The sequence below is a fragment of the Strongylocentrotus purpuratus genome, unplaced genomic scaffold, assembly GCF_000002235.5.
Source record: "Strongylocentrotus purpuratus isolate Spur 01 unplaced genomic scaffold, Spur_5.0 spur5_scaffold_3, whole genome shotgun sequence".
In the NCBI taxonomy this organism is placed as follows: domain Eukaryota; kingdom Metazoa; phylum Echinodermata; class Echinoidea; order Camarodonta; family Strongylocentrotidae; genus Strongylocentrotus; species Strongylocentrotus purpuratus.
In genome coordinates, this window is record NW_022145609.1 from 5,598,375 (window position 1) to 5,670,463 (window position 72,089).

The 72,089-nt window shown below is 36.5% G+C and overlaps 3 protein-coding genes and 2 long non-coding RNA genes across 5 annotated transcripts; 3 read left to right on the forward strand and 2 right to left on the reverse strand.

Moving 5' to 3' along the window:
* Positions 1-1,459: 1,459 nt before the first annotated feature.
* On the reverse strand, positions 1,460-10,785 carry LOC585880 (fukutin). The gene is made up of 9 exons (XM_030996534.1): positions 10,750-10,785; positions 9,033-9,170; positions 8,663-8,701; positions 7,984-8,175; positions 7,349-7,644; positions 6,618-6,880; positions 6,073-6,206; positions 3,637-3,761; positions 1,460-3,000 (listed from the first exon to the last, which is right to left on the reverse strand). Exons 2-9 carry the CDS (start codon positions 9,162-9,164, stop codon positions 2,778-2,780), a joined length of 1,404 nt encoding a protein of 467 aa, XP_030852394.1. The 5' UTR covers positions 9,165-9,170; positions 10,750-10,785; the 3' UTR covers positions 1,460-2,777.
* Positions 10,786-12,837: 2,052 nt separating this feature from the next.
* On the forward strand, positions 12,838-22,392 carry LOC585860 (solute carrier family 35 member E1). Its single transcript, XM_785666.5, has 6 exons — positions 12,838-13,358; positions 15,853-15,923; positions 18,520-18,657; positions 20,046-20,171; positions 21,113-21,358; positions 21,753-22,392. Exons 1-6 carry the CDS (start codon positions 13,031-13,033, stop codon positions 21,876-21,878), a joined length of 1,035 nt encoding a protein of 344 aa, XP_790759.3. The 5' UTR covers positions 12,838-13,030; the 3' UTR covers positions 21,879-22,392.
* A 10,794-nt stretch (positions 22,393-33,186) lies between these two features.
* LOC105443621 lies at positions 33,187-36,802 on the forward strand. Its single transcript, XM_011676985.2, has 2 exons — positions 33,187-33,508; positions 35,314-36,802. The coding sequence occupies exon 2, from the start codon at positions 35,321-35,323 to the stop codon at positions 36,788-36,790; it is 1,470 nt and encodes a 489-aa protein (XP_011675287.1). The 5' UTR covers positions 33,187-33,508; positions 35,314-35,320; the 3' UTR covers positions 36,791-36,802.
* Positions 36,803-43,739: 6,937 nt separating this feature from the next.
* On the forward strand, positions 43,740-50,757 carry LOC115928681. The gene is made up of 4 exons (XR_004066169.1): positions 43,740-44,002; positions 46,064-46,175; positions 46,549-46,678; positions 50,271-50,757. It is a non-coding gene; the product is annotated as an uncharacterized LOC115928681 (long non-coding RNA).
* Positions 50,758-54,607: 3,850 nt separating this feature from the next.
* LOC115928838 lies at positions 54,608-58,667 on the reverse strand. Its single transcript, XR_004066247.1, has 3 exons — positions 58,344-58,667; positions 56,404-56,515; positions 54,608-54,751 (listed from the first exon to the last, which is right to left on the reverse strand). It is a non-coding gene; the product is annotated as an uncharacterized LOC115928838 (long non-coding RNA).
* Positions 58,668-72,089: the final 13,422 nt, after the last annotated feature.

Genomic DNA, 72,089 nt, shown 5'->3' on the forward strand with positions numbered 1-72,089 from the left:
AACAAACCCCCAAATTTTTTATTTTCATTTGAGTTGCAAAATCAGTCAATAGTAATTTCTAGACATGAATACATGTACTATCAGAAACATACCCACATTATTTAAATGTACATACATTTGTAACCTGCACAAACAAAACAAATCAAAAACACTGAGCACAAATCAAATAAAAACAAATATATACACCTTTGATAATACTGAATGAAGGGAATAAAGATGACCAATAATAATACTGTGGTAACGCAACAACGTCTTACAAATTATTTTAAAAACTTTCCATACACAGATGAATGGAACTCAAATCCCATATATACAGAGTACATATAATACAATGTTAAAATTCCTACTTTGCAGTACTGAAGATATATGGACTGAAGTTCAAGGAATACAATTTACAAACTAGACTAAATAAATGATGCGATATACAGACAAGAAGTCAACTGTGATACGACTATAGAAGCCTGCAGAAGCTTGGCACTACTTCGTAGTTTGTTGAGGATTACAAATGAAAATGGGATACTTCAGTCTCTTCAAACACGAATGGAGGACCATCATGTAAAAGTATAATGCATCAGGTTGCTATTACAAACTCTGTCCCATTCTTGAAAGAAGCTACTTATGATGTCATTAAAGTAGTTCTCAGATTCATATTACATTAATTCTGAAAATCAAGCATATTATAATCACATATATATCCACATTAAAAAAACACATACATTCAACCTCACTTAAAGGTTAATAGCACCAGTTATATTTCAAGTTCAATTTCAATTTGTAAAAAGGTATTTAATATATAAACATGAATAATATCATGGACACCCTGCAACATATATCTAATGATTATCATTTTTTAATATAAAGTAAAATAAAGTACTCTTATAGTACCGGTATATAAAGTAGCTTACTTGCTGGAAATATTTTTGCGTGTTGATAAATTTGAAATCAATGAGTGATTCACAAAAATTTCGAAAATAATTGGTTATACAGTATTATACAACACCTATGTGGATCCTTGTCATTTGATTGGACGATTGTTGGTCACATGATATTCAATAGATGGTATATTGCACGGTCGTGCATTTTTGGTTATATGCGCCGTGCATTTTTGGTTATATGCAGACTGCGTACCTCTCTGCTGCATGTGTGCGTATCCCTGCGCGTATCTGACGCGAAGGCAATCTGCATATAAAGGCTTGACTCGAACTTTAATTTATCTTTATAAGGAGTAAAGCATAATTTGTTGATTAACGTTCTATTAGGTCTTCTTCGATGTTGTATAAAACAAATAATGAATGTTTTTCATTCGTTTAATAGTGCAAATATGTTCATTCGTTGAAAGATTAACGTTAATTCTATTCAACTCGGCTGACGCCTCGTTGAATAGAATGTTAATCTTTCAACTCATGAACATATTCGCACTATTGAACTCATAACCATTCATTATTTGTATACTATGCAATCCTGGACAAAGTCAATAACTCAAACCCTTGCCTTACGTAGCATAAAGGTATTACTCATGACTCCATGATCTCTAACCTATCCACCAGTACCTACACATTAGTCTGCAGGTTTCTCTTCTTCTATGATTTCTAATCGTTTGTAAGACTTCCTTTTCAAGTTTGTTACTACCAAAGAAATAGAGAGATTTCAAACAATACAAGTAAAACAAACATTGTTATTTAATGGAGGAAGAAGAAAAAAATATATATAATTTCACCCTGTTACATGTATGTACCATCTAAGCTGCAAGCCAGAAGGGCGTTAAATATGCATTAATGGATGTAAGTAAACGTCCTTCTGGCTCTCAGCTGATGATATGCTTTGGAAATAATAAGAAGTACATAGTACATTTGGCACTAAAAGAATTGTATGGATTTTCTGTTATAAACTACTTGGATATATCTAAACTACAAAAGGTAACCAAGCCTCACTACCATTGACAAGAATGGTAAGAGGCTACCAGATAATTCCTGCCTTGAGCACTAAGCATCTGAAGCATATCACCGATACTCAAGAGTCCTTTCGTAATCAAATGTGCATCAATCTGATTTGATCTATAATATTTGATGGGTGGTTTTCAATACAAATGAACATTCTCTGTACACATTTCTTAAAGACATGTCCATGTCTAACCTTCACAATGACAAAGTTTTATCAATCAACCCCAAATTGACTCCCCTTGGCATAAGACTCGCAGCCAATGTTTACTCAACCAAGTTGCTTGCTTGCTGACTCCACAGTGTAGCAAAAGACATAGCTTAGGGCTACCTTTGTCATATGAGAGGAACTGATCAGCAGCAAGTACAAGATTTTGAAACAGCAAATATGCAGCATATATCTTGGGGATAAAAAAAAATATGCCACACATACGCCTTTCCTTTCAGTGTAACACTAACAGGCAGTGCAATTCAACCTCCCATTGCACAAAGAGTTCTCCAAACATTGGCAAATCAGTATTTTACCTATACTGCATTTTAGCTGCAACTGTGACCATTGCTGAATACCAGTAGAATACCACTGGGACTCTGCTTCTAGACTGCGACTGATCTAGGACACATGATGGCTTAGTGATTGAGCAGTGGTCTCATCACCATTAGGTCCTAGGTTCAAAACCAAATAACCATCACTTACCAAGACCAAGTTCTTCACATCGGACTTCAAGCCACAAGTCCACTGGTATGGATTCCCGACTCTGATAAGATCATCTTTATCACCGCCTTCCGTGCGACACAGCTCAGCGTATCATCCATGCGAAGAAAAACAAAATGTCTACCTTATCACATGATCGGAAACGTCTGGATAACATACGGCCACTCCTCCTTCTCCCAGACTCCATTGGGTCTCACGTTGGGCGGGCTCTCTTTCCAGTCCCACTGAGTGACCTTCTGATCCCACTCGGTGCCGTAGTTGGCCTCGATGTAAGGCAGGGTGGGACAGGGGATCCGCACATGCAGACCTACCAGCTCTGTCCAGCACAGATCAAATTGATGAAACACATACCTAAAGAGAAAAAAAAAGAATTAACGATAAGTGATATGATAGGATATGGAAAAAAAAGGGATTTTAACAGTTATTGCTTGTAACAAGGGTTAAAATTAAATTGTCTTACATCTCAGTCACATTACAGTTTTATTTTGATTTTGGGAAAATCCAAGAAAATATCCTAAACCAAAAATATAAACTTATTGAATTTTAATTGAAGATCTGTAATTGAAAGCTCTACTAGAACATGACCAGATATCGACAAAATGATTGTATGCTAATACAATGTTATACCGCACTCACACTGCCACACTGACTCCATACATACTTCAAACCGACCAATTTGTGACCATTCAGAGCAATGCAACTGATTTTTTGGTCTGGTGTCGGTCTTGTTGGTGTGACTGAGGTATTAGAGATAGAGTTAGGGTAAGAGTTAGAGTAAGGTTTGGGGTTATGGTTTAAGTTTTTATTTGGGATTAGGTTTCGGTTCTATTGTGTTACCATTACCCCTTCCTTATCTGAAATGATGTGAGCATAGAACTAGAAACTAATCCTCCACCTGCTCAAAAAAGGTTATATGGACCTGATGCCATTATGTAACAACAGAGCTTTATTATTTAAAAGTATCATTTTTCATGTAATTCTACTTACTGATATTTGTCTCCAGTATGGGCATCTGTCCCGCCATTCCATATAAAGTCATCATCTTCATAGAAGAAAAATATGTCTAACTTGATGCTATCCCTTGCAAAAGACAGCTCAAAACTGTCCTCTACCTGTGGGGAAGAAAAAAGGGGGAAAAAGAAAAGATTATCTGGTTGTATTTTTCCTGCAGTTAGACCCACTATCACTTGTTTATGGAAACAGGGCATTCAATTATAGTGCTAATAAGGTTTCTAAGCTCTGCAGGTGATGGGATCAAACTAAAAACTTTGAAATACAAATAAAAACAACCATAATTTCTCACAGGATTTACACCATAGTTGAAACAGTTCAATGATTTATTAACTTTAAATCAATTTTATTGAGTCCCCTCATTGTTGTTTTCTTCAAAGATGTAGACATTTTTGTTGAAATACAATTATTTACAGGACAAGAAAAGAAAACAAACAAACAGCATATAGTGTACAAGAGATACAGGGGAAGGTAAAATAACATTTTATCTAGGCTTGAGTCGGTACGGTCGGTCACACCGGGACCCGACCGTTGCCGTCGGGTCCCGGTTTCGTTTTTTGAGAACCGACGCTCCGAAAAAAATAATGAAATATGTAAGAAATTGCAGTTTTGCACACTACTACAATCAATCCACCTTAAAACTTAAGTTTTTAATTGTTACCAATCATATTCTAGCTCATCCTGAATCAATCCGAACTGCTGATATAAATATGGGTTACAAAGCAGTTCGCCCCATGGGGTTGTTGTTGCCAGCTAGCTGCTAGCTAGCTACTGTACTGGCCGGGTCTCTCGGCAGGATTAATAAATCAGGTTGAAAGAAACATTAATGTTTGAATAATAAAATGACTTTCTAAAAAGTACTTCTTTATAACATACCGATCAAACAATTTTTGAAAGACAAAAAAATATTTTTTTCTTTGATTTTGAACACCGCATGCTTCTTTTAAAGCTGAAAATTACTTGGTAATCACAAGAAGTTTCGATACGGATAGCTGTTGCAAGGCAAGTTCAGACTAGTCTCGGAAAAATGCGCAGTGCACCTCGTTAGCTGTAATGCGTGCCAGAACGAACCCAAACAAAGACGTGATCGTAACGAGAAAAAAAATCATTAAAAACTACGAGAGCACAATTGGAAAGACAACTACTCAAAATTATCGAAAGCAGATACATAACTTGGAGGAAGAATACAATAGTTGTCCAAGAAAAGCCACATAAATAGTGATATTTAAGGAGTTACTATAGGTACAATCATTATCGAGAGGGCCTAGCTGCTGCGATATCCGAATTACACGTGTTTAAATTGAACACGAGGCTAGAAACCAAATAAGGCCCTCTACGGTAAAAAGCAGTATAACAAAGGATTCGAGTATTTGCAGCAGGCCCCTTGCGATAAAAATGTATACCCAGTTACTCCTCGATTATCACAATTTCTGTGGCATTTCTTGGGCGATTATTAAATTCTTTGTCCAAGTTATCTATCTGATTATGGTAATTTTGAGCAGTAGTTGTCTTTCCAATTGTGCTCTCGTAGTTTTTAATGATTTTTTTTCTCGTTACGATCACGTCTTTGTTTGGGTTCTTTCTGGCACGCATTACAGCTAATTACGAGGAGCACTGCGCATTTTTCCGAGACTAGTCTGAACTTGCCTTGCAACAGCTATCCGTATCGAAACTTCTTGTGATTACCAAGAAATTTCAGCTTTAAAAAAAAAAGCATGCGATGTTTAAAATAAGATAAATATTTATTTTGTCTTTAAATATTATATGATCGGTATATTGTACAGAAGAATTTTTTAGAAAGCCGTTTTATTATTCTAACATTCATATTTTTTTACCAGATGTATTCAACCTGCATGAATCAAAATGGCGGCTCGAATGTTGTCTTTCCATTTCTGCCCCATTTTTTTTTACTTTTAGAGGCACGATAATGGCACTAAACATCGCCAATCATGGATGAAAATAATGTCAAATGGAAGAATATACCGATCTGAGCCGAGGTATGCATGTGTTGATTTATTTGATTGATAAAAAAAGTCACTTTTAAGGGACATACTGATGATATGCGCTTTTTATAGAGGCAAGTGACAAATCCTGCGAGCTGATTTCGGGACACGGGTCCCGATCGGTGCAACGCCGTCGGGACCCGGTTTATGAAAATCCCGACATGACTCAGATCCATTTCTGAAATTTGAAATTTCAGTAGGCTATGGTGCTAGATGGGTCCAAAGTTGTTATGAACAACATTGATAATAAAGAAAACATTTCAATGATTTCTAAGCTTGATAAGATAAATTTGACCACAATGTATACTAAGCACTTTCAGTATCACTTGACTATATTGAACAATACATTTAAAAGCAAGACAGAGAGGGGGATTTATCCTGTGGTTGAAAGCAAAAGGATAATCTGTACCTTTCCGAATAGATGTAGAAGCTGAAGACCTTGGCCTTCCATTGCTGGTATTACCCTGTCGTTATAATCCTGGATACGCATGCCCAAGTCTACATCCATACTGTGGGCGATAATATTGCACTCTCTAAACCAACCTGCATGAGGATAGACAATGATGTAAGCATGATTTACTTATAACAGAAACTTTTGTGCATATAAATAAAGCCAGAAAATATCAATTCATGCAAAATATCGTGACACAATTTATTGGTATTTCAATTAAATGACAAGTGCTACGTGGAACATTTACTGAGAGAGAAATAGAGAGAGGGAGGGTGTGCAATAATGAGAAAAGTTAGACTAATAGTTGTGAAGATCTTAGACTTTCTGGGGTATTGCATTTCTATTCCAATCCTCCCAAAATGTTAATAGTCTGCTGATTCCTACTAACGACTGAATAATATGATTTCCATAAGCCTCGTAACATAGGAAGAAACCAGCTCATATACTCTACACTTATAAGTTGTTAATGTCTTATACCATGAGGCAAGTATGCAACAACATACCTAAGCATGTTCCACTGCTAATCCAAAATGGAGCCCCTATACCATCCAAAGCCATCATGCCCCTCTCAAGGATTGATCTGGCTCTGGTTCTAAAATCAGCAGCTTTGGGAGTATCGTCCACGCCATTCTCTGCCAGGTACTCCCTAGCCTGCTGGTAATTGCACTCTATGAAGGTAGAATTTGGCACCTGTTGCGTCAGTTTCATTGGGTGCTTTGGGACTGTCAATAATACACCGTCTATCTTGATGTCTGCAAACTCCATTCTAAAATGTAGCAGATAAGTTAAATTTCATATGAGACATATGATGTTGCCTATCAATTACAGAATTTGTATATACTTTGCATTCACCATAGGTAATGTGGCAATTAGATGATTGGAAGATGGAATGCCAAGCCAAAGGAATTAATATTTTGACATGAAATGTTGAGTTTTTGAGATTTGATTTTGATGACAGTTCCATGACTAAGAATTTTAGAATTTAAGATCTACTAAGTAGTTCTTAATCAAAAAATATCCTATAAATTTTATCATTAAAATGCTAGGTCATCTTAAAAAAATCATCAAACATATATGTTCAAGAATACTACCGCAGTTCTGTCTGTCTTAAAAAATTACATCACTTCATTCACAAGTTAAACTATCTTTCCCTCTTTACCTCTCCTCTAAAAATAAACCTTGGAAGAGCCTCAAGTTCAACCATTGTGTCAAAAGGAGAGCATCTCCAGCTTACTTTTGAAATGAGCCCTCTCGCTCCCCGCCAAATGGTAGAGTCTTGAGCGGAAACCATAGAAACTGCCCGTCACGCCCCGGCTCCCACTCCCCATCTGAGGCGGCACCGTGCCAGAGGTAAGACTCCGCCCTCTCATACAGGACCACCAGGTGGACGAGGTGTGTCTCATACTGGAAGAAGTAGTGCTGAGGGATGATGCTGGGTGGGACCAGTTCGTTGACAGATAGGAGCCTGGGGTCCTTGCCCTTCGAGAGGGAAGACCTGAAGCCACTTCTCCAAAGGGCATCCAGGAAATTCTGTGGAAGACAGGGTCAAGAATGTTTTTAGTAGTCATCTCTATGAAATGGTCACCTGCCTAGAGAGACCAATCATTGCAAATATCTGGAAATGGATTAGTTCATCAGCTTAGGAAAAACAGCTATCAGTATCACAAACTGCATGAACTTTGATAAAGACAGTCTCTAAATATGTCTATGCAAGTAAATTATAACAAACTATTTCAGTCACCAAATTCTAATTCTCAATTTCTACAATAATGCCCTCGAGCAAAAGCCAGCTAACAAATTACCCACAAGAAAGTCATGACCTCCAGAGTAACTTTAGCTTCTTGTCAACAAAAACCGCCAGTTTCATACCTGTGTGATCCAATGGCCAGAGATGATACCAAATGTAGTGGAGTCTGTACCTCTACAGAGGAACTTGCATCGCCCCTTGGAAGGTCTTGTACCCGTCCTGTGAGCCCACACTGACTCTAAGATGGCTGGTTCAATCAGGAACACTGGAACATTGTACTCCTGAGCTATGTTGGTGAATGCTTCCACTGTGATCTGCATGGGTAGCAAAGTGGTTGTATGATCCTTACTCCTGTGACAATTGCTCCACATTGATTTCCCATGCTAACCAAATTCAATTGCAAAACTAAACTTACATTAGGGATCACCGTTAAAGTGTATAGCATAAAGGCGAGGTGTTATGATATTACTAAAATCTTTGAAAATGTATCTAGCCATCTACATTTATAATAGGTAGCTTTAATCTAAGGGTAAAAAGTAAGGATGCTAACAACCTCATAATTATTGACAGATTAACATGCCAAATCTAAGGAAACAACTTTTTTACATGATAGGCTATCAATTGTATTTTATAGTATACTGCATGTAGCTTTTTTCTTTTGAAAGAATATTACATCGAGTGTGTTTTGTTTGGTTCCATTCATCCAGGCTTACTTAGGACTTAAAAGTAGAGGTAATACTATATAATAATTATTTCCAAAGAAGTACAATTTTGAGAAGGGAAATGATGTGTGTTACTCACATAGTCAGGAGGTGGAGTCCAGTCATCAAATCTTCTCTTCTGATGGAAAAAGAAAAGGAAAAATTAATCATTTGTGGATATAGGAGTAAATAGTAACGGTAAAGACAACTCTTTCTCTGCAAACTATCTAGACAGCATTAAGTTCTGCTGCCTTTGCAGGTCTTAATAGTTTTTCAGTAGCATGATGATTGAAGAATTTATTATATAATGATTAATCAACTTTAAGCAGGCCTATTTACAAAAAGTGGTCACTTTGACCTTAACTTGTTCAGGATTTCAAAACTTAATGCTAACTTTATCGAACCTTAGACTCTTCTACAGAATTTTCTTTTACTCTTGCTCTTCTTTGGTCACTTTTAATTTTTCTCACCTTCTTATTTTTTACGTTGCCCATATCCTCCACCTGCATCCATGTTGATTTCAGAACGTAGATTTGAAACACGACGAAGATCGCACCAAAGGTCAGCAGAATCAGAAGAAGCTGGGAGTGAGCTCTTCCCATGATTTACTGAAATGAAATGAACTTTTCACAATTTAAATGTATTTGCAGTGTATTGTTTGGGGGGCAAGGAGCAATAATTTTTAAAATTTGTTTGCCCCCGAAAATGTGCAAATCGTGCTGGCTGAAAATTTGCTCAGTGGGGGAGGGGGGGGGGAGGTGAGCACTAATTTATTTGTTTTCCCCTCCAAAATTTGCACCACCCCCCCCCCTTAAGCACAGAAATGGTGTAGTGTTTTAGCAAAAAGGGACCACCAATGCTTCTGGAGCTGGCACCAGTCCCAGCAGGTAGAACTTTGCGCATTGAGTGCTGTGCAGTGAGTTTACGCACTCCCATTGGCCGATCCGCTTGAGTGGTTTCGGTCAACAACACACACAAAAAAACAAAAACAAATTTTTTTAAAATTTTTTTATTTCGTTTAAAACCGAAATTGTTAACACCGAAAACCGTCCAGTTTTGACTGGCGGTTAAACGGAATTGGAGATATCCGTGATGTTACAGCACTAATGCCAATACGTAATGACATACCGACATGTCATGCTTTAAACAGGTGACGCACTTCACACGTAACTGAGTGACGCACACACAGCATTGCACACACATACAAAGAATAATCAATGAACATTTCAGAATAAATTTCTGATTTGTACCTTATAAATGACGAAAATAAGATTTTTTCAAACTTAAAAAAGTGAAATAGACTAGATCTACTTAACTTTAAGGATGCTGAAAAAATTGTAACAAATATTAGAGGGTTTGACTGAAATATCATGATTTTGGTATTGCCTGGATCAAACGGAAACTCACAAGCTTTCTCCTCGCACCAATATCTTATACATTGAGTGAAAGGCGGCCAGTAATAGCCAATAAAAAAGGCCCTCGTCGGCGCCAATTTGGGAAATGAATGAGGCTGCAATTATTAAAAATCGCTGAGATCGGATGAACGTTATGCGCATGCCCTAGAATAGATCAGTAGATGTAAGCTAAAGTTCTAAGTGCCCAGAGGTCTCTTTTTGCTTTTGGTACCAACCTTGGCTATATTAATACTAGATCTAATACTGATTCTAGAGGTGGTTGTGGCACATCTCTCGCATGTGCAAGCGACCGACCAGCAAAACAGCACTCCGCAGGCCACCACAGCTGGCCCTAGGGCCAGCCGCCACAAACGGCTGCCTCGGCCTCGGCCGCGCCACATCCCCGGTGATCCCCTAATATTCCAGTATTGCAAGTAGCCTAGACCTTACACCGAAAGCTTCAGTCTCTCTAATCGTCGGTTGTTCCACTGAGACTACGTCTGGCTCCACTAGACCTCCGATTATAGGAATGACAACAAATGTCAGTTTTATTAAAGAAATGACCCAAATCAGATGGTTATTGCTGTCTACCTAACTTGTTAGACCTAGTATAGTCTAGGCCCGGCCGTAGTCGTAGATCTAATCTGTAAATCATCGGGCGCGAGCTGCGACTTTTTAAATTAGAACATGTAGAAGCAGCGCACAATCGGTGCACATATCAAAGAATTACTTAATTGTCCAAGAACGTGAATGTTTATCATTTATATTACATATGATATCAATAATTTGTCACCTGCGTAAACCCAACGTCAGCCCTTGTTAATGTAAAAAATACCCGGTAAGGTGATTTCCCTGCCAGTCTTGTCATGGGCGCTGCCATTTTTTAGACTTTACAAAAGATAGTTTAATATTTCTCTATGAAAATAGATTTTTCCTTCAAAACTATTTTAAGAATTAAAATAAAAACTCAAATAAAAATAAATCTATTTTTCTTATATCTTTTGTATTCAACATAATTTGTAAAGTCTGTTTGGTGAACTATAATTAAAGTATTATTATGGAGAAGACATTCTCTGAGGCAAAATTCGGCGAGATTATGTCGTCCGACGTCCCAGATTGACTTCTCCAAGGCTCGATGATTGGACCGGATGCACATTTTTGATACTTTATTCAAATCATTTTGTCTCCAAAATGTATTATTAGACATTTTAAAAACATTATTAAACCACTCACTACCGGAATTGGAGGTGTTTGAGGTGACGAACCCGATTCGAGCGGTGGGAGGGGCGAGGGTGTGGGGTAGGATGCACACACTAGATACCACTGTCTCACTTTCCCATTTGCGGGCCAAAAATATAAAGGTTAAATTCCAACGGCATTTGAAAGACAATACTCCTTTAGAACTTCCCTCAAAACAAAAGGTTGAAAAGGGCTTTTAGTGGGAAAATAACGACCGTCAATTAGCATAATTGTACATGTAATTATATACGAACAATTTCGCAGGCCTGGTGGGTTCCTCTTGGATAGGAAGGGAGTTGATGAAATACAGCTCAATTTTTTCCCCATCTGAAATTATTTGTATTTGGGGTGTAGGATGTCATCGACCCTCCCAAAGTTCAAGAAATTGGCCATATGTAATTTTCACCCTCAAGGCTGTTTCATATTTTGTTCACAAGGGGCGGTCGTTAAATTTGCACCTATGAAAACAGATGGGCCCATACTGGAGTTTTAAAAATGGATAGGCCTACACAGGCGCGTACGCAGGGGGGGGGGGGGGGGGGGGGGGGGGGGTTGGGGGGTTAAACCCCCCCCTTTGGAAATTTTTTGTGTGTAAACCCCCCTAAAAAAAAACTAAACCCCCCCCCCCTTAACCCCCCCCCCCCCCTTTTTGGATTTTTTTTTTTTTTTTTTTTTTTTTTTTTTAATTATTAAAAAAAAAAAAAAAAATTATTCCCATGGCCGACCTAAAAAAGGTGACCTTACCCCCCCAACGGAGCAAAATGTCAAATTTCCAAATTTCGAGACCAAAAAAAAAAAAAAAAAATGTCCTCTTACCCCCCCCCCCCCCCCCCCCCCCCCCGCTTATTCAGCGGTCGGCTGAGTCGTTGCGATTTTTTTGGGACTGTCCTCTTACCCCCCCCCCCCCCCCCCCCCCCCCTTATTCAGCGGCTGGCTGAGTCGTTGCGAAATTTTCGGACCGATTATAAATGTTAAAACCCCCCCCTTGAAAAAATCCTGCGTACGCGCCTGGGCCTACAAATATTGTAGAAGACTCGACACACTGAAGCAAATTAGTACTCCGGTGAGGGGAGGTGGTTAATTAGTCCGTGCGGCATATAACAACCCTCACTCCCTTTCAAAAACCTTATATGTGGATAAGTAATCAACCTTTTTCTCGGCACTCCCCAGATGCATGCATGTGCATCATATTTGTAAACACCCATCTAATTATAGATGAAGGCACTAACGATTCAGTTATAGAAATACATTTATCAAACCAGGGGCGGATCTAGCTTTTTGCCAGGGGGTTGACCCAGTGGCGGATCCGAGGATTTTCCCAAAATCGCGCCGTTTTACTTTTTTTTTTCACTTGGCCGCCCAGGGGGTTAAACCGGAGGCCTACCGCCGAGGCCCCCCCCCCCCCCTAGATCCCTGCAAACCTCATCGAGTATATATCAAAATGTAAAATTACATTACTAAAGAGTAAAAGCTAATTTAAACTAGTTGGGCAACCATGACAGGTCAATACTTTCTTAAAAATCCTAACATTACCCCTGCCCCCCCCCCCTCCCACCTACACCCCCCCGATTTCATTGACCATTGAGGCGATTTGTCTTTGGACGAATTAGTATAGAACCACACACACACTCTCTCTCTCACTCACACTTGTACGTAGACGTACCGGTACCGGTAGAGATTTGTTTGTTGTTGATGCATGCCACGTACGTTGAGAACTTTCCACGAAAAATGCCTACGTAGCTATACAGACTCGTGCGCCGTAACTCCTGGCGAATAACGCTTCACCGTTCCGCTAAAGGAGGGAGCTAGAGCTAGCTCCAAAGACACCGGTCAACATGTCGGCGGGGAAGGACAATTATCGTGAAGCCAGTCGGCTGTTGTTTCTTTGTGTCATGTGGTATTTAAGCAGCTTGGGACAGAATGTCATCAATAAACATCTATTCACGGAATTTCCTTATCCAACGACTGTTTCAATGTGTCATATGCTGGCAGTTGCGATACTTTTGGAGCCGGTTTTGAGACTCTGGAATGTGCCGGCTCCGGAAGTCATTGACAGAAGACATTTCTTCATTTTGGTTTTACCTCTTGCATTCGGAAAGTTTTTTTCATCAGTTTCAGCAGAATTTAGTATTCTTAAAGTTTCAGTATCTTTTGCACATACTGGTAATTACTAATAGGTTATTACTTATCATCTTCTCTTCTTCTTCTTCAAAGTTCAAGATAATCTGCCTCCTTCAATACTGAAGATTCTTGCAGATGCCGTAGAGTCTTTTCTACTTGTAGATTATAAAAAATATACAAGTGGACGTTAGGCCTACACCGCACGTTCATGTTTTCGTAACAGTTAAACTAAAGAAACTTGTGTTTTTAATGATCTGACAAGGAGGTCTTTTACTCATCTAACATTTCACTCAGTTTCATTTTTTTTTTCTTTCTTAAAAAAGTTAAAGTAGTCACCCGGGCCGGCCTAATAACCAAAAGCGTTTTTAAAACACCAGTTTACGGTTAAAACATTGTGCATGTGCAGACATATGGGCGCAATTTTTACTTACGAGTAAACAAACCACTGACATCTAGAAGTCAGTGGTTTACGCGTAAATCAAGACGGGGCCTATGCAACACAGTGCAGGCTGTGACGCAACAAAACATGCGCATCTGAAAACATTGATGACATCACTGCCTGCGCTGTGCGCTCACATCATATTTGCATGGGCGCTATCTTAATTTATGCGTAAACCACTGACCTCTAGAGGTCAATGGTTTGTTTACCCGCAAATTAAAATGGCGCCCATAACCATAAACTGGTGTATTGACGCAAAATTCATATCATTGCAAAGCCAAAGGGGAAGCATTACTGATCAAATATAAGTCTTTAACAACTTGCCTCTTCAAAATAAGTTTGCGTCCCATTAATTTTGAGATCCAGATTTTTGGCCTTAGCATAAGTAGTATAATTATGATTTTTCAGCAAATTATTCATGTTTTTCAAGAGAAAATCTATCCATCCATATATAATATGTCCATAATTATCAGTTGTCATGAATTTTCTAAAGTCTAATGGCACGGCCCTGCCCTAAATGTTCTTCCAAGGCTTCCAAATGGAACTTGTTAGGATCTTGAGTTTCTTTTCATTTTGGGATTCATTTTTTGTGAGGGGGGGGGGGTAGGGGTTTCGGTCAGGAGTTAAAAAGTTGAGGTTTTGCTCATCGAAGAAACTGGAAAAGTTGATCACTGTTAATTGTTAATTGAAATGGACTGAAATGGAAACAATGTTTCTTTCTTCTTCTGTCAAAAGTGCATCCTTCATCATTGAAGAAGATAAACTTGAGTTCTGGTAAAAAAGAAAATGAATTCTCACAAAATCTAACGAAACTTACACTGAATGTTCAAGATTACAAATATATGTCATGTGCCAAACAATTTTGGAAGAAAATGTATACTGGCTGAGTAATGAGCATAGAAAGTTAAGGAAATCAGGGTAGTACTAGCCCCGACACCATGTGTGTTGTCCCATATACATCTTTCTGTGTAAGTGATTGTTACTTTACTAAGACTCTGCCAAATTTATGATGATTTTGATGACTCCAGAACCTTGCATTACACACCATTACTTACATGCTATATGATCAACTTTTCTGATTCATTCCACACCTTTTCTTTCACAATGCAATCACATTACCAGAACTCAAGTTTATCTTTAACACACTGCAGAGTGGTTGTGTGCGGTGCAGTCAGTATGGCACTAACAAGACTTCAGGTGCAGATTATATTTACCTGTGTACAAAGTTTTATACATGAGAGTACATGTTTTGAAAATATTTCAACAATTTGTGGGGCTACTTTTCAAGCTTGCTTTCATGAAAATAACACTATTTAATTTGTTTTGCATTGAACTCTATGCAAATTTTGGCATTTTAGGGAGCACCCGTGTGATTTTTCCCTGATGTATTATTAAAGGAGCTACACAAAGAAAATTCACGAACAACTGATAATTAGAACAAATTACATATCGATGGAAAGATTTTTCTCTTGAAAAACATGAATAATTTGCTAAGAATTCATATAGATATCATGGAAAGGCGTAAAATGCAATTTTCAAGACCCTTCTTAGACCCCCAAGCGCCCCCAAACGTAAGCCAAACACACGAGCGTAGCGAGCTCTAAATAGTGACGTCACACACTGGACAAACAGCTCAGTGCCGTGTAGCAGTCTGCAGCTAGCCAGCCTTGTCCCGTATCTGACGTCACAAATATTGACGTTCTATAAAGGACAGTTGATTAAGGCAGAAAATCTGGATCTCAACACTATCATTTTTGAGAGTTGATTATTGCGGGCCCCCAAACATATTTGAAGAAAAGAGTTATTGTATTTGATCAGCAAGGCTTCCCCTTCGCAATGATATGAGTTTTGCATCAATTCAAAACACTTTTGATTCTTCGTGTGTCTACTTTAAACAAAACAAAAACTTAACTTAAAGAAACATTGTACTACACTGTACATGTACCTTTTTATTGACAGAAGAATAATTAATGTACCTGGTATGTAAATATAATCCAATTTGCTGTCAGTAGGAGTTCTAAGCTTCAAGATTTGTGAATAATTTTCTTGCTTAGATGATATATCTCATGTTTGCACTAATGTATTTTTTCTTTGCAGTGAAAGCCACAATGCCAATATTTACAGTATTTTTATCACGGCTGGTCCTAGGAGAAAAACAAACAACAAAGGTAAGACAATTGGCATATTGAATTACTGAGATGTATTTTTCACTAGAACACTTTTTTTTCCTAGTATACCGGTAGTTTAAATAATATTGAAATGTACCAAACAAAATAATTTGTGTCTCACTAGAACATGTAATAAGGTTTTCTCTGAGTTAACGGTTAAGGAGTCTGAATAAAAAAAAGAGAACATAAAGTTAATGATTTGGGACAATTTGTGAAACTTTGTGTACACTGTTGAAAAAATCTTGGTTCAGGGTTTAAAGGTCAAGTGATACATCTTTTATTTCTCCTGACTGAAGCAGAGTGTTCAATGCTCTGTCTTTAATATAAGAGTTAGCAATTTGTCCCGAGGCTCCACATTCAACTTTAAAAAACCACAATCAATCACAAAGTCATGCATATTTCAGATTTTTGTAGGATTTGCAATTGCAATAAATTCAGATCTAACGGCACTCTTTGAACATGTTACATACATACTGTATGTAGTTCATATCTTCAAGACTAGATTAAAATTTCCAAATGTTAGAAGATGAAAAACAAAACATAAACTGATAATAGGCAAATAGCTTTGGCAACTTGGTAAAAGTAGACTGGTAAAAGATGCAGAAGTTTATAAAACATAAATGGTCTACTAGTATTCTAAGTACCAGCAATTGTGTGACGTGAAAATCAACATGTTCTTAATTACCCCATCCAGCAGAATTATTTTTGATTAACAGTGAAGCAGATCCTTTATTTCCTGTTCTGTACCAATATGTGGGCAATCTGTGTGCCATTTCCCACACTTCTATGCACTTGACTTTTCAAAAGTGGTGTAATCGCTCTGCAAATAGTCTGTGATCTATTACATGTAGCCTTGAAAAAAATTAAAGGTCAATGCTACCAACTGATTATTACCCAATTGGAAAATATATTTTTAGACTTCTGTAAAAGTACCAGCTTATTTATTCTATACTTGCTGAAGAGCACCAAGATCTGTGATGATGTCTGTTAATAATTGAATGAACAATATCAGGACCCCGTCTCAGCCAATCAAATGCCACGATTTTCAGTAGCTTATAACAGTTAATGTACATGCTGTAACTTGTTATTGATAACACGTTTTTATGAAACCGGGCCCAGCTAGTGCATGCTGTACATGTAGTTGATGTACAGTCTTCTTGTCATTCCAGAATTCTATTCCACTAAAATTTAAATTTAAAAAACAAGATAAATGTAAATGTTTTACAAAATTAAATCATGATTTTTATGTGATGATGAAATAATACTTTCTGTTTAATGTTCTGTGATAATCATTAACTTTGTATTTGTTTTATCGTCACCATATTTTATCGACCGAGAGTAAATTACAGAGAATTCACCACCAGGAACATTAACATCATTTAATATTCCACAGATATAAGGCACCAGCAATGAAACTCTGAACCTCTTGATTAAAAGTGAAGTGAAAAAGCCACTTATCCATATGTGAACTGCTGCTGGTTCCTATTTTCATGTTAAAGCTCCTCCAAAGTGTTTTACTGTTGTGAGCCCCACACTTGCCAAAATTTCACTTAAATTGTATTATGATGTGAAACAGGATGTCATTTAAGGCACTTTGTTGCAAAGATCCCCCCCCCCCCCACAATGTGTTTGAAGACAAATATTGATACAGGAATACATTATTTGCGTTTTCTGTTGTACGCAGTAAACCTAAATTTTGTATTTTCTCATCAATATTCAACTTCAAACACATTGTTTTGAAAATCCTTGCAGAAATTCACATTATCATATTATGATACGATTTCAGTGAAATTTTGCTATCAAATATGTTGGGCTCCCAACACTTTTGAAGGGGCTCTTGATGATTGAACATACAAAAATACTGGCACTTTCATGGAGTGCATTCAGTATTTCTCATAAGATTAGTTGATGCCAATCACACTACGTCACACATGATTGGATGATTGGATCTCTTTATTTCATAGACGGCATTATGAGACATAGTGTGAGGTGTGTCTACTTCATACTTTGGACTGGTAGATCAATGTTGAAAGGAACCTCACCCCCAAAGATTACGTGTTGGTCTGCTGAAAGAGGACTTTTATTCATGTCTATTGATGTACAATATTCCCTACAAAAGTGTACAAGAGATATGCAAATGAAGATTTAGGGTGACATGGGTGCAACCATTTTCTTGATAATGTGACGTACAAGGCGAACTTGTACTATGTATCATGCACCAAGCTTTAGCTATAGAGACATTTAAATTCAATAACAAAAAACCTATACTTTTCAATGAGGGAGATTTATAGCTGAGAAGGTAACAATTATATTTGGTGAACTATATAAGTCAAAAATTAAATAGATTCATTTAAAAATAGTAATACCAAAATATACAGTTACAAATATGTTTCATTAATGCGAAACTTTCACTCCAGTGAAGCAAGGAATGCACTTGCATTCGTACAATTATAGTACAAAATATAAGAGCAGGTGAAGGATATACCTGATTACCGAACACACATGGGTTGCAATGTAAATATTTTGTTATCTTGACCTGGATTTGTTATACTGACCTGAATACACTGTACATGTATATATTTTTTGCTATTTTCAGGTATATTTAGCATTAGTTCCCATCATCTGTGGTGTGATGATTGCGACCTTGACTGAACTCTCTTTTGATATGTTTGGTCTCATCGCCGCTCTGACTTCCACCATTACCTTCGCCCTCCAGAATGTATACTCGAAAAAGGTAAATTGAAATTTATTTATTTTCTCTTGAACTTGTTAGAAGGGGGGGGGGGGGAGGGAGGAGGGTGGGAGAAAGGTTTAAGATTATGCCGATCATCCATTGTTTTTCTATGATTGAAGAAGGGGTGAGCATACAGTACCATACATTATGAACACATGACGGACAAAGAAAGAGGACAAAATATACAGTTCCTCATTCTACCCTCAACAATTGCTGTGGTAGACATAATAGCAGTGAAGGGATGTTCCTTTGTCTACCAGATCAATTATTGAGGGTAGAATGAGGAACTGTATATTTTGTCCTCTTTCTTTGTCCGTCATGTTTATAGTGATAATGTCCAAATTGCTACATATTCTTCTTGTGCATGTTTTCTTCTTCTGACTTGTGAGAAAGGCATGTGTGAAGGAAGGAGTTCAAATCTACTTTCCCATAGGTTTCTGAAAACATCCCATAAACAAACTTTCAAGACTTATTTTCTTATAAGATTGTCTTTTACGGTAGGCATACATGTACATGTAGAACTTAACCATAGTGAACATTTTTCACAACACACGTACAGGTAGGTATTCGTTTCCATTTTTTTTTAATCCAATTTCTTTCCATGTATCAAAAATAGAAAAATTATCTGTTCATTTGTTTTGTAGCTACTGTACTGTTAGTCCAAACATACAATAGTACTTTGATGTTTTTAGACAAGGTGGGTTGCCCAGGGCACGAAAAGAGTCAACAATATACAACAAGCATCTAGTATTGAAATATGGACAGCATATTGTGTCTGATATTAATAATTAACCAGATTTATCAGGCATTATTCTGTACATTGATCACAGCAGCTGTTGGTTGTAAATCAATTTGCTTACAAGTGACATTGTTGATACATGGACGAAATCAGATAGTATCTTGTAGAACCAATGTGTTTCCGAACATCTGTTGCAGTTTAATAATTTTCTTTTGCTCTACTTGAATAATTATACCAATATTGTGTTGCACTCGATATTTCATTTAAAACAAATTTTTACTTGGCAAAGAAGATATTTTGGCAGGTGTTTATATGTGGAATCTACACCTTGAATTGTTATGTTACAAAAGTTGATTACATTTGCTCCACAAACATTGTACTGTGTTGAATTTGTTGGAGGGTAAAATGATTAGTTTGATAATTTTTATGCAATTGTCCATAGACACCAAGACTGTATTTAAGATGCAAAGAGCTAGAGACTCTAAATACTATGTACAAGATTCACCTGTAATATATCATCCATTAGTTCCTCAGATGTAGTTTGTTTCAAGCTTAAAGCTTAAAGCTCTCCAGCTCTTATACACATACAATTGTTTTTAAAAATGTTTGATATGAATCAAGATTATGTTTGTTTGCTCTTTTATGCTAGGCTCTTCGAGACCTAAAGATCCACCATCTAAGGCTGCTGCTGATGTTGGGCCAGATAGGGTCTCTCATGCTGCTGCCTATATGGTGTTTCTTGGACTTCAGAAGAATCATTGTAGATAGAAAAGTGGTAAGTACAAATGTTCAAGAAGATCATCTAGGATGATGGCTTCAGGAAGGTGTCAAGCGCACTGCGCACTATATGACCTGAATACGATAAGAGTTTGGAAGAATTTCCAATAGTAGTAGTAGTAGACTTTATTGGGTAACTTGTTTAGCACAGGGCTAATCTTCCAGAAGGTCCATCTGGTATACTGGGGTGTGCAGGTGGGCCACTACACCAGGGTTTCCTCTTTCTCTCATACAAATAGTGCAGTGGGTTCTTAACGTGCAAAGGTGGTGACTCTCCTCTACACGGGGCCTCCATTTAACATCCTATCCAACTTGAATACTATTGAATGCTATTGAATAGAAACATGTGAAATCCTAATGATCAAGGTTCGAAAGACAAAGAATATTGCAAGCGGATTTTGCGTTTACATTGACTAGAAGGCTTAAACGTATTAACTTTTGATCGTAAATGTTCATATCATTCTTCAGAGCCTCAGACAGGAAGATATTTAAAATATTTCAAGCGTACTACACACTGTACAACCTGATTTGATCCTATGTGGGAAGAATTTGCAATGGTATTCAACATTGGTATTCATATATGTAAAATCCTAATGATCAAGGTTTGGAGTACGAGGAATATAAGTAATACAATAACAATGTCGGGGGACTTTCCTTGTGGTGGGAAACTCAAAAGTATCAAATTATGTTTTTGAACATTTGTAATGAAAGTGCCCTCCTCCACTTCTATTACACTGTAGCATGTCAGGATTTTTTTTTTTAAATTAACAATACGATAAGATACATGTATATGATGCGATGTAATCAGAACATCCTTTCTCTATCGTTCTCCATCTGTCTTCTTAACTTCTAGAATTTCAGAACATATTTCAGAATTTCATTTCAGTTTTCATGATTTGATGTGATGTGATTTGATTTGATTTGATTTGATTTGAACAGCTTACAACTATCAGCTGGTCATACACCCTCACCCTCCTGTTCTTCAGTGGTCTTCTCAACTTCTTCCAGAACATCTTTGCGTTCAGCGTCCTCAACCTGGTGACTCCTCTGAGCTACTCCATCGCCAATGCTTCCAAGAGGATCTTTGTGGTTCTCATGTCACTCATAATGCTTAAGAATCCAGTCACGCCCCTCAACGTCATCGGTATGACAACGGCCCTGCTTGGAGTCACATGTTACAATCTGGTGAGTGTGCTTTTGGGGTATGTTTTGGGGCTCTGGAAGTTAAACCTGACAGCTATGGACTGTTAACCATTTTATCAATGAGTTTAATAGATGGTCTATAGAAGTGATTTTGAGGGCTGAAATCTTATGAATAGAATCCGGAAGTTAGATTATTCTACGCTTATACGCTTGTAAATAAAAAAAAAAAGAATTTAAATTGTTTTTTTTATGTAAATGTGGAACAAATAAACTTCAAACCTCAAACTTCAGACTATAAGTCATTCCATATGATGTACACCAACTCTCTCTACCTGGTCAGCCCAAAATGTTGACTGAACCAGACAATGATTGAAAAAAAATAGTTCATTCCGATTGTTATCAAATATTTAATGCCCACCTCTCTTTTACTTTTCAGGCGAAGTTTGACCAGACCCGGTCCAAGAACGTCCTGCCGATGGTGAACTCTGACCTTGTAGATGGGCGCATCTTGACGGAGCATGAGAAGGCCAACGGGCACGCCAAGGCCTATCATGATGTATGACGCCAACTGAGAAGGGGTATCAGCCCTACCTTCAGAGTCGGACGCAACAACGAAGCCAGGATATATGATGTGTGATCCATGATGTGTGATCTCTTGTGAGTGAGCCTGAAACTTAGCATATGATGTACAGTCCAGTTTAAATGCCCTGTAAATTTACACAATTTTCAGGTGTGTGCCCCTCCCCCCCCCCCCATCCCCCCTTTGAATGGCCAAAAAAAAATACAGAAAAGGTAGACAAGGAACCAGAGAAAGAGAGTGCAGAAAAGGATGAGAAAGAAGATAATAGGACCCTGATCTGTCTAAGGGGCCGTTTTCGTAATGTAATCAAATTCAATGTACAAATCTTTGTTAAGTGCCCCATTACAAATTATTTCATTTACCTGTTACAAAAAATTGTATTTCAACAGTCAGAATGCAAATTGCATACTGAGGTAGGACAAGCCATAATGTTTGTCCCACCTAGCAACAATCAATGCATGTTATTCGCATTCTGACTGTTGAAATACAATTATTCGTAAGAGGTGAATGAAATCATTTGTAATGGCACTTACAGTGTAACAAAGATTTGTGCATTAAATAGGCCATTTTCGTAATGTAACCACATTTAATGCATAGGTCTTTGTGAAGTGCTTCAATACAAATTATTTCATTCACCTGATAAGAATAATAGTGTTTCAATAAACAGAATTCGAACTGCATACAGTAGTTGTTGCCAGGTAGGACAAACATTATGGCTTGACCTACCTACATGTAGCAACACTTAATATATGCAGCTTACATTCTGACTATTGAAATACTATTATTCTTATCAGGTGAATGAAATAATTTTTATTGAGGCACTTCACCAAGACCTATGCATTAAATTTGGTTACATTACGAAAACGGCCTATTGATTGCATTACGACAATGGCCTATTGGTTTCCTTATCGATTCACATTCTCTTTACCATAGCCCCCCTCCCCCTCCCTCACACACCCCCTTAATGTCAGTGCCCTCTCAATGGTTGGACCCATGCTACGTGCCACTACTCGTACATGTACTGAATATCAACAAACCTTTTATAGTTTCAGCTGAAAGGCAGAAGGGCCTTAGCTCTGTGTAAATCATGTAAGGTAATGCCTTCTGGCTCTCAGCAGCTCATATGCTAAGCTCACTCTGCAATCGTGTGCTAGGTTACAGGCTTCTCATACTGAATACTTCCAAGATGTTTTCTTCTTTTTTTGTTCAAAATTTTTCTCTGTTTATCCAACCTTTTATTACACTTTTCCATCACAAGCCCGCAAGTGATCGTAATGTTTCATAGAATCCTGTATAACTTGAATGTAACCATATTAAGTATGCATTATACTGCCCCGAATTGGACACTTTGATATTAAGAAGGGGAAAAATGGCCCCAATTCTGGAGGGCAAAGGTGATGGTGGACTATTTCAAAAGTTTGTTTATCAATCTTAATCATTATTCAAAACTGTTATTTTTTTGGCATACCTGCTAGGCCAGAAGGAAACTTTGGTACCTGCAGAGCAATTTACCAAAATATAAATCTCCAAATCTGATACGTCTTTAGAAGTAAAGGTTTCATAATCTACTTAATGATTTTTCGGAGAATGGATTTCATTTCATTTTCTAAAATTTGATGACTACTTTTGACTAACTCTCAACCAAGACCCATTGTGGTGTCTGTGATTTCAGTACTACTTGCTAAATCAATAACTATGTACATTGTTCCATTAGAGTTAGCTATAAGATACAAATCCATTTTAATCAAGATTGATGAAATCCTGTAGTTCACTTAATTTGCTAAATGACAGGTTTTGTACTATACTTTAATGAACAGATCTGTATTTGAGAACAATGACTATTAATACGTTGCGTAATATGTGAGAGCATTGTTGCCAACCATTCCCGTTCTGGAGGAACAATTCCTATTTTTTTTGGCCTTTAAACTAATGTTATGAATTCTAGAATCTTACAAATACTCTGTATTTCTAATTTTGCTATGAGAGATTCCTATGTTTTTCTGTGAAGTTCAGATATGTTAGATTTTCACAATTTTACCCCAAAAGAAGATACAAAGAAGAGAACAATATCAGGTAACATCAGTAGATGACAGTGAGAGAGAAAGAAAACACAAATTTCACATGGTTTCACCAGAATTTCTGGAGCGTCTAGACTCTTGTTGGTACCCCTTCGATGACCAACTTGTATATATAGTAGAAAGAAAAATGGAGTGCTATTTATTGTAAAATATTTCTATTTTGGTAGCATATACATGTATATGCCATCCTAACAAGGTATGGGATTTTAAATGCTTTAAGGTAACCAGTATTATCATGCCAGTAATCTATAGATTCTATACATGTACGTAGCAGCAATATAACAATTGTTTAGGTGTACAGTGCACCTCCAGTCGTGATGAGTGTATGGGAAAGGTGTTTGTTAATGGAAATTGACTGGAATTATGTGATTATGAATAGCAAATTTGATATTTTGCTGCAGGAAAATAGACAAGGTAAATCAAACACGGAAAGGTTAAATGATTTATGTGCAAACTGTAACAAAAGTGATATTCAATGACTACAGTGTATATGAAATATGTTTTGAAGATTCTGTACATGAGAAGATCAATTTTCTCTAATACATGTAATAGAAACTATCAGCATGTTACATTATAATGGTAAATTTGAATACATTGATGACTAGGAGATCCCTGTGTCGAGTTTGTAGAAGTGGATACAAGATGTATTCACTCTTGTGCTGATGGAGAGAGTGACGAAGCAAGTTCAGGACCAGTCCTTGATTGGCCCAGGTCTGTCGCAAGTCCTCCAATCAGTCACACAGTTTTGATTGCCTATGTGTGTCATGTTTGTGGAAAGTTGCAATCGATCTCAAAGCCAAGACGGGGATCTGTACTTCAGGCACCCGTTTCACAAAGCCTCTTTTCAATGACAAATGACAAAAATCAGTGACAAATCTGCTGATTACCAATCAGAAGCAAAGAAACAAAAACTGTCATTTGTCACTGGTGACATGTTTTGTGAAATGGGGCTCAGATGCTATTATGACACCAAGGTCCACATTCTACTCATTCAGTTTAACTTGATGCTGTGACAATGTTGTGTTAACAAGGGCAAGCTACACAGTGAAAGTTCATTATTTTGATACTTGAATTTGGACCAAGCATAACCCAGAGTACTGCAAAAACCAGAAACTTAAATTACAACACAAAATTTTCATGATATGTAAACAACAACATTGATTTTCAAGAGCAAGAAACATTTGTGAAATGCAAGAATTCAGTGTTTCAGTAGTGATTCAATTTTGCAGCATGAAACTCGTGGGGTTTCAAACATTGCAAACGGGAGAGTTTCTGTTTTACATGTGGGTTTGAATTCTATTTGAAACCAGGCTTAAGTTCTTTCCTTTGATTGGGAAATGTAGACTTAATGCGAAGCTGATGTGTGTCAATATGATCTGTCAATTTGTGTAGTGATTTCCATTGTTCTATAGTTTTACATACTTTTTCAAAAATTCATAACTTTCTTATTAGTTATCCGATTTTGCTCAAACTTTTTTTGATTGGTTTGTCTGATTTTCCTGCTTCTATTGAAAGTAAGTTATTTTTGGAGAGAACTTGTACTTTAAACCTAACCTCTGTAGACCATCTCTATTGGACCTTAAAGAATTTTCAGTTGAAGTTATTAGTCACGTCTTTAGCAGCTTATGTATATACAAAACTCTTTTGTTTTCAAGAGTCTAACATGTAAATTAATCTTTTTTAATACCTTTTTGGGATTAGATAGCTGTTGCATGAAAATAATTTGTTTTATTTAGATTTAGTTTATTCTCAAAATTTTATGTCTGATTTATTAGTGATATTCTTTTTTTTAGTACATGGAAGATTTTATTTTTTCAAATTAATATTACCGATCATGTAATGAATAAATAGTAAATATATTTGCAAGTTCAAATGTTTATACTAATTATGATATTGTGGTATGAAAGATTATATGTTTTTGTTTGTTGGTATATACCTGTTTTAAATTCCTATTTTTTGTTTTGCTCCCTCCTTCTTACCTTTTGTATTTTACTTTTGTTAATTTACCAAATTAATTTTTCATTATAGGAGCAAGATCTGAAAGAAATTCTGATATTTCTCTTATGGTGCTTGAACGGTATTCAAGTAACAAATTATGCACCTTTATTGCCTGAAAAGCACACAAACTACAAGATTTAATTCCTAGTATTTTATGTGTACATTTATGTGTATTACGGTAACTTGTCTTTTGTTAGCTTTTTGAGGAGTTTTGCAGAGTTGTAGAGGAAAATGTCATAATGATATGGTTCTACCTCTATGCGTTGAAAGTATTATTTTCTGTAATTATGCATGTTACGTTCCGCTTTATTTGTTTTTTTGTGCCACTAAATTTCACTTTTAAATCTACCTTACATGGTTGTTAGAAAGACCACCTGTCTACAGAGACCATATTTCTTGTTTCCCTTGAAAATGGTTTCTCATTGAAACAGGTACTAAAGGAACCTGTACATGTACATGAAGACCACCTGCCTCTAAAGACATTTTTTCTTGTCTCCCTTAAGGGATCTTTATAGACAGGTTTCCCTGTATTATACATTGATCCTGTTTCAGGATGCTGATCGTTTTTAAACCGTGTACATATACCAATTTTACTTATTCATTAATGGTCAGCATTGCAATTTGCATTCCAGGAAGTTATTTATTCATTTACTTTTCTTCAGACATTTTTAGAAGTTTTTTTTTTTTTTGTAAGCACACTGCCAGTCAAGAAGTAGACATGTTTGAAGCTGTTTTTCTTTGCCTCAGCTGGTGGTAATTAAATTTGTGGTATTATAAGAACAGTTAAGTGGGATAGTTATGAACTTCATTTGCTATCTTTACACCTCGTCATTTGGAGACAGAGTTTAGGGTCATTCGGGTAGATAACAAGGTACGTGCAGGTGGATATGTGCATCTACCATAATGAACACAAACATCAGGATTGCGAATACAGGGTTTGCTTCAAGCATTTTAACCTCCTAAATTAGATCAGTGGCTTTGAAAAGTAATGCTTTGTCCTTGTATTTGTACTGGTGACATTCTAAAAACTGTTTCATTGGAATTTCCTACACAACTGCATTTAGTGGTACAAATACACAACAGAATTGGTGTCTGTCCTAGTCTTTGATTACCATTTTTTGTTTTGTTCGGCTATGCCTTAATTTTTGTTTTAATTTTTGTTTTTCTTCACCCAAAGTACATTGATATTCAATATCCATATCTTTTTTATGATTTCATTTGTTGGTGTTAGATTTACTTTTGTTTGTTTAATAGTTGATTTGATTTGCACCAATGCTGCACAGGAAAATGTCCTCCTTTGTTCTGAAAACAGGGTACGAGGTAAATATGTAGTAGATGAATGTAAAGTCACATACATCCAGATAAATACATTTCATTTTCTTTAACATGTACTATTTTGGCTGAATGTACTTTTTCTTTTTCCATCCTCACTTTTGATGAAGTAACATTTTTGATGCAGTTTCTTTATTTCTGCTGATTTTAATATGATTTTTACTATTTTGATATTCTCACAAATATATGTGATTTGCATGAGATCTGTTTATTTTTAGATATGATTGATGACGTTTTTGTTTGAATGTGATTTTCCCAAGATTCTTTTCCCCATGCAATGTCATATTCAGTTCATAAAAGATATATTGACAAGAGGTATTTTTGCACTTTTTGAATCACAGTTCAATTTTTTGTTTTTGTTTTTGTTTTTTGTTTTTTGGGTAAAGCTAGTTTACACTATGTTTATAATATAACTCTGCCTAATTGACTTGTTATGCCTCTTTTTTCTGTTGAAATGTACTATTTTGTTGTACTATTTTTTTGAGATTATTATTTTTTTTTAAATTGCATTTGAGTGCATAATATGAATTGCGGTCTAAAGAACACTGGAACTCTGTAAACTGATGCGTAGGAAGCTAGAACGCATCTTATATATTTTCATAACTGTGTTTAAAGAAAATGATATATCGAATTGTCATGGACGACCTTAGCTCGTTTTCATAGCAAAGAGTCCTCTATAGAGCAAATGAGGAAATATACTCTTGTAGAAGTCAGCAAAACAAATCTAAGTTTCAATTATGCAAGCTACCTGAAGTTTTGTCAAGATACTGCATGTGTATTTTGAAGTAATATCAAACTTCGTACTGTAAATTTTTGATAATATTTGTGCAAGATCAAATGTGTGCTGTCTTGAATTTAAGTATGATGATTACGTGAGTCTGTATCAGCTTTGGATAATAAAGTGTTACAAAATGTGCATTAAAAATTGCAAAGAAGCGACAATTCAGCGTAATGTTGCTAAGTTATGATGTCAAATTTGAAATGCATTCTACATAATTATTTCAATGACAATGACTGTATAATTATAAGAAGGATGAGATGAAGCATATCTATTTCTCAGTTTCTATGGAAACTTGAATACTTGTTAATCGATTTCCTTATTATTTTGCTATATAAATTCTGTTATTTACATCTTTTAATACCACAGTTCTATTTTCTTGTCATCTTTTGCATCACACGATTACTTATAATGTTGCAATACTCTATCAACTTTGTGATTTTAGATAATAATGTCAACGTGATGTATCGTGAGCTGATCATATAGATTTTTTGTAAAAAGAGAAGAATTTCTAACATATACATATTGCTTCCACATGTGAGAAGCCAATAAAATATGACATTTCTTGTCGATCTGTTTGCATTGTCTGATCTTGTTTGGTGTTGGCAGTGTACAGCCCTGTGATTTACTGTAAAGTCATGCATGAGGTGAGTTTTGTTATAATATATGTCCTTTCATATTTTCATGAAATGGGAATAACGATGCAGAATGAAAAAAAAAGAAGAAACAGAACAAAATAAAACAACAATAACAAAAACAAAATAAAACAAAATTAACAAAAAGAACAATAACAAAACAACACAACAAGCTAAGCAAGAATTATTGTTCATAATCACATAAGACTAAGAACATGTCATTTTGATTGGCTAAATATGTAGCTATTGGAGCATAATATTATTTCCGTTAATGCATGCAGTGCTGGGGGTGTTTCACAAAGATCCTGAGTCGAGCTTAACTCTGAGTGTGACTTAAACATAATGGGGAGCCATTTGTAGCCTTAAAATGAATTATATTCAAAAGCAAAAATCAAAAGTATTTTAGACTTTTCATAAATTCCACATCAAGAACATGAAATCTCCTTGATAATAGAAAGTATGAATGATTTGAATCAACACTTTATGCCTTTTAAATTTAATTTCACAAAATCTTTTCAAAGATGCTTACGGCTTTCCATAATTTTGACTTGGGATCTTTGTGAAACACCACAGGTCTTCCAACGAATGCAACCATATTAACAATATCTTTTTAATTTGTGAACCGAGAACAAAGAATCTTATTTGGGAGGGGGAGGTCGAAGGCGTCAAAATTTAAAAATCTTGCAAGTTATTTCTCCCTCTCTCAACCTTCTCTTTAAAGAGAAGGTTGAGTTCTGGGAAGAGGTGAAAAATAATTTGTGAGCATTACTCATTCTTATTATGCAAGTGTGGAAGAAAATCAGTTCAGACATGTTCCCTGAAAAGCATGGCTCTTCAAATGCCTTCATATTCTAAATATGCATGTAACATCGTAAAAATCGGGGGACCGGCTTTTTACGCCACGTGTTCGTGTAGTCCCATATACATCTTTCTGTGCAAGTGTTTGTAACTTTACCAAGACTTGGCCACATTTCTTATCATTTTTAGTGATTCCAGAACCTTGCAATACACACAAATTCTAATATGCTAGATGATCAACCTTTTCTGGTCCGTTCCACACCGTTTCTTTCACAATGCAATCGCATGACCAGAACTCAACTTCATTTAGTTCTATTTCAAATGTTACAAACAAAAGGAATAGAGACGGATAGGCAGGGATACAATAACAAAAAAAGATAATGGGGAGGAAGAGAAAATGATTGAGACTGCTTGGGGGAAAATGTATGTAGTAGTTCCGAATTGATAATTCCTTTTATGTGATACCAAAGTTTTTAAATTATTCAATGTTTTGAGTGTTTTATATAAATTTAGTTCCTCTTGCTTTTTAATATTCTTTGTCTATTAAACATTATCAACGATCTCCATCTCTCTCCCTCTCTCTATCTAATTCTCTCTTTGTTTTCCCCTCTCCCTCTCTCTATCTCTCTCTCTCTCTCTCTCCCATACGTCTATGCTCTCCCTCTCCCTCTCTCCCTTCCTCCCCTCTCTCTCTCTCTCCTTTCACACTAAAAATTCAAGCGACTTTTTTAAATGGCGAATACAATGAATGTCCTATTATCATGAATAAGTTTGTTAGAGCACTCTCAAAATCACAGCTGGGGTTTTAATGTAGTTCTGAAGGAGTGGGTATGAATAGCAGAGTCACCATACAAACACTTGAAGGGCACTTTGAGACGTTTACCGGCAAGTCTGAAGTGCTTGAAGTCTTGAAACGAGAGTACGTTTCAATGTTGAATGGTGAAATAGCATTAAATGCTAGAAAATATATACTTGGAGGTAGATGATAAGGAAATGAAAAGAAGAAATATTTATAATTGTTATCTATTTAATTTATGAAACGATATCATATTCATGCTTTACACCTAAAGAGTACACATGTGAAATACACACCATGTTTGCCCAGTTTTGTTCCTTTTTGTAACTCTTCTAAATTCGAATTTATCCATTCAGCGTTTAAGTATTTTTGTGGATTGTCATATTTCTGACATTTTCTTTTGTTGTTATTTTAATTTGGATTTGTTACTTCTTCTTCTTCTTCTTGTTCTTTTACCTATTCCTGCCCTTCCTCCTTCTTTTATTTTCTTCTCCTTTTCCTTCTCCCTCGTCTTCTTCTCCTCCTTCTTCTTCCTCATCTTCCTCTTCTTTCTTTTTCTCTACTGTCTCCTGCTCTTCTTCTTTCTATTTTACCTTTTAACCTTTATCATGTTTGTAAAATCCATTGAGTACTTTTGAGTACTTCCCCTCCCGCGTTTCTTCGCCTATTTTGCTCCAAGGCTATATTGTATCCTTCTATTGTCAATTAATTAGTATTTGCTTGATACTATTTGATCTCATTCTATCACACCAACTGCTACCGTTTGCCAAGCCCCCAAGGTCTTTAGACCACTAATTAAAGAAACTAAAATGGTGGGAAGTAGCTCGCAATTTTGTGTACCTGGCATTTACTATACACACTCGCCATCATTTCCGTGAGGGTAAAAATAGATGAACCCAGAAGGAAAGGATAGAGAAAGAAAAAGAAGACAATGGTAAAATAAGATATAAATGCAGCAGAATTACAACTTTAAGAGACACTAATTATTCGTTTAGTTTTATTTCTATTCTTGTCCATGTCCAGAATCATAAATGAGTGTTATGTAGCAATAACAAAATAATACAATAACAAAATGAAAAGAACCCATCATAATTTAATCCCTATGGATTACCAAAATAAAAGAAATTTCTGTAGAAAGCTCTCCTCATCAGCTGATGGTATAATACACAAATATACACAATTATATCAAGAAGACACAGAAGACAAATCATGATCTCATAAATATAAAACAATGATTGCGTGGTTAACAAAGTAGATGAGAAGAAAGGTGTGTTTGAGGTGGTGAGGATAGAAGAGGATAAAGAACTAAAAATAAAAACTTCACTTAAAGGATGAGAAGAGGACGAACCTGAGTCCATGATAATATTCGACGATGGAGTGAGTGAAAAGTGAAATGGTCACATTATTGTAATAATTATCATTTGTTTTTGTTCACATGATGAAGCTTGTGTCCTATGCTAATTTTTACGCCTACATTTGCACGAAAAAACGCATAAGTCTTATAATACGATATATACGATATGCTATTATGATATCATACGGGCAAGTTTAGTGTGAGCGTATAAAAAAAATGGGCTATTTTTGGAGGATTGCTACTTTATTGTTATTCTTCAAGATTTCGACACTCCTCTACCAATCGTGTTTACAAGAATGGCGTTCTGATTTCACCCCCTTTTCTGAAGTATTTTCCTCGCCTTAACTCCAAAATATTGTGAGAAAAAAGTTGACTAATTACGTAACTTAGTAAATAGCTCGAAGGATAGACACCCTTCGAGGAGCATAGTACGTTGACAACGTCCCGAAAAGGCTTCCCTATTTCTAGCTGGCACTGATTGTGTACCGTTGCATAGCAATTTATCCGCTAAGCAAAGATACCAGCGCTATTGTCATACATGGTTGGCTGGAGTTTGTAGAGGTGATACCAGTCGTTTCGATGTGAATTATCACATATTATACAAAGTCTGCTCAAATTTTCATCTTATGGAATAAATGAAAGGGGGAAAAAGTAACAATGCTATTGATTAAAGAGAAGAAGAATGGTGTAAATAAATGTATTGAGATAAATAATTGAGGTTTGACAAATCAATGGATATCTTATTACATTATAATGTATTTTGGATTAATTGCAGTTTATCAAACATCACTGATATACAAGACGTCGATATTTCTTAAATCAATATTTGAAAAGGAACTAAGACAAAAAAACAACGTGATAATTGAATTTAATTTACACCAATGATTGATATCAATCATACTGAATCAATTTCAGGCCATATGTGCCGACATGAGCCGAGTTAGGTCAAATCATTCCGTAAAGAGAGAAATTATTGTCCCCGAACTCATCAGTTACAATTTTAGAAAAACAAAACAAAACATAACTTTGGCAACCTTGAAATAGTAACATTTTACGGTCGACGACAACAGTTTTTTCACCTCAATTTCCCCTTAAAACGAAACTTTTTTAAATAAAAGATATCATTATGTGAAATTGAATCAAAGCGTTTGTTTGTTGAAGATCTTTTGAAAAAGAGAGAAAAAAGACTAGTTTTAAAGAAGACGCACACGTCTATCTTTATTTAGAAAATCTCAATCAATTTGTTCCTTCTATTTGTTAGCCTTGTTTACCTTCTAGAACGACTGTGTCCAAAGTCTACGTCCCTACCTCGGCATGTGAGATCAGAAGCCTTTGAGGAGACGGCTCATGAATATAGCAGTCATTACAATAGTGCTCATCAACTAACTATACTCGCGAGACCAGTAGCACCAGCTATATCAGTGTCTTTAAATCTACACGTATCAGTGCATCTCTTAAGCCTACATATTCCGAAGTGGTCTGTTGTTATTATTGTCGATGCTCAACTTTACCCAATACTGTTTTACAACCTTGAACTTGCCTCTGGAAGATTCTGTAGGACTACCCCCGAGACTAGGCCATTGAGTTCTTCTTATCTGCATACTGTTAAGAGGGAAAATCTACTTGTTAGGATAATCGCTTCAATCATACAAACTACTCTGCGATATTCACAATTGTTTATAACTTTTCTACTATCTTGGTGACACTTGTTTTTACAAGAGAATGATATTGTGACTTTCAAAGAGTTAGAGACATAACCATTGGGGAACATTATACTCCTCTACAAGTTACTTCGATGACGACGACGACGATGATCAGCATTGGAATTGTCTGAACTCTCAAGGTATGTTTGACCTTACAAAGTTTTTGATTTTCAGAAGTATATTCATTAATTCTTTATCCTCATAATAATGTACCTCATTAACCTTTTTTTATATAACGGGCTACATTTATTGATACAGACACAATACAGATACAATGTACAGCAATCATTTTGGAAGGCTAATTCGATTTAGCAAAGCTACATGAAGCTCAAAGTTACAGAATTCTATAAAGAGAGGTCTGAACATTATGTTACTGGAATAGACACATAAATGACGATTACATGGTGCATAAGAATGATTACTGCTTTAACGTATCACAAAGGAAATTAAAGCTTGGAAAAGAAATTTAAGCAATATTGGCTCACGGAAACTTTACTCCTCGGATATATTATTGTTTAATATGCTTCATTATATAAATGGATTTCCATGTACTGATTTGCTGAATAATCGGGATACTCTCATCACCTTTGTTTGATGCTCTACACAATTACATATTTCGTTTAATTAAATTCAAAAATAATTATATTAGATAAATTATATTTCCTTCAAGAGAGTGTATTTGTCAAAATATGGAGATTTCAAATAGCCTTAAAAGGTGTATTGATATGTCGCTGTGACATTGTTGTGTTTTTATGATAACTTAGTATCTCGTTTGAATAACTTCTTTTCAACATCGTAGATTACACATGACATCATACCAATGAAGTCACCGTGTATTCAACTTCTTCTTACAGTCTATTAATGATATTTGCAAAAGCAAATTTTTATCTGAGGTATGATGAACTTTGGTCAGTAAACGGTTTATTTACTCGACCTCTGCAACGGTGGGCCCCTGTTTCACCAACCAGCCTACTCCAACCCGACCGATAACAGGGCCATTTGGAGTAATGTGATTATAGCTCGGGTCTGGTGTCGGTCTCGCTGGGTGTGCCTGGGGTATATTGAATCGGTCGAGGTATACAAACAAGGAATATGATAGGTTTCGCTATTGTAGTGGTAATGAGAACCCGATCATTTCCATGGCCAAGTTGACAATGAGAATTGTGGACTTGGACTCCATTCCTTTTGAATAATGTTTAGTTCTCGTCATTTCAAGTGATTGTATTTCTAGATTCGGGGAAGTAACTTTTTTGTTTAAAAAGGGGGCTTTTTGAATTGTATGTATGTTCAGATATGCACCCCCTCCATCTGAAAGACACCTGTACTGGATGTGATAACTGCTGGATAATAATAATCATAATCATAATCATAATTAAAATTATACAATATCAAACAAATACTGTGTATGTGAAAAAAATGATCAATGAAACGACAGAGTAAGGCTACAGAACTTCTTATCAAATAGAACTTATCTGATAGAACCTTACAAAGAAATGTTGATAAATTTGTCCGATTTTTAGTCTATCAAATTCCATAAGCATACATTATTTTGTTCGCTTTTAAAACTGTTAATGATTTGTAATTTATGGTGGGTACGAACCCAGATCCAAATAGTACGTGTACTATATAGTGACAAAAAAAAAGAAAAAAAAAGGGGGGACCAATATCATGAGAATTTAACATATTTTATGCAATATTTTATGATGATGATTAATTTTATTGAATTATCTTTCTCATAGTATTTTCTTCCTTGCCAAAATCCATACACATTTTAAAGGTTGATAACGTCAGCGTCTTTGAAAATGATGCTAACAACACTTGGTCTGTGCCAGTTGTGCAAGTTGAGACAAAATTGTCATGAAAATCATTTATTGTACAGGCTTTTATTGTTCATGATTATGCCATTGAAGCGTATTGCTATTTTCTTTTTCTTTTTTCATCGTAGAATCAAGATGTCGAAGACCAGCATTCAAGACATTCCTGACCTTCACCTGGCCATCCTGAAGGGTCAGTTCCAGGACATTCGTTACTTGGTTACAACGGGTGAAGATGTCAACATCCAGGACCCCGCCGAGCATCGGACACCTCTCATGCTATGTGCTATGATCGAACAGGAGGACTGGGGAGTGGGCATCGCTCGGCTTCTGCTTGCTAATGGAGCCATGGTAGGCTACTCGGATCGACGCGGTCAGAACGCGCTCATGACCGCGTGCATCTTCGGACGCACCGAACTCGTCAAGGTGTTCCTCAAGGCGGTAGACTATGACCCTAACCAGCGCGACCGATACAGCAATACCGCGCTGTTCTACGCCGCGTCGAACGGGAAGGAGGGTGTCGTAGAGGCGGTTATCAAGTCCCTGTTACATTTCAAGCTTCCTTTGGATAAGCCGAACAAGTGGGGCATGACACCTCTGTTGGAGGCATGCCGACAAGGTCACGAGAGAGTGGCACAAATGCTTGAGGATCATGGAGCGTCCACAGAGGTAAAGGATGCCAATCTGCACTGGGGACCGATGGAGTGGAAACATGATCATGAACAGAGGGTCATCGACGAAGCTCCTCGGCGTAAGTCCTATGATAAACCTTGGTTACGAAATAAAGACATCCGGACGCGAAAACGAACCGTTAGCCTCGGGTCATTACGTAATGGTTTACCATCCATCTCCAACTCGAGGACGAGTCACCGCAGTGATATGGAAGACGACGTCTTCCTACCTCCTGCCATTGTCGTCTCCCGGACGAAAAGTGAAGAGGCACTTAGTTCGCCGAGAACTTCCTTGCAAAAGGAAAAGAAACTTCCATCGACATCGACAAAGCGCCGAATGCTTTTCAAGCCTTGGATTCAAGACCTTACAAAAGGACATTTCATTACAGCCACTTTCGCGCCAGCACCTGCAACATCAGAAACTCTTCAACTGCATTCTGCGCCGAACACTTCTTCCACAACCAGTCTCTCTCGGCAGCGCGGAAAGAATCACCGGAACAGGCAAGTTGACCCTGGAGTCGACTACCATCAGAGTCACTTCAAGCAAATATTCCAACGCTACGAGATTCAGTCTTCTGATTCGTTCCGTCAATGCGCCAAGACTCCGGAGCACATGAAGATCCCTGAAATCCAACCAGTCATGGAACAACTGACACCGCGTCAAGCGCATGCGTCAAGCAAACTGACCCGACAACAATCACGTTTAAACATGAACGGAAGCAGTCGCTTGTCCAGCAGCAGTAGTAGTTTAGACCTGAACGCTGGTCGCAAGTCGAAAGCCGGAGATCTCCGGGCTCGTGATCGTGGAAGAACCTTTGAAGATTCGGCGTCATCAGTGAGCTCGGAGGACAGTTCGGCAGCTAGGATGATGGTGACTGCTTTTAGGAGAAGAAAAGGAAGTTTTGTTCCACCTGGTGTGGGAGACAAGCAAGGATGATTAATCCGTGGAAGATAACCCGGTGTGATATATCCTTGACTTTTTTCCTCCTCGTGGCGTCTTTTGATAGTTTTAATCAATGATTGATATTGGTTTACATAATCAAGAATGTGTCTGAAACTGTCAAAGCAAAGGATATGCCATTAACAGATTACTTGAATTAAGATAAGTAGCGCAAGAAAAGGAAGGTTCCAGTATGCTTTACGTATTCATAGCTATCGTATTTATACAACATACATTATTTTGAGTACCATATTTCTTAATTAAAGAAACATCTCTTTTCAGACTTGATTGGTTCGTAAGAGAAAAAAAAAGCAAATTTAATCATGTCTTTACTGTCATTGTAAACAAAGAAGACCCATAATAGCTTGTGGTCCTCCATGAATAATAAAGCTTAGAATTCAAAGTGACCTTTTCTCTGATATTGTTGTCGTCCGTCCACAGAAGTTAGATTCTTTTGTAAAATACTGAAATTTAGCCTCCTTTGTTTCCTAAGTATGCAATTGTTATACCTCTGTCACACCGCCGAGACCGACACCAGACCGAAGAAATATTTACAGTACGACCAATAGCCACACAGGTAGGTTTGGAGTCCGTGTGGAGTCGGTGCGGAATCGGTTTGACAGTGTGCCTGAGGTTTTAACGGGGAAGGCTTGTATCTGTTTTAAACAAAGTATTTACCTTTGTAGCTTTTGTATTTATTTTCGCTTTTGACCAAACAATCTTTAAAAATTGGACAATCTCTAACCTCATTAATATCGTTAATTTATTATTAATTTTAGGATATCGTGTCTCTATTAATCATTATGAATCCAGTCGTGGAACACTTTCCTTTCCTTCTTGATTCTATTGATTTCATTCTATTCAATGTGTACTAGCATCAGCACAGTTTTAATTACATCGCATCAATGCTATGAGTGGCTCTAATGAAACTCGAGTGTAATATAATTACTCCTTGCTAGATATTGATTAGTTCGATGTGTTGCATGAAAGAGCTAAATATTTTATGCAAATAGCAGGTGTCTATCAGCTCGATACACCCAATAAATGGAGAGATTATTTCTTTGTTAGAGCTGATTTAGTCTGTTATAGAACATGTTGGGTATTAATATCATACTAATAATGAAATATGTCATATAGAGTAGAACCGATTTGGACAAGTTTGTGATTTTGCATGACATGGCTGTGAAATAAATTATTTTTGTACAAACCGATTTTGGCTCACAACACAAAAGTGATTATTTTTAGACAGCAACAATTCCCCAGTGATCTATCATCATCTGTTTATTTATTATTTATTAGTTTACGGAACGTAATATTTCTATGGCATGTCATTGTGATAAATTTGTAAAGCTATTTTCTTTTCAAGGTGGCATAAATATTCTTTTTTTTTTTTGTTCTAAATTTCTTCAACGAAGATTCCTGCCTTTGCATGTACTAAGTGCAAATCTAGAATATAAAATGAGAGCTTGCAAGTGAATACATCTTATAAAGGAATTGATTGATTGTGATTCCGATGACCACGATGACGTATAGTAATCAAGTTACTTTAAAATCATAATATCAATATCTCCCTTTTGACGAGATAATTCCCTTTTAGATCGACGCTATCGAAAAAGAGGGGAAACATCAACATTATCAGCAACAGTGGCTGAAATATTTATATTCCATAAACTGAATATTACTGGGAAAATAATGAATACACAATTTTTCCTTCAAAAAGCAAGCCGCTATGCCGCAATCAGTATTGTCATACAGCCAAATAAGTAATAGCGCCATCACACGCTGTGGTATAACGAAAAATCGACCATATCTAGTTCAGTTTGTGTCAGAAAAGTGTGTTCTCAACTTCAGTGTCTGTAATAAGAAATACAGACTATAAGAGAGAGAGAGGGATAGGAAAGAAATAATTATTAAAGATAAAGACCACCGGGGAGGGATGGGCACGGGGGCGGCAGTGATTTTTAAAACGTTTTGTTTTGTTTAATGCAAGAACCCACAGGGGAACAGATTAACAAGAGAGACATTGGAATGGAAGAGAAGGGATGAGGAGAGAGAGAGTGGGTAATAATGGAAAAGAAGAGGAGGAGAGGGAGAGGGAGAGGGAAGGGGATATAGGGGGAAAATATATAGTTAGAAAGGGGTAGGGAGATAGGTATACGGAGAGAGAGAGAGAGAGAGAGAGAGAGAGAGAGAGAGAGAGGGTGTACATGACACGTATCTATGGCAATGATTTTTAAAACGTTTTTTAGACTTGTTAAAATTACATTAATGGAGAGAGATAAGTGTTACTCATGTTATACATGCAGACCTACAATACAGTTGGGGGGGGGGGGGGGTAGTACTAGTAGTATTCAAAGATTACATAATAGCAAGTGCAGAAAGTTGAAAATGCTCGATGACTTACAGGTGTTTTTCAGCCCCTATTTTTTACCCTATTATATTGATTATTTTAAAAACAATATTCTGATATTTTCCACACGATTGAAAAAAAAATCTCAGTTGCTCTTTACATTAAACTTTAATTTGTTATATCAAGAATATCAAAACACGCATACATGAAATAGATGAATCTATGAGAGAAAAAAATTACATGCATACAGCACAAACAAAATATAAATATACATTGCATTTATAAGGTTTAAGACCTTTTTACGGGATATTGTTTTCCATCACAAGGAAGAAGGAAGCGAATGGATCTCCTTGTGTTTACAAACACACGTAAACAGTGAATGGTATATCGCTCGCCTGTAGATACAGATTAACACTCATTGATGCAAGAGTGTGGTTTTTATCAGAATTGTGACGTCATTTTCCCCCTCTCTGAACGCGGAAGTGGTTTTCATGTAGTGGAGGAGAGACGGCGGGAAGTACGATCAGAACCAGGAGCGAGCGAGACATTAATACAGACAATATGAAGCTGAATGAAATGAGAATTCTCATAGCCTGCTCCTGAATGACAGATAGCCGTTCAATTTATATTGTTTAAGGTGAAATGATACACACAGATTTGTTTAAATGACGAATACGAAAGACGATCGAGAGAAGCAATGAGAGAAAGAGAGGAAGAGAGATGTAGTGATAGAATAGGAAAATAAGGGAACAGAATAACAAGAGAGTCAATGGAAGAGAAGAGATGAGGAGAACGAGTGTAGGATAGTGTAGAAGAAAAAGGGAGAACGAGTGTAGGATAGTGGAGAAGAAAGAGGGAGAACGAGTGTAGGATAGTGGAGAAGAAAGAGTGATAAAGAGCGGGAGAGAAGAAGAGAGAGAATGAAAAAGAAATCGGGAGGAAGGAAGAGGGAGGGGGAGGGAGAGTAAGAGGGAGAGGGAGAGATAGATAGAGACAGAGAAAGAGAGAGATAGCCTGGCAGGCAGACAGACAGGGGGGTACATGACTTGTATTTATTTATCTAAAGGGAAAGTCCTTTCGGGCATTAATTAAAATTCTAAAAGAGAAGAGAAGCAAACATTCAAAGTCATAGAAAGAGTTTTTGAAGTCAAGAAAAACAATTTCAAAATTAAATTTACCATTATGTTCATGAGCGATCCAGCTCCAATTTTGAAACAAAAAAAAATGAAATTTCCAATTTGTCTAATACTGTTGATCTGTGGTGGAAGAACTTATTATTTTTTCATAGAGAAGGATACTTTTTTAGGTAAAAAATGTTTTCATGGATTCCATCGATATAAGTTATAAAGAATAGGTACGGAACTTTCCTTGGAGAACAAAGGAAGTTAAATTGATTATGTGAATTATTCAAATAAACAGTGGTGATTACTCACGATTTTTTAGACGATTATTAACTTCTATAAATCAGCAGAACTCGCCTTTCACTGCAATATAACTATTCAAAATACAACGGGACGTGAGCCGTAGAGGGCAGGATCGCCAAACTCTTCTCGCGCTCTGATCGTATCCGTAAGGACCCGGAGTTTTTTTGAGTCTGTTTCTTTTCTTCACTTTCTGTAGTTTTGTAAGAGATTTGGTACTTTTTGTTTATGGCTATCTTAAGTGATCGATATTATGATTATAATTATTATTACAATATTTATTATTATTATTACAATATTTATCATTTATTATTATTATTATTATCATTATTATTATTATCAATATTCGTATTTTGACCAAAATGTTGGCAAAGATATGACCCTTCAACTGCCCGACTACGGTAGCCCACATGTTGGGGAAATCTTGACCAAGCTTTTGGTCAAAACACTAAACAATTATGCATGTGTGAAGAAGGTTACTTACATTTACCAAAACCACTGGGCAAAATATTGCCCAATAGATGGTTGAGTTGAATATTGGCACAATGTTGGGCAAAGTGTTGGGAAAATATTTCCCAACCTTTTCACAGTGCATGCAAGACTTGGAGGAACCATGAAGATCTGAACATTAAAAGCGTTTAAAAACGTATAGCTTGTTTTAGAGATTAGCAATAATTAACACGGGAAATCTGGTTAATATGTATTGGCAATATAAACCTCGTGAAGGGGGCCTACTCGTTATGGAGAAAGATAACAGTCGACAGGAACAAACAGAGAGGATTATGCAATGTACAGATTGTGAAATAAGAATATTATTGGATAAGCTCAAATATTTGCCAGTGTTTAAACCATGTGTTTAAGTTGAAAGTAAGCAAGACGACCGGATTTTCGAGAAAACCTGATTGACGGTAATTCCGAATCGTTAATCAGGTCTCGTATATGACCAGCGAAAAAATAATGATCTTAAAATGATTATAATTAGGCCTACACCGCAAAGCTACACTAATTTCAAAAGGACTGCTGAAGTTCATTTTATACAGGTCAGCTTTGACTGCCTTGATTCCTTATCTTTCCCCTGGCATTACTTAACTTTCTATAACGAATTCTTTTTGCAGATATCATTTAATTGTGGTGTTGAACATGTAATGCCAATTTTGTTTGCTTATTTGAGTATTTTTATTTTTGTCACTACGCGATTCAAAATTCTCTTACACCTCATAAAATCGTTGGTAAGAACTGATAATCATGTATCTTTGTCTACATTAACGTCATAATACGACGAATTTTAGAGCATTGGCTGGATTGAGGATTTACGCTAAAAGAAAATCTAACAAGAAATTACACATTTTCGAAAAATATACAAACGCACCTGAATTCTAACCACCTGGGGGCCAACAAATTAAAGACAGAGGGGAGGGCAGGAAATGGGAGACAATATCCAGGGCGTCAGATACCATAAGCTGCAATTATTTGGAGAGAATGAAAGAGGAAAACCCCAGTTAGACTGATTTCCGCTAAACTCCAAAAAAAGGGCGGGAGATGGGTCGGCGGCGCGGCTAGTGGGTGGGAAGCAAAGAGACAATTTTTCATTTTTTATTCATTTGTTTACTTTTTCTCTCCCTCTCTCTCTCTCTCTCTCTCTCTCTCTCGCTTTCTCTCTCTCTTTCTCTCTCTCTCTCTCTCTCACTCTTTCTCACTCTTCACACATTGGAATCTTATTATACAACCCATGATACTCTCTCTAAAAAAAAGAAGTGAATTTTCACTCTATTTTCACTTTCATGGGAGTGACGTCCGTGATCACTTGTTTAGGAGTGAATATCGATTGATTTTAGAGTGCTCTCTAAGAAGAAAAAAGTTAATGTTCACTACATTTTCACTACATTTTCACTCCCCAGAGGAGTGACGTCCGTGATCACTCGATTTTTTTTAGAGAGTAGAAGAGAATTTGGACTGTTGCTATATCCATCCGGATTTTGAACATTTCAGACAAACGTCCTTCGATTTCCGGGCAGTGAGTTGGTCCCTTCGTGATTTCAACTTCTTTTTCTAAACAAAATAATTTTAATGATAACCTAAAAAAGCTATGCATGATATCGAAAAAGGCTGCCGCCATTGGAGAAAAACCGCACTTTACTTTTTGCTCGTTTGTTAAAGTTTAAAGACCGGTACATTTGATATTGAGGTACTGTCAGAACTATGTTTCATAAGCAGACAAGGAAAAAAGTTCGCAGGAAAATGGGCATTCAATTATGAGGCGCCGTTTGTAAAACAATTATATAGACAAATTATATGTTATATAATCATTATTTAACAAATAATAACCATTATTTACATATAATGCAAGAAAATGTACATTTTTATTTGTATATAATTCTTAACACATTTTTATTATTTATAAATAATTACAATTCATACTTCATTATTTATAAATAATGACAAAGTACGTGTCATTATTTATAAATAATTACAATTAACACTTTCATTATTTATATATAATGAAAAGCGTATTTCCATTATTTATATATAATTGCCATTATTTATAAATAATTACAATTCACACTTTCATTAGTTATATATAATGAAAAGCGTATTTCCATTATATAATATATAATGAAAAGCACATTTCCATTATATAATATATAATGAAAAGCCATTTCCATTATATAATATATAATGAAAAGTGTATTTCCATTATATAATATATAATGAAAAGCACATTTCCATTATATAATATATAATGAAGAGCCATTTCAATTATATAATATATAATGAAAAGCGTATTTCCATTATATAATATATAATGAAAAGCACATTTCCGTTATATAATATATAATGAAAACTGAAAAGCGTATTTCCATTATATAATATATAATGAAAAACACATTTCCATTATATAATATATAATGAAAAGCACATTTCAATTATATAATATATAATGAAAGGCGTATTTCCATTATATAATATATAATGAAAAGCACATTTCAATTATATAATATATAATGAAAAGCGCATTTCCATTATATAATATATAATGAAAAGCGCATTTCCATTATATATTAAATAATGATTGTGTATGCAAATATCAATGGTTGGTAACGCCCATAATATGAATATTCATGAGCTTGACTGCCCATATTATCCTCTATTCCAGGCACCTTTCCATTTTGTGTTCTTCGTGCATTCTTATCAGAAATCCTACGTGCAGTAAATAAGTCTCTGTATCACTATTCTCCTTCTTATTTGTATGCAGATTTGGGTATAATGATTGATAACTGTAATCATCCTCATTATTTTAATAAGAAATTGTTCTATCTGTGATGGAAGTTTTTATGTACGATTGCCTGATCTGAAGACAAGACTTTCGCTGCACGATATTTAATATATGACGTCACCCACACAGAGTGAGAGTTCGAGGTTTTCTTTGAAAGTTTGATGGTGAGTACAGCTGTAATTACGTTCAAATCTCGTAAATTGAATCATATTTATAAACATATCTAACGATAGTATGAATCTGCTGATTTGTCTGTACATTATGAAGTGGTTTAAAATGGTTATATCTGATGATTTTAGGAGTAATCTACACTCGAACTTTTGATGCGTTATTTATCGTCGTGAGAAATATTTCAGCTCGATTGCCAGTCACTCCTTGATCCTTGGCCCAAACTTTCGGGCGAGACCCTCTCTGAAAATTAGATACGCGAGTATAGGTTCTATAGCCGCAGCTGGCAGATCACTTCACTAGCGCTAGCTGCAACAATGATCCAAGCTTTTTGTTACTTTTAGGTCCAACTGTTGAATAACTACTTTCATAGTTGGGTCAGAAGAAAGTTAATAGCTAACACTAAAAAGCATGGTCACAGTTGACATGAGTTGTGAACAAGCGCCAAAATTTGGACCAGATACTGAGATGGTTAGACGAGTACGAGAGTAGAAAATTTAAGGCCTAGCCGGCCCTAGGCCTACAGACCAGTAAAAATTGAACTATACCTGTGAACAGGCGCGGCGGATCCAGGATTTCTTAGGGGGGGGGCCCAAATTTGAAATTATGCAAGCCAAATATTGGTACGTGATAGTGATCGACACCGGCAGTGGCGAAATGAGCAAAAACAGGGGGGGAGGGGGGGTAGACAAAAAAATCTGCACCACCCCACTCTTACATGCAGGCCCCGCTAAACGTTTCTCTAAAAGTAGGTGGGGGGGGGGGGGGGAGGTATTTACGATCAGGTAGAGCGTTGTGAAATTGGCGTGGTGTTTAAGGACGAAGAACCTGCGGGGGTCAAGGGGTGGAACCCCCCAGAAGCTCAGGGGTATAGGCATTTAATTACGGTCAGATGAGCATATAAAGGCAAGGGCCTTTGCCCCCCCCTTAAACTACAACTTGTTGGTGGGAAAATTGCACCTGATATCCCCCTTCTTTTCTTCTTTCTCTTTTTTCCTTCCCTTTATCCCCCCTTTACTTTTTTTCTTTCTCTTTCCTTCCTTCTCTTCTATTATTGATGGGGGGAGGGGGAGAGGTTACAGCTGGGAGGCAAGGCCCTTTCGGCCTTGGAACCCCCCAGAAGCTCAGGGGTATAGGCATTTAATTACGGTCAGATGAGCATATAAGGGCCTTTGCCCCCCCCCCCCCCCCCCGAACTACAACTTGTTGGCGGGAAAATTGCACCTGATATCCCCCTTCTTTTCTTCTTCCTCTTTTTTCCTTCCCTTTATCCCCCCTTTACTTTTTTCTTTCTCTTTCCTTCCTTCTCTTCTATTATTGATGGGGGGAGGGGGAGAGGTTACAGCTGGGAGGCAAGGCCCTTTCGGCCCCCCGATCTCCTTCTTTTCCCCCTTTTCTTTTCTTCTTCCTCTTCTTTCTTTCCCTTTCTCTCCTTTTTCCTTCTTTCTCTCTCTCTCTCTTTTTTTTTTTGCGGGTGAGGGGGGGGGGGGGGGAGGGCCAAGGCCCGCTCGGCCCCCCTGGGATCCGTGCCTGCCTGTGAATGTGATACTCGTAGTCGTACAGAGTCTTGTAGCTATCTAACAAATTAAAACACGATCCCCCCCCCCAAAAAAAATTATTCAGTCTAGACTACATCGTATAGTATACAGGGGTACGTATAGTGGTGCCTGTCTGTTGCTTAAACTCTTTGTTGGCTTAGCCTAATTTGCCTCTACTCTGGGCTCTATCTTTGAATTTTTGTTTGCTGTAAACACGATTAAGTTTTCTCTGTCATATATAGATCTAGGTCCATATCTATTTTGCGTTTTTTCAAATTGATAGAATAAACAGTTACGAGACATGGATCTAGATCATCTAGAGACTGTAGATCAACTAGATCTGGATCAAGAAATTGAATATAAATTTCAATGTTAGATAATGAAGGAGGGCTTTTTTGGTGAAGAGAAAATCCAAATTAAAATAGAACAGTTAATTCTGCAAATGCTCATCAATGTTTAAATGATCATGCTCATTTCCTTTTATTCTAAGAATTAAATCCCCCCCCCCCTCTTTTACAGGAAAATGTACAGAGAGACTTGTCGCAGTTAATGCAGTACCAAATGCTTGCTTTCTTGGAGTATGTGCTTGAAACAAGAATGTCCTGGAGAAAACAGACCACCACAAGAGAAGGTAAACATCTTTACTGTTTAGTTTTTTCAAGTAAAACAAAATTTTGAAATAGGTGAGGTCAAGGTCAAGCTGAAGGGGATGCAAAGGGCTGGTTTGAGAAGTATGTATTCATGGGATGGCTATGTATGAATCCACATGTCTACTAACATGTTGCTGAAGTGTTTCTCTTTTTAGGATTAACATTTTAAGCTCATGTGCAGGGGGGAAGGGGGGGGGGGTCCAATACATGAAAAGGAACGACAAGCAAAAAAAATTAAAAAATTGACATCAAATTTTGCTGAAAAACTAAACGTTGAAGACAACTATAATATTAAATAGTGCTATTTATTTCAAATTTGGTTGATATATTGAATTGTTTATAATTCTCTTCCAGGGATTGAGAAGGAGGGCTTCCTGTTGAGAGATCATGGGGTGCCTTGAGGTTCCAGTCTTGATGTTCTGCCCCTCACCTCAAAGCGATGGCCTCTTGTGCCTGACATATGGGAGCAAAGCTCAATGGACTGGTAATTCATAATGAATATTACAATGTTTTTTTTTAATCTGGTAAAGAAACAGATAAATTCATAGCAAGTGAGCCTGTCATGGCACTTTGAGTGACCCAACATTTGCTCCTGCAACGACTGCTCAAGGCTTTATTTGTCAAATGTGTAGGGTTAGGCCGAGGGTTGCAATAGGGATTGAGGTTAGGTGTAAGGTTAGGGTTAGGTCTAGTGTTGGATCCAGGGATGAGTGTAGGAAATTGATGTTGAGCAAATGTCTTGAGGAACAAGTGTCATACAATCAGATTTTCCAGGTGCTGGTGGAGCTGTATGTATTGATACTCATCATTGGTAGTTTAAAAATTTTCCTTTGTATTAGTAAACTAAAAATACGCTGACCCCCAGTTTGTGAAATGTGTACCTGATTTTTACGACATGCTCTATTGTTTAGTGGTTATGTTGTAACACAAAATGAATTCTTAATCTTAATTCTGGATCCGTAGCTAAACGTAATATTAACCCTAAAGCTAATCTAAAACCCTATCACAACTTGAGCAATAACCATATATCTTGATGAAATAAAACTTGTGTTAAGCATTGGCAGACCCAAAGTCAGGTTATCCTAAATTCCTTTCTACATACTGCTATTGTATAAAGTTGATATTTAAGTACACCCATTGCAAGTTCTAAAATTTCTGTAAAAACCTTACCCTGCTGCAAGATGATAGTATGTGAAGTAAGTTGGCTCATAGTAGAGCATGAATTATTACCTGCAACTCTCAACCAATACACCCTTGCCACCTGCAATCCATCTCAGTTTCACAATATATTCTTTAAACAACATTAACTGAAGTTCAAAATTTTGATTAGTGATTAAGAAAGGCTACAAAGAATTGTATTCTTTTTTCACACTCGTATAATAGAGGAGGAGGGGGGGGGGGGGGCAGCCTAGCAGTACAAGATCTAATTATTTTATATGACTATATCCTGTTGTCCTGGGGGTAGATATCCCAAAACCTGCAAGTGTGATAAAGAAAGATATGTTTGTGTACTAAAAGTGAAACAAAAACAAATCACTGGAAACTTTTGGTTGTTAATAACTCAAAAGTTATACTCAAATCAAAATGAGGTTTTCACAGCTTAAAGTTTAAGGATGTAAGTTTTATGCCATTTCTATGAATGCTAATTGCTATTCTTAAAGCCCCACTGTCCTACTTGTAGCTACTTGCTAAAACTTTCCCAATTGGTGCCTGTTGGTCCCCATGATCCTCTCTTTCTTATGTTAGTTGAGAGCTGAGTTGATGAGATAGCCACCTGTCAGTGACCTGGCTGGGTGGTCTAATCCCTTCTGGCCCAGTAGTATTGACGGTCTTTAAAACAATGGTCGGAATGTTTGATCTTTTACTCAGACATGTAGTATATTAGTAATAAAATACATGTTTGGCAATATGGTATTTCATTTCAGACCATAATGAGAAGTAATATTTTAATCTGGGATCTCTCGTTGGCACAGAAAGTAAGGAATGTACTCCTGTCGAGTAAACATTGAATTTATATAAAACTAATAGCCCTTTGAAGATTACTAGAAGAAGAAAAACAACAAGAAAGAAGAACTAGAAATTTAATTCGTCATGGGGACGAATTAGGTGGTCTGTCTTCAAGTCTTATGAGAGATTATAATATTTACTATATTGAGAAAGGGAGAAGTTATATAGACATGTAAACAATGATGATCATCATGATGATCATGATGATGATGATCTTGATAGTAATGGGGATGACGATGATGATGATCATGATGATCATGATGATGTTGATGATTATCATCAACAGACCACGATGACATCAGACTGAACAAAATTAGAGAACATTTAGATAGCGTATAGTCTCAGCTACAACATACTCAAAAATCAACAAAAACCAAGCAGAAATAACAGCGATATTGCTCGCAAAAGACAAGAATGTAGAATCCAGATTTGAGAAAAAGTCATCTCCCATAAGGATTACACGCCAAAAGTAATGGATCTAGTGATAATAGGGTAATAATAAAGTAAATATGGTTGTTTATTACATTATTTGCAATTGTACGTGTTTTAATATTCAAAGGAGATGGTAGAGTGAAAGGTCAAAAAGAAAAAAAAGTGAAGAAAAAAAATTGTTGGAGACGCCCGGACTCGAACCAGGGACCTCGAGGTCGGAAGTCAAGTGCGTTACCGATATACCAAAACATTTCCCATAGAGATTACACGTAAACGGAAAATGGAATTATCAAATCCCACTTTGTATGTGAGATATGAGCATGATCCCGGCATCTGATCGAGAAATAAAGGGCACACTTGTGATAGCTTATTGTCTCAGCTACAACACACTCAAAGCTCAGCGTAAACAAAGATAAAACGACGGAGATATGGCTCGCGAAAGACGAGAATGTAGAATCCAGTTTTGAGAAAAAGTCATGTCCCATAGAGAATACACGCAAAATGTGAAAAATTGACATGCCTCCTTTAATCGCAAAAATACGCCATGATACCATTGTCAAAATGAAATATCGTGATGACTGCTTTTGTAGAGAATATTCTCAGGTAGAACATATCAAAATTTGAAAGAAAATTGATCAATATTTACAGAGATACAATCAATTTTCCAAAAATCTGCTGACGTCATAATATGCAAATTAAAATTTTGAGTTCGGAGGCCATTATGATGACGTCATGAGTTAATTGAGGGTCAAATTACACATGAAATCATATCTCCAACTCATGGTTTTTCCAACCATGATATAAAAGTTGGGATCAATTGATTATCTGAAGAGCTATTTTGATTCTTAAAATGTCATGTTTTTGATCAAATTTGCATTATATTTCCCATAGCAGCACGCGCGGATTTTGAACTTTGACGCGCGCTCACGGCCTTATGAAAGGTCAAGGGTGACTGGAAATTAATGTCAATTGTCATTTACGGTAAGAGGAATCTAAATCATGTAAAAAAAAATGAATTTGACCTTTTCCGCGCGTCGTGAGCGCGCGCAACGCGCGCGGGGACACTTACGGACGGAAAATTTTGAAATGCTTAAAATGACCTGATTCGTACTCACCTTTAATAGTTAAGTGATTTTGAGCATTTTTAAATTTTGACGCGCGCGTACGTGCGCGTCATGACCTTTTTGTGACCTTTGATGACATGACTTGTTGACCCTTGACCTGAAGTATATGTGATATGAATATGAATGACCTTTGCTTATGCATCATGAAGATATGATGGATAACGTGATTTCACAAAATGGCGCCTGGATGACGTCATGATGACCTGATGACCTTCAAAAGGTTACTGTCACGTCTCATGACAATGACCTATGACTGTGCCAAAATTGAAAGAAATTAACACAACCGATCTTGAGTTAACCGATGAACAAAAAACGGGGAGAAATAAAAATAAATAATAATAATAATAAATAAATAAAGAAAGAAAATTCTGACGAAAACAATAGGTGATCTGTCGAAAACGACAGACCACCTAAAAAGAAATATACTTGTAATGTGAGCTTTAGATCATACAGTGCTTGTAACAATATTGGATTTTTTTTTCTTCTTTCAATTAACATTTTATTCATGAACAGATGGCTTATTGGAATTGGTTACAAAGATGCAAGTGGACTTGTCTGTAGTAGTTGCTGAAGAGGAGCAGTCAGCATAAGGAGCGTGTGCCTCCAAAACAACGTGGGAACTTCTCCCAAGTTCATCTCAAATCACAAGGCTCTTCAGGAATCAAGATGTAACAATGGGGGTTGAGAAGGAGTTTGCGACCCTCCTGATTTGGACTACTCGCTATATACATTCTCAATCAATGGATTGTAGCCATTCTGCACAAAACTCAACAAGTCATGATTGAGAAAAACGCAACAAATACTCGGTTAAGCATTGATTTATGTGACTGGTATTAGGGTAGGTTTCAGCTTGGTAATTTTATATTAACGATGTCCCAAAAGAACCTCATTGGTCCTTATGGTTCCACGCCACAAGCTGCTCCCTCCCCTGTTTCGGTATACCGTACTCAGACTATCAAGGGATCAAATGAATTAAAATCCACACTCGATTACAAATGAATTGATCTTTTAAATATTGTCATCATTTCAGGGTGGTCTTGGTTACGGGTTAGTGTGAGCTTTCTGTGCGTAAAATTGAGGGTACTTCGTGCGGAGATCAGTGGATGGATATGTCATGTACAATGCAAGAGAGGTGTCTATCTTCATTGGAATTCAGGATTCCAATGAAGATGCCTTGTTTATAAGGAGAGAAGCAAGATAGATTGATTTAAACTTAATGACATCAGGGAATGTTTTCCTATATTGTATGAATGACACTGATATTGAATAACGTGAAGTTAAGTGGGTAGAATGGCATAATATATTCAATTTGTACACCATCCTATTGAATTTTTTTTAAACAGCATTTGTGCACAGGTCTATGGAAAACCAGTAGGTGGCATATACAATAAGATCATTTACTGCAGCTCAAGGAGTACCGTAGATATCACTTACCGCAGTTGCTGCTATTTGTGCCCACATGCATATTAATATCAAGCAGTTGAAGCTAAAACTAATATAATCTAATTAACAGGGTTTTTTCCAATTATCATAACAAGAGAGAAAAACATACTTTTATAATAACTTCCATTATTATTATTTGATCCATGAGACCGAGTAGTCCAGCCCTTGTGAATCTGTATGTTCTCCAGATTTCATTGTCAGGGCCTATCAGGGGGCGGATCTAGCTTTTTGCTAAGGGGGGGGGGGGGGGGTTGACCCTATGACGATGCAGAGCATCGCCCACGAGCCGCATAGCGGCGAGGCGATTAACGCATTTATAAGATGGATTTTCTTTTTTTTCTCTCTGTCTCGCTATCTCACTGCATTATAAATTTCTCATTTCCACGACATCAACATCTCTCACCATTAAACAGTTCTCTCATTTCCTTTCCTTTCTCTTTTGCTCTCTCTCTCTCTGAACTCTCGCGTTCTGTTTCCAGATTTTTTCCACATATGATTCCATTTATCCAACCATATATGCACAATAAAAAGGAAAGATATGAAGGCAATACTGTATATAAGATAATAAACATGTTTAATTAATTCATTTTCTTACAACAAACTAATATGTTTACAGATTATAACATTGATGGTCAAATATTAAACACAAATGACCTCATCTGCTACTTCCATTTGTAGATTACTTTTTTCTTTCAAAAATTCAACAAAGCATACTTATGCTTTAATCTGAGCACTATTTTTTTTTCTCTCCAGGAATGTTTTGTATCATGACCTGCACCCTTATTATAAAACACATTATAAAAACATGCTGATTTCTTTAAAAAAAAAAAAAAATTACCTATGACTCAATGATTGCAATTTTTTCCAGAGAAATAATAATACTGTACGATAGTATACAACTTCCTTTAGTTAGATGGTTACTCCGTGGTCCACACACGCACCAAGGTATATCAGACCTTTTATTAACAGTTGCTCGTTATATACAATATATAAATCATACTCGTAGGCCCATTCCCAAATGTTAAAATTATTATCAATAAACAGAAATTGATAAAAGATGACCCCTCCCCAAAACTCTTATATTCCAAAAGTTAGATCTTGGCTGACAGGTGGTAACTCGAGTACTTGACTACATCTTATTTGCCCTATAGATGCATACTTAAAATGGATGCCTTGGCAAAGCCTCAGTTTTATAAATGATTGCTTGACTTAGACTGCCGATGAACATATTTCTTGTGTATTTATCTACACCATTAACTTTTCTCCACATCGTGCTGTCAGATTGAGATGCTTTGGTGTGATATACTTAATGTTTTACATCATGTTTTTAATGAACTCCTACCTTGCTTAGTTATGCAGACATTGGGCACTTTTTTTAAAACTTGCGATAGCAGTAGAAAGGATGTGCATAAAAGAAGAGGCGGGATATCCATACTACTACCATGTACTACTACAACATGGGTAAAATTGCATCATTGTATTATACCTTGGTTCCTGGTTACCTCTCCTTGGTAGTTTGAAAACTATGTTTCAGTACCGGTAATCATTGTAATAGTGTTTCCGTTTCATGGTGTCACTGGTGTGGTTGTGTGTACGAAGGCCAAATTTTCTATTTTCCTGCCTGTCCACAATCACTAAACAATTTAAGCTGAAATACAGGGCCTAATATACAAGGTGATTAAAAGGTGAAGTTACACGTACTGCTTGAAGAGAATTGTGAATGATATTTATCTATTGGGAGTTTGACCAAAACCAGTTTTAAAAATTTCAGCTTTGGGGGGCACATTACCCCTCACCCCCCCCCCTGCCCCCTGTGCGCGCAATTGACTGATGTCTTCCAAAGTGGGGGGGGCACCAACAAAATAGGCACTTTCTGGAGAAAAAAAGGGCACCTACAAAGGGAATCTCAAAGCAAAAATATCCATTTTTTAAAACAATGGTATATACCCCTACATTGTGATTACATTATCAGGGACGATTTCAACATTTGTTTCTCTTTATACACCATACAAGATATTGCTTAAGTATCAGTTCGGTGTGATGGTCTGAAAATTGATTTACGAGCGAGGAAAATTTTAAGTTTTGTGAGGCCGCAGTACACAAAAATTGCATCTTATTAAGAGGGAAAAACCCAATCCTGATGGGATTGTAAGCACATTCTCACAATGGAAGACTGGAAAGACCTTTAATAAGTAACGTTATTATGTTATCTATAAATGAGAGCGAGCTTTAGGGGAAGTTACTCTTAGTCGCTTGAAATTAGGGGCGCGTTTAATGATGAGAGGAAAAAGGGACACTAAAGGGATAAGAGGAAAAGGAGCATGTGTCATGTAAAAAGGGTAATTATCAGAGGTGAAAATGGGGCACTTCTTAGACCTACAGAAAGATGCACTCACCAGGAATGAAAAAAGGCACTTATGAGAATGGGAAATGGCATTTTTCAACGGAATAGGGGCACCCATCAGATTTTGATAGGGGCATTTATGAAAAGGGGATAGGTCCCTTTGGTATTGGAAAGGAAAAGAGGCACGTATCATTGTTAAAAGGGAATTTATCAAAAGGTGAAAAGAGGTACTAGTCTTATTGCGCCTGAAAAGGGGCACTGACCAGATAATAGATATGAAAAGGGGCACTTAAAAAAAAGGAAAAAGTGCAATAGTTTTAAAACAAGGGAAACGCTCTCGGCGGTCTCGCCTGCATTATGCAATTTGAAATGATGAAAAATTGAGGTCGGAACATCATTTATAGGCAGGGTGGCCCATTAGCAGGCCCCCAAAAATGAAATCCTCTGAATATAATCATCATTTTGAAGTGAATATTGACTAAGAATTTTTTTAAAGAAAAAGAGGCACATGTTAAAGTAAACAAGGCACTTATCAGAGATGAAAAGGGGTAATTATGAGAAGGGTAAGGGGCACTTATAATCAGAAAAAAAGAGCATTTATTAGGAAGGAAAAGGGGATGTGTCAAATAAAAGTGGCAATTATTAGAGACAAAATGGGACACTCATCAGAGATAAAAAGAGCACTGATCAGGAAAGGGAGGGGCACTTATCAAAGTAAAAAGAGTATCTCTCAGATTTGAATAGGGGCGAATATCGGAGATGAAGGGGGCACTTATCAAAAGTGAAAAGGGGCATTTCTCGTAGTTGAAAAGGGGCACTTACTAGAGATTAAAAAGGGCACTTATGAGAATGAAAAATGAACAATTATTGCAAAGAATAATGGGAACTTGTCGAAGGATAAGGGGCACTTATCAGAGGTGAAATGGGGAAGGGCACTTTTACAAATTAATAGGGGAACTTGTCAAAGTAATATGGCACTTTACCTATGTGAAAAGGCCATAAAAGGGGCATTTAGGGGGTACTTGAAAAAGTGGCACTGACCCCTGACCCCCCCCCCCCCCCCCCCCCCCCCCCCCCCCGGCTAACAACATATCTCCGCCACTGGTTATGAGGTTTATAATACCAAGGTTTTGATACCCAGTCGCAGCTCCAGCAGTTCATTGAAGAGGCTAAGTAGAACTTCATAGTCCACACTGTACATGTATGTCTGTTGAATGAAAAGAGAAGAGAATGAAAGTAAAACATTGATACCTACATCATACATGTATCTCTGTTGTAACATAAAAAAATGTCTTGCATTGTAGGCCTAGGCAGGGGTGTCGATTTGTATCCGTTATTGGGGGGATGATAGGTGCCAAAATATTTTCGGCAATGGATCAAAGCACCCAAGAGGTAAAAGCGTGTGGGAGGTTGCACCCCCTCCCTTCCAAGTTATTAACTTTTTCAATTCACCCTCAATAAAGATAACAGTTCAGAGAATATAAGAGTGGTAATAAAATTAATAACATGCTAAATTGTTAGTCCTGACTCTTGCCTGCAGTGTAGGCCTACCCAGGGGTGTCGCTAGACTTTTTTCAGTGGGTGGGGGGGGGGGTGTAGAGGCCAACGATTACCGACAAAACTAGCCACCAATTAACGACAAAATTAAATGTCTCAATATCTACAAATTTAACCCTATAAACCTGGGCCGAAGGCTAAATTTTTTTCCTATTGACTATCTACAATAGTACTTGCGTATGCGCAAATGGTCATTTTCCTCGACGACATAATAATACAAATTATTTCGTCAACTTAATCAGCCTCATAGCTATATATTTTAATGCAGGCGCGGAGCTAGGATCTTATTTTAGGGAGGGGCGGTAGTGAGCAAGCGAATCACTTAAATAGCGCGCGAAGTGCGCTCATTAGGGGGGTGTGGGTGATAGGCCTCCCGCGCAAAGCGCGGAAGCTTATAGACGTTTCCTCAAATTATTAAGAAAAGAAGATGATTTGCTGTACCGGTCTCGACTGTTAATCCTTTTCTGAATTCAGTTCGCGCGGGAGGAAGTTTTGCGTTCCATTTAATTATTAGAGAAAGCAGACGATTCGTTGTACCATTTTCGACTCATAATCCTTGTCTGAATTCAGTTTCCCCCTTCCCGCGAGAAGTGCAAAAAGTTTAGACGATTAATTTAACTATTATAGAAAGAAGACGATTCGTTGTATCGTTGTTGACTCTTAATCTTTGTTTGAATCTAGTTTCCCTGAAAATTTTAAACCTCTGATTTCTTTAGCTGATATTATAGGAAATTGAAACTTCGAGAAATACAAGTATTGTAGTTGTTGGGTAGAATATAAATATGCCGATATGGGTAACGCATGGGGAAAATCTGGGTTAATTAGAATTCAATTTATTCTTGTCTCATATACGGTTGTCTCATTTACTTCCTTTTCTATTTATATTATGTATGTATTATGAAAATGAGATAGCAAAATGTGTATATTGATGGTCATCTTGCGAGTAATAACCGTTGACTACTCTCATCAGGCTCTCATCATTAATTTTTCTCTTTTTTTTTTTTTTTTTTGATGGTGAATTATTAGGGGGGATGATTGTACAGGCCATCCCCCCCCACCTGAAATATTGGGGGGGATATATCCTCCCCCCCCCCCATCCCCCCTGGAATCGACACCCATGGCATGGGCCTAGTCCTCAAATTTTCTCATGTGGAATCATACATAGCCATCCCATTAATACATTCTTCTCAAACCAGCCCTTCGCATCCCCTCCAGCTTGGCCTTGACCTCACTCATTTCAAAATTTTGTTTTACTTGAAAAAACTAAGCAGATCAAGTTAGATCAAAAGTAAATATGTTTACCTTCTCTTGTGGTGGTCTGTTTTCTCCAGGACATTCTTGTTTCAAGCACATACTCCAAAAAAGCAAGCATTTGGTACTGCATTAACTGCGACAAGTCTCTCTGTACATTTTCCTGTAAAAGAGAGGGGGGGGGGATTTAATTCTTAGAATAAAAGGAAATGAGCATGATCATTTAAACATTGATGAGCATTTGCAGAATAACTTTCTATTTTAATTTGGATTTTCTCTTTACCAAAAAAGCCCTCCTTCAGTATCTAACATTGAAATTTATATTCAATTTCTTGATCCAGATCTAGTTGATCTACAGTCTCTAGATGATCTAGATCCATGTCTCGTAACTGTTTATTCTATCAATTTGAAAAAACGCAAAATAGATATGGACCTAGATCTATATATGACAGAGAAAACTTAATCGTGTTTACAGCAAACAAAAATTCAAAGATAGAGCCTAGAGTAGAGGCAAATTAGGCTAAGCCAACAAAGAGTTTAAGCAACACACAGGCACCACTATACGTACCCCTGTATACTATACGATGTAGTCTAGACTGAATAATTTTTTTTTGTGGGGGATCGTGTTTTAATTTGTTAGATAGCTACAAGACTCTGTACGACTACAAGTATCACATTCACAGGCAGGCACGGATCTCAGGGGGCCGAGCGGGCCTTGGCCCTCCCGCCTCTTCCCCCCCCCTTCCCCCCCCCCCCCTCCCCACCCGCAAAAAAAAAAAAAAAAAAAGAGAGAGAGAGAGAGAAGGAAAAGAAGGGGAAAAAGAAAGGGAAAGAAAGAAGAGGAAGAAGAAAAGAAAAGGGGGAAAAGAAGAAGATCGGGGGGCCGAAAAGGACCTTGCCTCCCAGCTGTAACCTCTGCCCCTCCCCCTATCAAAAAATTAAAGAGAAGGAAGGAAAGGGAAAGAAAAAAAGTAAAGAGGGGATAAAGGGAAGGAAAAAAAGAGGAGGAAGAAGAAAAGAAGGGGGATATACGTTGCAATTTCCCCGCCAACAAGTTGTAGTTCGGGGGGGGGGGGGGGGGGGGGGCAAAGGCCCTTGCCTTTATATGCTCATCTGACCGTAATTAAATGCCTATACCCCTGAGCTTCTGGGGTTCCACCCCTTGACCCTCGCAGGTTCTTCCCCCTTAGACACCACGCCAATTTCACAACGCTCTACCTGATCGTAAATACCTCCCCCCCTCACCTACTTTGAGAAATGTTTAGCGGGGCCTGCATGTAAGAGTGGGGTGGTGCAGATTTTTTTGTCTACCCCCCCCCCCCCCGTTTTTGCTCATTTCGCCACTGCCGGTGTCACTATCACGTACCAATATTTGGCTTCCATAATTTCAAATTTGGGCCCCCCCCCTAAGAAATCCTGGATCCGTGCCTGTTCACAGGTATAGTTCAATTTTTTACTGGTCTGTAGGCCTAGGGCCGGCTAGGCCTTAAATTTTCTACTCTCGTACTCGTCTAACCATCTCAGTATCTGGTCCAAATTTTGGCGCTTGTTCACAACTCATGTCAACTGTGACCATGCTTTTTAGTGTTAGCTATTAACTTTCTTCTGACCCAACTATGAAAGTAGTTATTCAACAGTTGGACCTAAAAGTAACAAAAAGCTTGGATCATTGTTGCAGCTAGCGCTAGTGAAGTGATCTGCCAGCTGCGGCTATAGAACCTATACTCGCGTATCTAATTTTCAGAGAGGGTCTCGCCCGAAAGTTTGGGCCAAGGATCAAGGAGTGACTGGCAATCGAGCTGAAATATTTCTCACGACGATAAATAACGCATCAAAAGTTCGAGTGTAGATTACTCCTAAAATCATCAGATATAACCATTTTAAACCACTTCATAATGTACAGACAAATCAGCAGATTCATACTATCGTTAGATATGTTTATAAATATGATTCAATTTACGAGATTTGAACGTAATTACAGCTGTACTCACCATCAAACTTTCAAAGAAAACCTCGAACGCTCACTCTGTGTGGGTGACGTCATATATTAAATATCGTGCAGCGAAAGTCTTGTCTTCAGATCAGGCAATCGTACATAAAAACTTCCATCACAGAAAGAACAATTTCTTATTAAAATAATGAGGATGATTACAGTTATCAATCATTATACCCAAATCTGCATACAAATAAGAAGGAGAATAGTGATACAGAGACTTATTTACTGCACGTAGGATTTCTGATAAGAATGCACGAAGAACACAAAATGGAAAGGTGCCTGGAATAGAGGATAATATGGGCAGTCAAGCTCATGAATATTCATATTATGGGCGTTACCAACCATTGATATTTGCATACACAATCATTATTTAATATATAATGGAAATGCGCTTTTCATTATATATTATATAATGGAAATGCGCTTTTCATTATATATTATATAATTGAAATGTGCTTTTCATTATATATTATATAATGGAAATACGCCTTTCATTATATATTATATAATTGAAATGTGCTTTTCATTATATATTATATAATGGAAATGTGTTTTTCATTATATATTATATAATGGAAATACGCTTTTCAGTTTTCATTATATTTATATAACGGAAATGTGCTTTTCATTATATATTATATAATGGAAATACGCTTTTCATTATATATTATATAATTGAAATGGCTCTTCATTATATATTATATAATGGAAATGTGCTTTTCATTATATATTATATAATGGAAATACGCTTTTCATTATATATTATATAATGGAAATGTGTTTTTCATTATATATTATATAATGGAAATACGCTTTTCATTATATATTATATAATGGAAATGTGCGTTTCATTATATATTATATAATGGAAATTCCATTATAAATATATAATGAAAAGCGTATTTACGCTTTTCATTATATATTATATAATGGAAATGGCTTTTCATTATATATTATATAATGGAAATGTGCTTTTCATTATATATTATATAATTGAAATACGCTTTTTATTATATATAAATAATGAAAGTGTGAATTGTAATTATTTATAAATAATGGCAATTATATATAAATAATGAAACGTTCTTTGTCATTATTTATAAATAATAAATGTGTTAAGAATTATATACAAATAAAAATGTACATTTTCTTGCATTATATGTAAATAATGGTTATTATTTGTTAAATAATGATTATATAACATATAATTTGTCTATATAATTGTTTTACAAACGGCGCCTCATATTCAATACACAAAGAGTGTTCATTATGAAAATTAGCCAAACTGATCCTGATGCAGTAAAGAACAAAACGCAAGAACAGAACATGGTGAAGATTAGTTTATAGACAACCAAAAATGGACAACAGGTGTGAAAGAGAGAGAGAGAGAGAGAGAGGGGGGGGGGGAAGAGGGGGAGAGAGAGGGAGAGAGAGAAAACGAGAAGGGTGAAGTGAGTGAGAGGGAGATGGGGGAGAAAGGGGAAATGAGAGAGAGAGAGAGAGAGACAGAGAGAGAGAGGGGGGGGGGGGGGGGCATCCATTTACAACCTACCAGCAGCACCAATATCAAAAGAGGGGGCGGATTACAATACGCCCATTGCTGTAAGGCTCAGGGGATTAGGCACGTTGCAACCATTCCCCACGCGCCTCGAGTAATCCTCTTACTTGATCCAACATGACACTAATCCATCTTGAGATTAGGCTATAAAACACGATGAAAACAAACATTTCTGGATCTTCAACGTGTTCGACAGGAGTAGAAGAATGCTTGGAGCGGGTAGGGGGCGTTCCCCTCATATTATTTGCCTGGAAAAGCCCCCTAAAAAACTGCTCTCAAGAAAAGAATTAAATTGAGATTTATTTTTTAGCTTGTTGTCAGAGAATTTTTAGGACAACATATTAAAAGGAAAGAAAGTGAGAACCTTTCTATTTTATTTCCTTCTTGCCTGTCTAGGCTTTTGGAGACCTATGCTCCATGACCATGACAACATACTCTGGTGACGCTCTTGTGGAGGGTGGCGGGGGTGGGGGGGGGGGGGGGGTATCAAGTTGGAAACTAAAGTAAATTTAATATATTTCGGCTCATTCATTCTACGATATCAAGCATGATAGCGCAGTTTGAACTTCGTTTGGAATAACATTAAACAATGCACCGATGGCACTTAGACAAATACAAATTTGATCTATTTCTGAAATAGATCGATTTTTGGTGACAGTTTAGTTCATCGCAAGCATCCACACAGCATGATGAACATGGAGAAGGAAGGCGAGGGGTTTTACTTTTCAATAATAAGAAAAGGAGAACATTATTTTGACACCCTTGATGACTGAGGAAAAAAGGTACTCAAAAAGTTTTTTATAAGAAAAGAACGAAAAGATGGAAAAACATGATCTGGAAAAACGACACCAATATGGCACGCGACCACGCGAGGAAGTAGATCAGCGTTCGCGTGTGATGTATGCTGGACCTTTCACGGCAGACGATTGACCCCAAATAACATTCATTATAATTTCTTTATGCGCACCTTACGAATTTTTTTCTTCGCGCGCTTATACACGTGGCTCTAATCTGCGATTTTGTTCTAATAAACAGACCAAAACAATACCACGGACGCGCGCGCCTAATCCCCGAGGGATTCCCGACCTAATGCCATGCCGATACCCGATGATGGAGTGGAGCGAGAGAGAGGAAATTATGAAATATGAATTTTATTAGCCAAGTGTAAGGTGAGAAAATTAAAATGGATACACCTTAAGGGTCATGGATAGGTTAGAGAAACAATGCTCCTTTCTTGCCTCTAGGTTTGTTCCAGTATAACACGCCCGTATCACGTGGCTTGCATAAAATTCTCACTTTAATCCAGATATTTTGTTCCTTTGATAGGAAAAGATTAAAGAAGAAATAACTGCATTTAAACTGCGAGCAATAAAACATCTTTTTACTTCACATTCCGTTGATGCTAAGTCACTACCCATAAAAAAACATTTTCGTACACCTCAAAACTATAGGCCATGCTTCCATCTGCCTAGTATTATCATTTCAATTGATTCATGATACGCTTTCTTAAAGGCCCACTGCACTACTTGTAGCTACTTGCGCCCTCTATATAACAAACCATGCCTAATCGGTGACCATTGGTCCCCCATGATCCTCTTTTTCTTATGTTAACTGAGAGCTGAGTTGATGAGATAACCACCTGTCCAGTGACCTTGCAGGGCAGTCTAATCCCTTCTGTAAACTATGGCAGATACGCTTTAAATCATGGTATTGATTACTCCTTTCATGGTTCACAATTTTAATCGCTATCTTATTTTTATAGCCTACATGTAGAATATAATTCTGTACTTTTTCTAAGTTTGGGTCTGTATATATATATTTCGAATTCAGTTGTAGGGATAGTTGAGTTCTGTTTTCAGATCGCAAATGCCTTCAAAGTGCGTGGTTATTGCTCTTATTCTTATCTATGACATTTCTAGTGCCCTTTTAGAACCTAAAATTGCTATGAAGGTAATTTTAGACCCCAAAATGTGTGAAATTTAGCCAATACGAGCATATCAATTCAGCTCCACTTTCAAAAATACATGGTGACCGTTAATTAATTATTTAATTAAAAATAACAATACATAGGCCGGCTGGTTGTGCGTAATATAAGCAACACGAAAATGCCAACAAAAAAGCCAACATCGGCATTCGCTGAAATACGACGTAAAAGGCGTTATTTCGTTTTTTCAAAGGTTTTTTTTTTCTCAAATTTTTCAAAATACCTAATATTTGTGATGGTACACAAGTATTAGAAATCGTTATATTTCGATTTTGATCAAACAAAGATGATTTTGTCATTTAAATACTATGTTCTTTCAAATTTGACAGTCAGTTTTTCATTATCTTACAAATAAAAATATTTTGTGTAGCGCCCTCTGCAACAGAACTCAACTATCACTTTAAACCCGATCCTTGATCTAAAATCATGTTTGACACTGCTCGGACTAACTTCCTTTGTCACCCCCGAATATTAGCCGAGCGGTGGGTTTTACATTTTTAGTAGAATACGTACCTAAAAGTAGGCCAGCCCCCTCCTCGATCAAGGCATGTTGTTCAAGTATATATATATTTATTTTCTGTCGTTTAATGAAAGCCCTACGGACATCTGTCACAGAAATTGAGATGCAGTTCATGTTTCATTATGTTTGGGGATCATTGTTTGCGTTCTACACCCGTCATTCGTAATTATATCACTTCTATACTCTATATTCAATGAGATGTATAATTTATTGGTAGAGACGAAAGTACATTTTAAAAGCAAGGCCGTAGTTGCCTGGTTTCGAGGATTTCACCCTTGAACATCTTGATCATATCCTTGATACATTTCTATCCTCGCTTCTAGTTTTATTGTATCATGTTGTTGGATGGTTTCGTTTTGAGCTTTTGAAGTGTATTGCAATACTAATAACACCAGGTGCTAAAGACAAGGGCAACTTGTCGAATCTAATTAGTTCCTCTCCATAAAGAGCAAGACAGTTTCATTGATTCTTGCCTTTAAAAACACCATGCAGGGGCGTCGCTAGAACATTACGAATGGGGGGGGGGGGGGTGGGGTATTTGCGGACAAAAGGATGATTAGGTAAACTGTCAACCTTCATCTTAGAATCCACAGTTATAACATAATATGGTTTGATGAGGATTGCAAGAGAAGACATTGTGTGAAGACATAATCCCAAAGAAGGTACATGCCTAATACTAATAGAAATAAAATGGTTTTCAAAAATTTCTGAAGCCCGATAATACATGACAAACAAACAAACCAACAAAACAAAGCAAAACAAAAAATGGGGGAGTCAGGTTTGGTAATCACGTCCAGATTCAATGCCCCCGTAACGCCGCTCCTGGTTACCCCAACACCACCATAAGCAAATCGAGAGAAGATGGGTGATTTAGTAACCCTTTTCGATCCCGTGTTTCCAACATGTGTTCTTCAGATCATGTTAATGATGTAAACAAGGATACTGAAATATAGGTTTTCTAAACAAATTGAGCACGCCTGACCTATATCAGTTCCGGTCACCACCATAATTACACCATCCAAACTTCCTCGAGAAATAGCGCGAGAAAATGAAAGAAAGTATAGCCCTTCCACCGATTGCCCCCCCCCCAAAAAAAATAAAAAAAAATAAGAAGAAATAATTAAGTAACGAGTTTAGTATCCAGAATTCAACGCCGCCACGTAGAGCATTATGTGAAATGTTACGATGTCAGTTGTAACAAACTTGTTGTTGAAAGTCACACCAGCATGAACACAGTCATATTACGGTCCACTGGTAGAACACAACGACGTGGGAAGAAACCACACTGTGGTAAAACTATTAAATAAAGTATTATTTATGGTGTGGAATATCACTCTGCGGGCATATTGTAAACATAGAACACACTGTTTGTTATACAGCTGTGTATATGCGTTCACACCCAGCATTCCTCACAGTGTGCACATGATTGATTGATTGATTGATTGATTTTATTCGTCAAGTATAGTACAATGAATGCATACATAAAGCAAAATGAAAAGAGAAGATACATTGACAGGATAACCCATGAAAGCCGGAAAAGGCTTATTTCCAACGGGGTCCTATAAAGTACGTGTACAATACGGCATGAGAATAAAATATCACAACTAATAACTACTACGAATATTACGAATAAATAATATAACATAAACAACAACAAAAATTTCTAGAACTTATAGCAAACAATGATCTACGGTATATTATGCAAGATTAAACTTAAAAACATGCGCTACTGCACATAATGAACTGTGATTTAAGATAACTGATATTACTGTTCTTGAAGGGATTCATGCTTTAGGTATTGCTTTGATACACTTTTAAAGTGTGAAAAATTCTGAACTATTTTGACATGTTTTGGGAGAGAATTCCAAAATTGGATACCATTAAAAAAAAAGAGTTTCCAATTTGTCCTTTTCGCTTGGGTAAAACAAAATTAAAATGACTATTTCTTGTATCGTATCCATGGATATTTGAGACACGAGTAAAATTATTAGTAATATAATGATCTACATCTGAGTAGTATATTTTATGGACATGGTGTAACACGAGTTGTTTAGACCTTTGACCTACATAGAGTATACCTGCTTCTTCAAATTCATTTTTCCCGACGTGTGTTCTTGGGCCTAAGCAATTAATAAATCTTACCATCTTATTCTGAATTATTCTTAACTTTTTCTTATCCATCTTGCCCAGACTACTGTACCAAGCAGCATTAGCATAATCAAATAAACATTGTATCAAAGCAAAACACAAAATACGTCTCGACTTCATGTTCATACAAGTTTGGTATCTATACAAAAAATTTAAGCGAGAATTAGCCTTTTTGGCAATTGAATCTACCAAACCTGTCCATGACAGATCACTAGTTAAATTTATTCCTAAATATTTTACTGAATCTTTACTCTCAATCACTTGATTATTATAGGTAACCACAGAATTGACTGTGTGAATACATGTCCGAAAGATCATGCACAGTAATTATTTAGCACACCGTAAACACACCATTTTTATATAGTTCGCTGTGGCAACTAATAATGTGACCACAATATACAGTGGTTTTGTCAGTGATGTGGAGTATTCTGTAACACATTGGTCGACCTATACTGGATTGTGTGGTACACCACAACGATCCACGTACCACACTGTGGTACATTATCAACACACCGTGCGTCCATGCAGAGAGGTTGGTTGGTGTGGATACAAGTTAACACACTTTATTGCATGCACGTATATCGGCGTGTGAGAATTTCAAACATTGATTATCAAATAGCCTATTTGGAATAAAATGACGAGACATTGTTACAAACAATTGCAAGAAAAGATATCTCACAGTAATATCTAATGTAATAAAAACTTCTTGCATGCATTTTCAAAAATGACTTTTAAAAGTCCTATGATCACTAAGAAAGCAACATCTTCTGTGATATCGAGATTTAAATATTGATTCGATATTTCAAATAACAAAATTAGCATTAGACAATATTCAAATAGAATTTTCGAAAACTGATCTATAACAACAAAAACAGAAGTAGTCTGTAATGTTTTTTTTTGTCATTAGGCCCATTAATTTCAAAATGTTGCAATATTTTCCCCATGGCTCCTAGAATTCCTAACCATAATAAAGGTGACATATAGAACCGTTCATCGCATTATATACACCAAGGGCAAGTTGGAGCAATACAAGCTAATTATTCGAGTGACTCACACAGCCTAATGATTAAAGTCTTAGAACCCTCTAACCCGTGCTGATACCACTCCGTGAACTTGTAAAGGGGGTCAGGTCGATCTGAAGAGCGGCCACCGCCCAAAGATCAGATTTCAGTCGAGTCTTACCCCACAGTCTCCTCTCTAATAATCATACTTTTAATTCCGTGCTAAAGTCTGTTGCTTTGGAAATCATTCCTGATAGATTGTTTGCTGCCAATTGGGTCAGGGTTAGAAGTTTCACCTGGTTGAATGTGTATTTTACACCGTCAAATTTTGGCACAGTTTGCTCCATTGCGTTTTCAACGCTTCGCAATTAAAGGTAATACAAAAAGGTGCATTGACACCAAAGAGCATTGTTTCAACCCAATCAATTATGAAATTGCATAATTGAAGTGTATAGGGTTACACAACCTTCATGTAAAGATTCTTTTTTTTAACCATTTCACATGATTTTTAATGAATACATTTACTAATAGGCTATAGCCACTAGCAATCACAGCATTAAAACCGCCGGTCTTAATTTTTCTTTCAGACAGCTTAATCCTTTGTTTTTGTTTCTGTTCGTTATTTTGCTTGTTTGTTTCGTGTTCACTTTTTATTGTTGCAAAATTGTAGATAAATGTATGCGCGACACCTTATATCATGCAGTTATCATGAATAGCTCTCCTCAAGATGATATTGGTTATTATATTTCTATTTATTATTCTAACTGCAAACTTTTACAATCATATTTCATCTGGCTATGATGGCATGTTTAGGACGCTACTGCATTAAAACGTGAGTCCGTAACGATGGGAGCATAAACAAAGACATAACCAACCACCAAACGAAGAATAACCAAATATCCTAATATACAATAAGAACAATTAACATACATATTGATTTTGTATACACACATGTACTAATAGTGCACATAATTATACGCAAAATGTTCCTCAAATGAATGAGCGGTGATAGAAAGCTTAATTTGTACTTTAAGTTTAAGGTCGTTCGAAGGCAATCATCAACGGTGTTTAGACAGGGTTCTGCCTCATTGATATTGAATTAAAAATTAGGTTAATTGATTGCAGGTGTCTATCCTTATCTTTCTTTCAAATGTTGGCGTTGCTGAAACTTAATCATTAAATTCTCATCATGCTCATGGCTAATTGAGGATAATTAGTATCTAAAAAAAGTTTATATTAACCTGAATTATAATATAATTAAGGTTAATATAAATTATTCATCATATATATATATTTTTTTTGATATGATATTCCTTATGATAAAACGTTGCGGAACATCGTGATAAACTGCAACAGACCTCCTTCAAATCTAAAAAATATATATGTATATAGTCCTAACCAAAGACTTGCATAAACTTACGTAAACAAAACTGATAAAAAATAGAAAATGAATGCATAACAAGTCATCTTCAAAATAATATTGTTTATGTTATTGCATACAAATCATACATTTCGAGGGAACCACTCCCTATTCTTGATATTTGATGTGTCTCCCGTAAGAGGTGGGTTTAAAAAAAAAAAGCAATTATGTTAAAGAAATAAATGAATTTCTTACTAAGAAACCTGTATTTCAATTTATCTCACCGCGTATAGTCCCACCTATACGACGATGAGTGATGGTTGACTAAATAACACGTGATGAGTACTCACCGCAGCAGGCCTATACTAGCCTATCTTGAAACAAACTTATTTTCGAGGCTTAGCATTGCATACGTATCGCTTTCTAAAACTTAACGCAGTGTTTACGAAAAGGGATTTGCACTCATCAGACAAAGATGCATCAAATTTCTTTTTCCCGCCATAAGAGAGTGTGCCCTCGCCTTTGATGAGTTAAATGCGCGCCAAATCCTCTCCGCAGACGGCTTTCCCAGGGCAGTGATTTTCAGCTTAAAATTCCCACTCAAGACGGTACGGAGGGAAGGCGGGGAGAAACTCTTACGGAATTACCCAAATCCAAAGTTTATTTTACTGATTTTGTCAAAACTAAGAATGTGGGTGAGGGTCATTCCGCAGAGATCAAGAAATTGACATTTTGAGGTAGGACTATGATCTCAAATAATAACTTTGTGTCATCCAATTTCCCCAAACGTGATGAAAACATGTGTTTGGGGTTCGTGCAGACATGGAAAAGTAACAGTATGGTTTTTGCTATGTAGCAAGACTCATGACTTTATATATTCCTCTATAAAGTATGATATTTTTGTGTATAACTGATAGCATGTTAGCATTTTAATGTAAATGCTCTATGTTTTTGTTGTTGTAGTATACTCTCTGTTATCAATATGAACAATCAAATGCTACGAATAAAGATTTGAAATGATTAATCCCTGTGTACTTGTGAATATGTGTTAAGAGTGCAAGGAGGGATATGCTTTCATCCTTCATCCATACGTTCTTTCAATTCAAAATTTTGACCCCTCCAACTGTTTCATAAATTATGAGGGATCACAATTGAATAATGGAAAACAAATTTTCATCACCTGATTTCACCTGTCGCTTCCAATAAACCAAGTTTAAGAGACATGTATTTGTAAAAGAGACCAGAGAGGAAGAGATTAATTTGAGCTCGAAAATGAAAAGAATTGGACTCTCAACAGTTACTGCTCTATGGACAAAGGCTAAGCGCGTGCGTCCGTGCGCATGCGCATGTGAGTGGTGTTGTGGCGTCGTTGGGCAATAGGTGTGAATGAAAGGGATTGGAGCAACTCAGCGGGAATCTGACATCATGGCTACCACATGATGGCTACCACATCATAATCTTATTTTCAACAATCATGAATAATTGGAAACATTTTTTTTTTACTTATTGAAGATTTTTTGATATTTCGAATGTTTATATTCATGTTAATTTCGCTATTCAACCAATATCCACCAAATTCTGTGAAAACATTATTCAATAAATGAAGAAAAACACAATAATATATGGATGAACAGATGAATTAATAAGCAAATTGATGTATAAAATGAAAGAATTAATATGAACACGAACTATCATTTGAAAAAGTACATCTTCCCTCTATATAATTGTCTAGTGTGTGCTCTTGCTTACTGCGTCATACAATCTCAAGATTGTTCGCCTTTTACAATACAGCTAGATATGATAGTTTAAAGGCATTTTGTCAAAATAAAATTGTAACTCGTAAGTCTCACCCCCCCCCCCCCTCCCTAACGCAACGATCCCATTTACGTCATCATCTTTATCCTTCTTTATACCGATATACACAGTTTATGTTGGGCGACCGGAAGAGACCGTTTGGGTTTTCAGACTAACCTCGGAGTAAATTATTATTGGCCAAATTTGGTCCACATTGTGCATCCGCCGTAGAGGCAGGATGTGAATATTACGAAGAAGAAGACAGCAAACAAACGAAAAGATAAAGAATTCTGAGTGAAATAATAGAAATTAAAGAATTTTGTTTATGGTAGCTAACAGGACAGGATGTGGTACATGTAAGGTACTTGTTATTCAGGGTGTACACTGTAAAAAAATAATAGTCGAAATAACTCAATAAAATTGAGGAAAAGAATTGCCTTATTTTTATTAAGTAAATATTACCTACGGCATCTTAAGTAGAATTTACTTATTTTGCTGAATAAATTTTTACTCAGTCAAATCGAGTTACATTAACGTAAATAATTTAAGTATTGTAATCATTTTAGATAATTAAAAAAAAGCTATGATAGGATTACATATTGCACTATTTGGTACCCATCTAATCTAACAAGTAACATCCACTAATCACTAACACTACTTCTATTTAAGATTTAACCGTATATATATATCTACCACCATCACAAACTATTACATACGCTTCAATTCGACACATATTAAAAGGCTCCAAATTTTATATATACTTGATCGTAGCATCTTAAAAGGAAAATTGGTTGACAATTTCCTGAAATATCAAGTTTTGATTTGTTTTGTCTTTGCTTAGCCATGTTAAATGAATTAGTAAATGTTTTAAAGTCCTTAAATTTTCATTCAACCACAAAAAAAGAATTGTTTTATTTAAAAAAGAGTTTAATTTGGTCTTAATGAATATTCATAAATTATGTAAATATTTCTATTACGCACGGCTTCGGTCCTTACTTTAAAAAGATAAGAAAAATCAACATAAATTGTTTGAGTAATACGTATAATTTCTGATTTTGAGTTAAAATTACTAAATTAATACAAGCTGAAATTACTTAAAGTTCTTATGTATTTGATTTTACTTAAATATTCCACGTATGTTCTACTAAATTGAAAGTTTGAGTTAGCAAGACTTAAATTTAGTGCGTAAGTGGAAAAACTAATGTTTTCAAGTAAATTCTACATGGAAAAAATACGTAAAAATTACCAATGAAAAAATTCTTTTTTACAGTGTATGTCTTTGTTTTCGACTTGATATCAACTCGATATTGACACTAATAATGTCTGAATCTTGCTATATATCATACGCCAGACTAATTTGCTACGTTGTATAATTTACTAGAAATGCTATCATTGAAATAACCATTTTAAAATTAATTGATTGTGTTGCATAATAGAAATGCTATAATTGAATTAACCATTTCAAAACCAACTTTTGTAAAGTGAATTGCACAACCAAGTTTTATTTATTTGGCTTTAGGAAATCAATCGCCAGTTTTGAACGAATTTGTATTGCTTTTAATGTTGTTGCTGCCGCTGTTGCTGTAGCTATCATGGTTACATGTAAATTGATTTATATGATATATACATGTATGTTTACAAACAGAATATCGATTTGTTACATTGCATTGTAAATTGATATATATGTATATAAATATATAAAGTTTAATAAATACAATACATGTCAGTGATAAGAATTTTAGCGTTGTTGGTGAATACTTTTTGAAGACTTATGATTACTTATGATTAAATCATAAAATATAGTCATCAACCATTATTGCATACATTCCAGTTTTAATAACTACGACCAAACATTTGTAATCACCTGAATAATTAATATTGTTCCTTTTCTAATTGCTTCCCGCTAATCAAAAGTTTAATCCAACTCCACTGACATTGACGTAGATATCCCATGTTCGTCCTTGTAAAGATAGCAGAAGGAAGGTCAGTGTAAAATATATGTTACATAATTTTCTATGAAAACTCTGAAATAGCCCTTATTTACCGGAATTGGTCAATCAAGAGGTCTCAAGAATTACCTCACAAATCTATTAAAAATATATAGGCCTATAAAAGCTGTGTATACCATATTTGGACATCTTTTTAGTTCATCTCCCGGCCCCGCCCCTTCCCCCGCCTACGACCCACAGTTAGCATTCTAGAGTATGAAACATGAAAATGCGTCCCCTCCGATTTACATTCCTGTTATAAAGACGAAAGTGTCCTACATTATTTTAATATTCACCCTCTTGCACCTCACGGACTATGGTAGTTTATTGAATCTCTCATTCACCAACTCAAACAATGCGCATGCGCATCATTTAAATAATCATGAATATGTATACAAATTTCAACAGGTATGATTTGTATAAACACAGTGCCCTCCCCTTAATATTTGAGAAAATATAGTAACTTTTTTTCCCTGCTTTTCAGAGCGACGAGATGGTCGATCTAACCCTGGACCTACTAATCTAACCCAACGGTTTTACTTTACTAGTTTTACAACTTTATTTCTTCTTTTTGTTTTCCGGACTGAATGATATGAATAATACCGCCCTCAAGTTACTGAGAAGGATGTCACCATCTAAGGTAAGGATTATGGCGGAATCTTGATACAGGGCATCATGACAAGGGAAGAGATTGAGCAGGTTTTGGTGATAAAGCTTGGAAATAAGCGATAAAAAGGATAAGATATAAGAATAAAGAGTGGGGGTGAACAAAGATAGACATCATCATGGATGACGAAAAAAAAATTACACATTTGTAAACAAGTTTCTAATACAATAACAACCAGGGTGCTAAATATTCGTTTGATTGATAAATACAAAAATATCATATAAAATATAAAATATGAATAAATGAAGGAGATGAATAGATGGATTGGGAAGTGACGATACAGGGGAAGTGATAGAGAAGAAAAGAAGAGAGATAAAATGAAATAGAGTTAAAGAGAGAGAACGCGCGCAAAAGAGGAAGAGGTGGGACAACAAAAGAGGGGGAGAGAGATAGACACAGGGTGAGGGAGGGAGAGAGAGAGAGAGAGAGAGAGAGAGAGAGAGAGAGGGGGGGAGAGAGAGAGAGGGAGAGCGAGAGAGAGAGAGAGAGATAGAGGGAGAGAGACAGAGAGAGAGAGAGAGAGAGAGAGAGAACGTTGAAGAGTGTTGAATAGACTGACGAAGATGTCAACATCTTAGGCATGTTGAGGTTGATGACCTAATTCTGTTTGAAATGGCATGCATAGCCCATTGCAAAAGAAAATGCATTGAAATAATTATGAGAGAAAGGAGAGGAAAAAAGGACCTCTTAAAATAAGATAAGAGGAGGATAATGAAGAAAA

Bases quoted from the DNA above. Each gene is read 5' to 3' on its own strand.
- LOC585880 (XM_030996534.1), bottom strand. From the start codon at position 9,164: ATGGGAAGAGCTCACTCCCAGCTTCTTCTGATTCTGCTGACCTTTGGT. The intron at 8,176-8,662 runs GTGAGTAACACA...CTACCCATGCAG, and splicing joins GGACTCCACCTCCTGACTAT to ATCACAGTGGAAGCATTCAC. The intron at 6,207-6,617 runs GTATGTTGTTGC...ATCCTCATGCAG, and splicing joins TAGCAGTGGAACATGCTTAG to GTTGGTTTAGAGAGTGCAAT.
- LOC585860 (XM_785666.5), top strand. From the start codon at position 13,031: ATGTCGGCGGGGAAGGACAATTATCGTGAAGCCAGTCGGCTGTTGTTT. The intron at 18,658-20,045 runs GTAAATTGAAAT...CTTTTATGCTAG, and splicing joins AGAATGTATACTCGAAAAAG to GCTCTTCGAGACCTAAAGAT. The intron at 20,172-21,112 runs GTAAGTACAAAT...TGATTTGAACAG, and splicing joins TCATTGTAGATAGAAAAGTG to CTTACAACTATCAGCTGGTC.
- LOC105443621 (XM_011676985.2), top strand. From the start codon at position 35,321: ATGTCGAAGACCAGCATTCAAGACATTCCTGACCTTCACCTGGCCATC.